Source organism: Sinohyriopsis cumingii, chromosome 3 (assembly GCF_028554795.1).
Source record: "Sinohyriopsis cumingii isolate HCF-2022 chromosome 3, ASM2855479v2, whole genome shotgun sequence".
NCBI lineage: Eukaryota > Metazoa > Mollusca > Bivalvia > Unionida > Unionidae > Sinohyriopsis > Sinohyriopsis cumingii.
The window spans coordinates 50,273,217-50,343,927 of NC_142963.1; the positions used below are offsets into that span (position 1 = coordinate 50,273,217).

The 70,711-nt window shown below is 35.4% G+C and overlaps 1 protein-coding gene across 2 annotated transcripts; it reads left to right on the forward strand.

Annotated features, from left to right (window-relative positions):
• Positions 1–13,068: 13,068 nt before the first annotated feature.
• Positions 13,069–24,932, forward strand: LOC149802833 (uncharacterized). Of its 2 annotated transcripts, XM_089952285.1 has the most exons (7): positions 13,069–13,129; positions 15,366–15,554; positions 16,160–16,415; positions 16,999–17,133; positions 18,739–19,149; positions 21,569–21,812; positions 24,181–24,932. In XM_089952285.1, coding segments are annotated over exons 1-7 (1,587 nt in total). In that variant the 5' UTR covers positions 13,069–13,127; the 3' UTR covers positions 24,531–24,932. The 2 variants fall into 2 exon arrangements, with proteins under 2 accessions (XP_089808411.1, XP_089808413.1); XM_089952287.1 differs by lacking the exon at positions 16,999–17,133.
• Positions 24,933–70,711: the final 45,779 nt, after the last annotated feature.

A 70,711-nucleotide genomic window follows, 5' to 3' on the forward strand; every position in this document is an offset into this window, starting at 1 on the left:
TAACTTTCTTCATATCAGCACGCTTCGTTTAGTTAATACTGTCAAAATCTTTATTAAACTATAAGTAATACGTTTTCAAATAAACAAATTACAATTAATACATATTCCTGTCTTCTAACTCTATCGTTTCTAACTTTGCTCGTTTCTCCCTCTCTAATTTGCTTTCCTCTAGTTCTCTTACCTGCTCTATTCTTTCTCTTTCTGCTTCCCTTTCCCATCCTATCCTTTCCTTCTCTGCCTGCTCCTCCAACTCTATCTTCTCCTTCTCAAATACCATCTTTTCTCTTGAAAATGCTATCTTTCTTTCCTCAGCCTGCTTTTCTAGTCCTGACTTTTCCCTCTCTATATCTATCTCCTTTACCCTTTGATCCCTTTCCCGAGCATGCTCCTCCTGAAAGAATTTTCTAAGGGCCTCCCCCTCATGCCAGACTGTTTCCCCAACTCCACTAGATCTTAGAGTGACGACATGATAAATACTGCTGATAAGATCACTAGTCCTAAGTGCACTATCATATAACACATACAATTTTAGGATTACACGAACCAACCGTATATTCCTTCTTCAAATATATGCAATATGTATATATGTATATATAATAAACAAATGGCAAATAAAACGGAATATGAGTGAGGTATTCACTCACCCACCTGAATTATCTCTTGTCAGGAAGGTCGCAATCTGAAACAGATAATTGAAAAATCTTACCGGTGTCAAGACCTATGCAAACTAACGTCCCTGCTCCGCCTAATCCAATAAACCCACTTCTGACGCCATTTGTCACAAGATGAAGCCGGGTTGGGACTGGATTAGTGAAGACACCGAAAGCAACTGCGTTAATAAGATGTTTATTTACAAACGCAAATTAAATATGAACAAATCTGACTCCAATATAAACAAAAAGATAAGGAAAATTATACAGTTCCTAATATGGAACTATCACAACAAGTAACTCAACGAGAAAACTCAAAGTTGAATTTAACGAATGGAATTTTAAACAAACGTGAATAACGTCCTATCACCGATCAACAAATAAAATTATATGACCAACACCCCAATATAAACAAGGTCTTATTAAACACCAAGGGTGACCAAAGCATGTGATTTATGCACTTATCAATATAATACTCATTTATTCATCAATCTATCAACTCATCAATTTATCAATTCATCAAGCGATATTGGAATACGTATGAATTTATGAATCTATCGTTCATATAACGATATTGAAATGGGAATGCATGAAATTATGAATCTATCACACATATAGCGATATTGAAATGTGAATGCATATAATTTTGCTCAGATAGCAATAGTGAAAATAACAATAACATGAAACACGTAATATACATATATATAAAACTATCGTGGCGCCCATTTGACGTCCAAGATGTATCTCCGGTTCCACCCTCTCTAGTCAATGGTCAACGAGCCCCCACGCATGGTCCACCCCTCCCTGCCTGTTGAAGGATCCCTCGAGAGCCCTCACATTCAACACAGACCCGAAGCTCGCGAAACCTTGGTCCCTCGCATTGAGAACATCAGTACACTCTTCCGAACCAACGTCACAAGACAGCGTACACGTCACAAGAAACCACACAGAGTTATGTGACTCCACATCACAAACCATATATAAGTCAGCTCTACAGCTGAAGATTTGCTCCCTTAAAGAGGTAAGCCTTCTGACAAAACTCGTCGATGTGTACTTTGCTTATAGAGAATTTGCTCTATATGTATACTAGTTGTGACAGATATGCGCAATATATTTATTTGAGTTAACTTAGAAAGCAATAAACTGTTGTCTGATATTGTTGGCAGGGTAATGGACACGCCTTAAAATCATCTGAACAAATTATTTGTGTGACACCTGATATGTTATATAACTTGATGTTAACAATTATATGTTTCTTGTTTGAAATTATAATACATGATACACAAACAACAATACAGAATATGAAATAACCACCCCGATAGTTCAGGGAGCATGGTGCTACGTTCTGATCCTACTTAGGAAAGTAAATTATACAGATCCGACAGTCATAAACATTATCATAAACTTTCCTTTACTCGTTTATTTTGTATTATTGGAAAAGCTAGAATTTAGTTATCTGTCTTTATGGATAATATAACTTGTGTAACATTTTTTCCATTCTATTTTCTACTGTGTGCAAACTGAACAGCAATTACTAGCATTACAAGCTTCACAACGTCAGTATTTACATCAGTATTCCTATGCCCGTCTATATTTTTGCTCCAGTAAGTGTGAAGGTCTTATGAGGTGGATTCACCCCTGCCGTCTTGAACCCCTGTGACCACTGAGTGAATTTTCGCACCTCACAAGACCGCCAGACGTTTCAACAAATATTTATACGTACTTTATCGATGTATATTGTTTTAAGCAACAGTTACCTACTATAACTTCAAGGCAATTTCTAACCCACCAGTGAACCCTGCGGTAAATTGTATAAGCGAATAAATACCGTCTCATCCACCAGGATTGTTTTGTATGAATGATGCCACCATCCAAATTTGTGTTTACGTCATAGAGGCTTGTGTGTCGAGTTTTTTCATTCCATATATTTTTCAAAGGAGGTAAAACTATTCGGAGATCTGGTGAAATCTTCATACATATTTTAATATCAAACATGGCATTGTAGTATTTTACTTTTGTCTTTTAGAACCTACAGGCATCTTTCGCATAACTGATTCTTGATTCGTCATCTTTTAAACAAACGCTTGGGTTATATGCTGGAGGACTTAACTGACAATTTCATTTTGATGACATTATTTGCAAGAAATATATATGTTAATTAGCCATACGTTTTTTTTTAAATGGATGTACAAATTTTATATTAGGAAAGAGCAAAACACATGGATATTTCCGCTACTAATTACTCTTTTATAATATAACTGTAATGTCTTACATTATATACTTCATTTTTCTTATACGTATATGTTATTTATTTTCTCTTCAGTTTATCTGTATTTGATGTCTGAGCTCCATTAATGCGGCCTATTTATTTTGAAAAATTAGCGATATATACCTATAGGAACTGCTCGTAAAATTATGTCAATGATAAATTTTATTAATATTTATCGAATTATAAACTTGCAATTGAAACACATTATTAAAACTTTCAAAGAAATAAAAGTAAATGTATTGAAAATGCTGCAGTACAGACATCTACATTACCGTGACCGCCTGAAAATATTAAATACTCATAATTATGAAAACTTTATTATTGGCTGCTGTAATACTGGCAAGAAACACATCTTTAAAGCCATAAATGAGTGACGAGTTCTTGAGTGCAACTTCTTCATATTGTTTACGTTACTAATGAAACAAATTTAAAGTTCTTTAATAGAAATATTGCGTATGTAACAGCAATTAAGGTACTTTGATAAATTTAACTGATTGAATGTAACCAATTGTGTTAAAATAAATTCCTAATGTTAGGACAGAAATGAAATTACACTCTCTGTCAGAAATCTATTCTGCATACAGGAACTCCATATTGGAAATTTGTGAAACAAAATGGGAACGTTACAAAATGTTGTTTCTAGACTGAATATTAACTTATTGCTATTTACTATTGAATTCATCGCATGATATGTGTAGAGGTCTGTGAATACAGAAAGTTTCAGTGAGCCTGTCTATATACAAAGATACATCCCGCCGATTAGACTGGTTCCTATGCAAATAGATTATCCAGCAAGACTGGAGTTTGCATGCAAGTATTTTGTTGTTTCCTGCATATAGGTGTTTGCATGTAGAAACATATGTGTATATAGACACACACACACATACTCATATATGAACATAAATAAAAAAATTGTAAGATTTGACAAAAAATATTTTTCCCTAGAATGCAAAGTGGACATGTAAAAACTAAACTTACGGCGTTGAGAATTAAATCCCAAATAATCCTACAATGTCTAACACAAGCCCTAATGTTTAAGGTTCTTTATTAAGCTACCTTAAGTTTAGTCTGGTACTTTCGCACCATTAGTATGAATGGGTATTATTTGGATCCCCTCATAAATGTCACCCAACCTTTGCACCGTAATGTGACAAGGTTTAAAAAAACAAAACACCCCATTTAATCATTGTTTCAAGACCTCGAGTTACCCATTGGAGGAAGTTCAAATAGTTATTTCAGGGAAAAGGTGTAATAATTGCAACTATTTTAGTAGCTCTACCTGTTACTCCAACAACTCTTGTTTTGTCCATAGCAAGCTATGTAATACGATTATCAAGGAGTGCAAAACAGATTAGTGAATAAGGTAGTATTGGTGGTGTACAAAGCGGAAGGAGAATAGATAAATTCCTAAAGAGGTTTAAAACTATTGCATTGAAATTGCAAAATATTTGCTTGAGTTAACTTAGAAAGCAACAAAGTATTGTCTGGTATTGTTGGCAGGGTAATAGACGCGCCTTAAAATCATCTGAACAAATTATTTCGGTGACACCTGATATATTATATATATTGATGTTATAATTATTTGTTTCTTGTTTGAAATTATAATAGATGATAGAGAAACAATAAGACAAAATATGAAATAACCATCTGGATAGTTAAGGGAGCATAGTGGTACGTTCTGATCCTACTTTGGAAAGTAAATTATACAGCTCCGACAGTCATAAACATTATCATAAAATCTCGTTTACTCGTTTATTGTGTATATTTAGAAAAGATAGAATTTAGTTATCTGTCTTTATGCATAGCGTTTACTTCGTCAAGCTTGTGCATTTGTTCTCTCTGTTCTTTCACATTGCTCTCGTACATAATTATTGTTTACAGAATGTAATTTATGTAACTCCTTTTTCCATTCTTTTTTCTACTGTTTACAAACTGAAAAGCAATTACCAGCATTACATTCTTCACAACGTCAGTATTTACATCAGTATTTAATGCCCGTATACATTTTTGCGCCAGTAAGTGTGAACAAATTATGAGGTGGATTCACCCCTGACCTCTTGAATCCCTTGTGATCGTGAGTGAATTTTCGCACCTCACAAGACCGCCAGATGTTTCAACAACTATTTATACTTACATCATTGCTGTATTTTGTTTTATAGATCAGTTCCGTACTATAACTTCAAGGGAATTTCTAACCCACCAGTGAACCCTGTGGTAAATGGTATGAGCGATATAATACCACCGTCCCCATCAGGATTGTTTTGTATGAATAATGCTACCATTAAACCCGTGTTTGCGTCCTAGAGGCTTGTTTGTCGAGGTTTTTCGGTTCATAAATGTTTCAAAGGAGGTAAAACTATTTGGAGATCTGGTGAACTCTTCATGCATATTTTGATATCAAACATGGCATTGAAGTATTTTACTTTTGTCTTTCAGGACCTACAGGCACCGTTCGCACAACTGACTCTAGATTCGTCATCTTTTAAATGAACGCTCGGGTTATATGCTGGAGGACTTAACTGACAATTTCTTTGTGATGACATTACTGTGAGATACATAAATCTGAATTATCCATAAGGTTTCTTTTAATAAACGTATGTAAATATATTTTATTAGAAAATATCAAAACACATGGAAATTTCAGCTACTAAGTACTCGTTGATAATGTAGCTGTAATGTGTTACTTTATATATTTATTTTTCTTATACGTAGCTGTTGTTTATTTTCTCTTCAGTTTATCTGTATTTGATGTCTAAGCTCCTTTAATGCGGCCTATTTAATGTGAGCGATATATGCCGAGAGAGACTGCTCGTAAAATTATGTGAATGATAAATTTTATCCATATTTATCCAATTCTAAAATCGCAATTCGAAAACATTGAATTTTTAAAATATTTTGATAGATTTAACTGGTTGAATGTAGCCAGCTGTGTTAAGGTAATGTTGACGTTTTCTAAAGGGCAATATCATATCACACCATGCTAGTAGCTACTTTACATCCCACTGGCATTATGTATAAGGATACGTGCATCAGGAATGAGGGATTGCCATCCTGTCGCCTAATGTTACATTAGATCGTCAGTTATTTGCATGTTTTTCTAAAGCAATGTAGGGAAAGACGTGCTAAAACTGAACACCTATATAGCACACACAGAGATAGAGATATAGGGAAAGAAAGACAGAAATAGAGATAGACACACAAATATTCACTGTAATCAATAAGTTATATTTATTATTTGCTGCAGTGCATCATACTTTAGTGATTAACAATATGTATTTGCGCAGTCTTCTATTGACCAATCATGATGTTTCAACATTTCCATTACAAATGGAGAAACAATTCTCTTTGCTTTCTTCGAATAGATGTCCGTTTCTACTGGATCTCACTTTCATCATAAAAATATTTATGTTATTGTGAAATCGAATCATATTCACTAAATGATTCAGTTGCCCTTCTCTAACCCCATTTGACCAGTTTAACTGTGAACAGTGTACCCTTCGGGCACTTAAGCAGTACTGAGGTTAATCGGCGACACCATTTTGATTGTTCGACGTAGCCACCTGTATACAAGACGTAGCCACCTTTGAATGAACCGTTGTCGACAAAGACCTCTATTGTTCCACAAAATAGCTATGAAAACAAGACATGTTTGCCTTTGAATCATGCTTTGTTCAGGACACGTCTATTGATCGACTGACAAAGACATAATCTATAAACTACATAACCTTTGCATAACCTTTGAATTTTGCTTGGTTCAAGAGTGTCAGTTTAGTAGAGGAAGAGATCAAAGACAATTTGACATAAATATACTGGAATATTCTGTGACCAATGTCGGTCTCCTTCGAAGATTTACAGAACTCAATGCACATAGCAGAACTCTCATACATTGATACTTTTACCTACTATGCAACGGAAATGTTGCTGTTTCGCAAGCCTAGGTGATGTATGGTTGAAGAAAGATACATATTTCTTTTCTAATGCTATCGCTGATTTGATTATTATGTAAAGAGAAAGATGACACCAACATCTTGAACAAGTCATTTCACATTATACATTTTACTTTCAATACCCAATTCCCCTTGAGTCATTAACTATTCTTGTTAGAATCTTGTCATTTTCCCCTTTCAGATTGTACTGCAATTTTAGAAGTTTCCTTTTACGGCGCATTTGCACTTGATTGAGTGGTAATAGTTGATCCTTCAGGAACAAGATCCGAGCTCGTATCCACTAGGACCAGAATCACGTTTAGGAACAAATCTGAGTATGCACTTATACCTCAACTGTAAAATACATGAAAATAACAATTATGTCTTTATTTCCTTTGGCAGTCGAACTATCATTGTAAGTATTCATTTAAATTTAATCACCCGACACTATTACCCTTCACCGTATGTTAGACTTTGAAGTTTGCATAGAGAAGGTAAACTGTTAAATATGATACATGTTCTGTATAATAACTTATGTCTCTCTTTTGATATCGTTATGCGGCAAAAGAGGATAAAATTGAAAGAAAAAACCAGATAAACAAGCTATAATTTTCAAATGGACACCTTATTTAATTTTCAAAATCAATATGGATGAAAGATATTGTGATCAATTTAAAATCGAGAATCAGGATTCTAGATGGGCACAGTACGAACCACGGGCAATCATAGATATCAATATACGTTCTTCCAGAAACAACACATGGAATCTTTGTATGAAATATACGAACTTTTAAATATGACCAGATAAAAATAAAACCAGTTGTGCATATTTTAATGGAACCTATTAAGACGATCCCATCGCATTCTGTTATGTTGTTCTTGTTGTGCGCGCGCTGAATTAAATCCATGCAACATAGAATAGCCAATGATATACCCATGATGATCCCCAATATGCATACTTTATTGCTTCTCATACAACTTACAGCAGAGAGGGTGAACAGAACACTTTTTTGAAGGGTCCAAACATTAAAATAAACCCTTGTAAAATAAGCGATTAAATGGCGTAAATAACGATAAAATCAAAATCTTCTAACCACCAGTGGAGGCTGCCCTAATTGTGTTAGAAGATTTTTTATTTTGCTTTTTCCTGAACTGAAAATATAAAATACGCAAATGTATCACGAAATTGGACTAACTCGGTGGTCGCACCCTCTCTGTTGCTGTAAATGTGTGAGTAAGTAAATCAATCTTTCATCCAAATATTTTATCAAGACTTATACGATACCGTGATCGAGGATCATGTAAATTTATTGTTATACATCCGTGTGGAGTAATTAAATGATCACTGGTAAAAATAATGGCACCAGCTAAGGAATCTTACACAGCTAGATTAGTTCGAGAGAGATTAGAAGAAATAAAGAAATTTCTTCCTGAAAGTCAAGATGCTCAAGTAGAATTTGCAGAAGGTTCAGAACAATTATTTAAACCAATTGTCGAACCAATCAAGAAAAGTATTACAGCAACTGAAGCGGTTCCAAACACTCTTGAGACACTAACTGCTGGTATTGCTGGCCGTCTTCCACCCCCCACACCCCGAGCAATATCAAATGCAATGGCATAGTTCTTGGAGTTCTCGAAGGCACTGCGGATAATATTCCAATATTTACTGAAGGCGGTAAAAGCAACTATTAGAAATAAAATTGTAAAAGGTGTTAAAGCTAATCGTTTACGATATACCGGTGCTACAATGACAGATGAACTCAGCATGAATGGAAATAAAATAGTTATTTTAAGAGATCCAACATCATTTTCAGAACTAATCACGATAACGAAGTGTAAAATCGATGATATTAAAAAAGAACTAGAAGATGTTATAAGTGGAATTCCGGATATTGTTAATATTTATGAATTTTAGTCCTTTTATTGCCGTTTTTCCGCCTATTTTTGTCAAAGAAAATCAGTCAAATTGCAGGTTTTCTTCAGGTGAAAACCCCCCGCGGTTTTCTAATTGATTTTGGCATTTTTCGATAAATTTTCAATTTTATGGGAAATATCAGGCAAAAATCACATAAAAAATCGGATCGCGTGTGATTTGCTTGAAAATTTATCGATAAATCCTAAACTCATTTAGAGAATCGCGTGAGGTTTGACCTAAAAAAAATCTGCAATTTGAATGATTTTCTTTAACAAATCGACTAAAATCGGTGAAAGCAACGATGAATTTAGACTAAACTTCACTAAAATATTGGATGTTTCTAAGAAAATCAGATATAATCCAGTAAAACAAATATTATAATCCAAATAAATCTGAAAGTCAAGGATAAATATTACATGTGTTATTATTCACTAGCGACAGGGACTTCAAATGCCATAATGTAACGATCTGACATTTTTCTTAATTGTCTCATACGAGTGTTAATAGTCTTTTTGTTTCGTATTCATGAGCTAATTCTGACCTAATTTTTTCGATCACGCTTGAGAGGGATACGAATGTTTTCACTTATGCTTCCTTGACCCGAGTCAAGGATTGAAACATCGCTTGCTGGATGAATTTAATAAACTAATATTCTGATGGTAGTGTATATTTATCTTCAAATTTTCGTGTTTGTAATGATTCAAAATCAGAAATAATTTTTCAGGATTAAGAACATCAGATATTTTTATGCCGTCATGTTTTAATTTTTTAATTTCACAAATAATAATATTATTATTTTTGTAGTTCATTATATAATAAATATATATTTAAAATCAAAGTTTTTAAAATAAAATATGTATTTAAAATAAAATATACAAGGTCATCGTTGGCTGTTTTTTTTTAGCCAACACCGACCGCTTTGTTTTGAACGGCACAACATATAATTTTTGTTTTATGGACTACACATTAACTTAATTAACTTAATTTTGTGGACGACACAAGATTAACTTAATTAACTTAATTAGGCACAACATTAACTTAATTAACCAAATTCTATACACTGCAAAACATACAATTTTATCTAATTTAATTCTATGGACTGCACAACATTAACTTAATTAAATGCACTGCACAGCAATAACTTAATTCTATGCAAATTAATTATATGACTGAACACTAACTTAATTCTACAGCCTGAACAACATACAATTTTATCTAACTTAGTTCTATGGAAGGCACAATACATATACATCGCCGTCTTTAAGCTCAACAGATGCACACCCTCCCCCAAAATCAACCCGGGAGATTGTAAAGAGAACCCACGTGGTGAGTGTGGGAGGGTGTGCTTGTCTGTTGAATTTCGAGCAATTAATGGGAGAACCCCAATGACAAAACAGGTCCTATGCTATATACGCTAACTGATACTTAGAAATAGAAAAGCAGCTCACGCAATAGGCGTGGCTTTTTTGCTGTTTGTATTTTTATTTTTATTAATTATTATCGCTGACAAAATCTAGATCAAGCAAGAAACCTGGATTGCTAGAACAGCTACATATATGTGCTAATGCATCATGGGGCGAATGGAGAACAAAACAAGAAAAGATACTCTGTTATCCTGAATCCGCTGATGTTTCGATTAAAGCTATTTATTACAAAAATAATAAAATATGAAAATTGTCATCAGCACCATCTGTATAGGATCCTGTGGCTTGACATAAAACTGTTTATCTCAACGGACTAGATGGTACTGGTAAAACAATACGTGTGATGGAACTATTTCGTAGCAATATTTTGTATTGAGATGCTATGATTGTTTTAACACCCACACACAGACTCTCCAGAGAAATGAACGAACGAGGAGTAAAATCTTGTACTTATCTAAGCTTTTTTCGATGGAAAGGAGAAGCATGGACTCCTGAATGAATGGGTGAAAAATATATTCCAAGGATTGTTATTTTGATGCGATATGTACAGTGCCACTGGAGAAATTAAAAATATTTCTTGATTTGCTATTGTTGAAGAATACTGCAGTAATAGTTTGCGGCGATCATGGTCAATCACCACCTGTTGTAGGATTGTCTCCGCATGAATGGTTAAGGAGTTTTGTTGATTATTACGAAGAAATAACTGATGATCATAGAGTACATGATCCAGAAGTAAGAGAGTTTAAGAAATTAATCAAACTACAATCAAATAAAATTTAATGTCAAATAATGCGTGAGATAATTTTAGAAACTTATGAACGATTTTATGCAACTGTGGAAACCAAGTGATTTGATAGTTGCAAGTAGAAAGAGTAGAAAGATAGCTCGTGATACACAAACAATTATTTTTGTTACATAAAGAAAAATCAAATCTACTTGTACCATTGTGTTATCGACCAGCAGATACGCGACGACAAAAATTTTGAAGTTGATAAACGTTGTATGTATGTATGTATGTATGTATGTATGTATGTATGTATGTATGTATGTATCTATGTATCTATGAATGCATGTATGTAAGTATGTATGTGTGTGTGTGCATGCGTGCGTGCGTGCGTGCGTGTGTGTGCGTGTGTGTATGTATGTATGTATGTATGTATGTATGTATGTATGTATGTATGTATGTATGTTTATAGGTACCTGGATATTATTACGAATCCGTAGTATTAAACTAAATCAAATAAATAGCAGAAACCACACGTTGAGCAACATTCCATACAAATTTGATTTCCCTAGAATACAAAGTGAACTTTTTAATGTAACCTAGGGTACTTTGATTTAAATCGCAAATAATCCTAAAGGTTCTATCACAAGTCCAAAGGTATAGAATGTTTCGAACGATCCCCAGTGGTGTTACCAATAAATTCCAATCCTGAATGTGCTGATTTACCAGCCGTCATAAATGTACCGATGTGTCAATAATCTTGGTGTATCTCATTGATGTAATCCAGAGTGTCTTAGAGTAAGTCCTCTATAAACCCAAAATAGTTTTTAAGTCTAAATGTCTATAAGCACTTTGTAGTTCCAATGAATATTTTAATAAATATTCCTCTCAAATTATATCTGAACACAACAGTAAAAGATTACAGACTGATATTGGCATTACGGATAGGGGCACGTGAATTCAATTGAAAAGGAATGATGGATTACTATTCTGTCTTGTCTTATACCATGGTGCTATTTCCAGGTTTGTTTAGGTTTCTAATAAATTCTGTTATGATGGACCTCACATGCATGAGATCATTTTTAAAGTGATTTTGGATCTGTGAAACTACGACTTAATTTGGATATTACTGTAGTCATAAAAGCAGAAGACTTAATCCTGAACTTTACTTGGTATCATATGATTAAATATACAAAGATAATGTTCAGAAGATTAATGTCTAGTGTGGCATTGAAGATTTGTGTTATGAAATTGTATTAAATTTGCATAGATCGCAAGCGGGGTAGAAATTGGCTTTTGCTACACATTATAAATGTTCACCGTTTAGAGGAGGTTAAAATAACTTCCATATCTTACCTGGGCCCATATTAGCATATGTTTATTAAATGTCCCACTATAATACGGAGGATTTATAAACGAGTTTAACTTGACAGTAAATGCGTATGGAATTGGAGACAATTAGATCATTCCATAACGTGTGATTGAACAATAAAGAATTAGGCATGTTGATATAATATTTATATCAGACGGATCATACTGCAGAGAAAAGAATTTACTTTGTTTCATGGGAGATAAACAAGCACACATTTATGACGTATCTGTATAATGTTTACACCACAAGTAAATTATTTGACCATGAATTGATATGTAACAGAGATGAGAGCGATTTAATGATTGTATAAATATACAATTCATACATTTTCAACACCAGGTAAAAATGGCTATGTAACATCAACAAAGTAGTTCCTCTGATCGATAGTGTGATTTTCAATGTATCACGAAACCCAGACAGCATTGGAAATCAACAACCAGATACGTCATGAACACCTAAGAAAGCTAAATACAAACAAGTTTAACTGATCATTAGCGAACCTGAAAGAAAGCATCTTTATATGATATAGACACATGTCAGTCTTTTGAAAACAAATAGACAATGTACACAGTTCGAGAGCACTCTATTCTTGTTATAAAACGACTTTCTAGAAACAAATCTGTAAATAAACACACACATGGGTTACGGTCCTAACTTAATCACCGAATCCAGTTTAGTAGATGAACTATTACTACTTTGACGTTTCCATGAACTCAGCAGCTTAAATATCATGTGAGCACGCTAAGGAATGTTAAGCTATATATATATACCTCTGTTTTAGTCGAGTCATATTGGGTGAAGCTGCATTCAGCCGAGTGAACGTTTAGGCGCTAGGTCAAATCACACAATGTAAGTATCCCACCCTCTGTCCCTGTCTCTGTCTTTCTCTCTATTTATGTTTCTCTCTCTCTCTCTTTTCTGTATGCATGTTGCTAGTATAAACTTTGAGTGCCCATTCTTTTGCATCCTAGCTACTATTGTGTCAGATCTTTTTGAGACGCCAGAAACATCCCTTTCGCAATGATATCCATGTCGCGACATCGAAACACAATTGCATAAGCTTTGCATCTAGTTATGACATGGCACAATATCTTTGTTCTTTTAGAGATACTACTTGGTTCCATAATAACATAGTGCCTTTTTCAAGTTGCCTATGTGGCAAAATAGCGTTTCACGTCATTACCAGTAATACTTTTTCAGACAACTGATGATCTCAGATGAGTAATACTTTACTACTGAATGTATGAAACTTGCTCAATAATTTCCAGCTTTAGTGAGATTCAACAAAATGTGGAATTTTTAATGAGTTTCGTAAATTCAGTATTAAATCATTACTCACCTGAGATTATTTGTATCATAAATTTGGCTTTTCAATAGATTCGCGTTAGACGGAAGAAAAATAACTCTCGACAATCTTAAATTCTGTCCCATCCGATGTGCATGTAAATACTGCGCAATGAAAATTTAACGTATCAATTACCATTTTAAACAGTGATTTAAAATAGTGTACACTGTCCAGTGTTTGGCATTAATTTTAGAGTCATAGATATGTAACTAGATGAGTCTGACGTTAGGTTGTGTTCACATATTGTATTTTGTCTGGATCATACACTAGGATGGTTTCCGATTTCTGGGTGAAACAGATAAAGTGCACTACACTTTGATAACTGAATACATTCCTTTGCTTTTGTTCCTAAATACCACTGTAAAAACGAGGCACCATCACAGACAACAGAATGGAAAATGATACTTTACTTTCGGAATGGGATTCTACTCCTTGATTAGTGTAATAACAGTTAGTACCAGGAATCATACCGTCGGAGGAGGTGTATCATATACAAACATGATTTTCTGTTGTCACCTGTGGCAAACAGCGCTGTAGTCGACCGTACATTTGGTATACAATTCGATAGTCAAAAAAATATGTGGCACACAGTACTGAAGTCGAACTCAATTGTGGCAAATAGTGCTGTAGTCGGACTCTAAAATGACTGATTCATTGCATATAATACTGGATATGTGAATATTTAATGCAGACATTAATTATCCACGACATGAATGTATTTGCTACTTACGTGTTGCAGATGTGATATTGGTAGTTTTATGTCGTGAAGATTGTTTGTGGAAATTGTTGATTTTGTTAATCTTCGAGTTGAGAGAACAATTTGTTTTATCAAAATGAAGATTCTTTCTGTCTCTGCGAATCTTTTAAGCCCATGTAGGCTAAATAAAATGAATTTCAAACAATAACGTTACAAATGGTGTACGTTGTATACATCATTACACGTAAATATTAGAACATATAAAATAAAGCATAGATCTGGGATGAGACCATCAGCGTAAGAGGTCCAGTTGTGGCCCTTTTCTGATATAAATTCATGATACATGAAGAAGCCTTTTCAATCTAAATTCTCATTTCTTAAAATGTTATCTGTTTGTTCAATATCTTGACGAAACTTCATAGATTGCTTTTTCGCTAGTAATGTAACTCCCTTCTAGGAGTAAATATATTGCCCTTCTAAATATCACGCCACTCTCTTTTTGTCAACTATATAATATCCCAAGATGTACGTTATTTGTGTTCTTGATTATATTCGAAAACATGAACTGATGACTGAATAGGGGCTCTAGCAATAAATTTACCAAACAGATGACATTAAAAGATAGATTGAAAACAAAGATTTAACAACTTTTTGTTCCCTGCTAGAAAAATACGTGTAATTGTTTTTTGGAAAGACTTATTTCAAACTATACTGCCATTTTATTACTATTCTATTTATACACAAACAATCCCACATAATCTTTGCTGATATGTGACCTAGAAACTGTACACTCAGAAGAAAACGGAAAATGATAGCGTTTGTCTTCAGTTATCTTTAAACTAGAAATATACAAGGTAGCTTGATACAAAATATTGTTCCAGTTGATAACATATACAAATAATAATAATAATAATAATAATAATAATGATAATCACACTAATAATAATCATAATATTAATATTAATATTATTATTATCATTTATATTATTATTATTACTATTATTATTATTATTATTATTATTATTATTATTATTATTTCGCAGGTTGACAATACTGTTTGTTTTTGTCGTCCGCTACCAGTTGACTGTAGCACATAGTCAAACCTGTCATACCTGTTACCCTGATAGGGACGAAATAGACGATTTCACGAAAAGCCTGACGGGATATGCTCTTAAGCCGGGAGACAGCCAATATCAGAATGCTTCCACCATGAAAAACAGCTTGTACACCAGGTACTTCTTTTTTATATTTTGAAAGGTCACTTCTGCACATCATTTTGAAAAAGAGTGCTCCATGTTAGCGAACGGCTGAAAGAGTCTGTTGACATACTAATGGTTTGCGAAAGATCTTGTGAAAGATATTCTTGAAATGAAGTGCATTTCAAATTCGTTCAAATTTAGTGATAATTTCCATTTTGCCAATCTTATACACATAAGCAGCAAAGAAATGAGGTATTTCTTGATGTATTTGTATCTTTTTGGAATTTCTTGTTTATGTTTTTGTAATGTTATTTGTTATTGAAGAATAACTGCAGAAGGCGTTCTATAGTATTTATTATATACAAGACATCAATACAGCTTGGAAGGGGAGTAAAGTCTGCCCTGAGTGTCTATTTCCCATGGAACTTAAACCCTAGTGAATGTATAACATAAACCAGCTGTTGGTGTGTATCAGTTCTAGTGCAGTGTGGAATGTCTGATTACTTTTACTGTCAAGTGATGTTTCAAAGCTAATTAGATTAAGGCTTACACTACAGTTTTCACGTTTGTTCTGTAAAAATCTATCAATCCAAGTGCAGTTGGTATTCTTCTTATGCTGATATCAGATTTATTTTTAGACACCCAGGTATGGTAGTAATGGCCAGTTCAGTAGAGGACGTACAGAAGTCGGTTTTGTTCGCAAAAAAGTATAATCTGCACGTGACAGTCCACTCTACGGGACATGACTTCAATGGGCGCTCTACGGCAGATGGTAGCCTGATGATAGACCTCTCCTCCATGAAAGAGATCATCATCAATTTGAACTCAGAGCGTCATGATGCAGGGGAGGTAACTGTAGACTCTGGCAATTCTTGGCTCAGAATATATGAAAAGGTAAGTGTACTGGTCTATTTACAAGTTTGTTCTGCTCTAAATTATATTCATCCAGATATATATGTTTATGTTGATGCCGACATATATATTCATCAGATTTATTTGTAGATGTCAAATAGCTTTTAAGTGATGAAAAACGAACTTACTTGGATAACGATGTAATGCATTTCTTTGTATTATCCTTCTAAATCCATGCAACTTTCTCATGGAATCGTGCTCACGAATTCTTCATCATCCGTCCTATGGAGCGAATTATCCATCATCCGCCATATGTCGATAATTATTTTTCGTTAGATCGGTGGTTTTAACCTCAAATTCTTTCTCAAAGGCAATTGTTAACTGCTCTAAAGTAAATATTCAGGTAAACTAAAGCATGAATCTTCATGGGACAGATCCACACAAGCTTTTTCAGGCTTCAAATGATGTTACTGGCATATGTATGACAATCTTTGAAAATTGGCATTAAATAATTATCGAACTGAGTGTTCATTAATGGATATATATAAAAAAATTGCAGGATAGTTATTTTGAAGACTCAAAATAAGGCGGAACGGCGGCCTAGCATATTGATTTTATTATTTAGGTCCATGCTGTTAACCGTGTAGTAGTCGGGGGCAGTTCCCACACAGTCAGTCCAGGAGGTTATACTCTGGGAGGGGGTCATAGTCCCATTTCTAGACGCTTCGGGTTGGCTGTGGATCAAGTTCTTGAAATGAAGGTAAGTCGAAGTTATATCAATAACGCTGGTTAGAATCCATGCTAACGCTCCACTGTTCATCATCTCAATGTACATTTCCAATTTTAAGATGAGAAGAATTCCATTTATTCTGAGTAGTACGAAAGATAACATTGGGGCACATAATATGGAGTCCGTATTTTGACATTATATAATTTTATGGAACATGGTTGATCCATGTGGACGGTCTTTCGCCCACTCTAAATGTCTGAGTCACCTCCAAAGCGGACAGGTATAGTATAATGATGTAGATGTTTTTGCTATATGTTTTGGGGTCATGAAAATAATAACCATCCAAAGGAATATGGATCTTTGAGGATCCAACATAAAGTGAATAATCGCCAGCTGAAGGTATGTGCACTCAAATTCTTAAAACATCACGCGTTACTGAAATAGTGGGTACTGGACGCATACGTGGCTTGTATGACTTTTACTATATATCAAGTCAATTTGCAATGCTTTTTTCGGTTGAAGTCTTGAGAAGTAAGAACAAAGCTGAAAATCTATATATAGTCAAATATAGTTATATAGCAATCAAAAACTCAAGCTTAAGCAAAGTTACTTGCAAAAAAAAACAGAGAGTATGATCGAGTAAATAATGGAAAAATAAACGCGAACTAGCGGAGAAAAACCCAGCATATGTCGAACCAGCAACCAGCAATTCATTGCATTTGAATAGGTCCAATTGTTACGAGTCTATGCTCTTAAAAGATGTAACATAAAAGAGCGGAGACAAAAAGATTTATAAATTTAACACATAATTTATTTCCAACGACAACAAACTGAAAATGAGAAAAATGAACTTACGGTTTTACGAATTAAATCTAAAAATAATGGCGTCAGAAATAGTTACCATTGTACTGATGTGTCAACACTCTTTTGAATCAAAGAAAATATTATTCTAGGTTTGAATTCAGTATAAGTCCAGGAAATGTCTTTATCCAAGAATTATGAGAACACTTTTGTATTTCTAGGGAAAAACAATCACTTGAATTCAATAATTTGAAGAAAAATAAAATTCAGCCCAAACTGGTCACAACATAATACAGCTTACCTTTTCAGATGTTAAAGCACGACTGATAGAATTTTTATCTGAACATCAGTTATACACCTAATAAAGACGAAAAACAGATTCCCAGATGGTGGTCAAAAATTCATCCTTCGGGGTAAAAATAGAAGTTTGTTTATCAATTGAAACATGCTTAATGACACGTATTCCAGGTATAACCTTGACTCAGCTTACTGATTATTACGCTGAGAAAGATAATTAATTTTTATTTAAAAAGTTGCTTACCAAAACAGTCACTGATTTCGGAACAAGGCCATCAACAGATACAATGTTTTATTTATTAGATGTTCACATCAATGAAATTAAAAAAATAACAAAAAGAATTTTAAAAAACAAATCTGGACAATGTCAAATCAAGTAAACAATGTTACATTACATTAGTATGTAATGGAATAAAAATTAAAACTAACAAACAAACAATTAAATTAAATACACATCACACGATATGGTTTCTTTCAAAACACTAGATGTTTCGTATACGCCTCAGTAGGTCACATATTTTGGTGTTTCTTTTAAAGGTTGTGGTTGCTGATGGGAGTATTGTAGACTGCACAGCAGATGGAAGCACTATATACCATACGAACGGAAGCGTACAAAACACAAGTGACACTGATCTGTTTTGGGCGCTTAGAGGCGGAGGTGGTGGTACTTTCGGCATCGTTGTTAAGTTTACGTATAAATTACATTATCAGCCGAGCCAACTGGTAAAAATTGTGCTCACCGCCCCTATGAACTTTTTACCACAACATTTTTTGAGTGGTTTCACATTTCTGGAAGCTTTCAACCAGTTCATGAAGACACTACCGGACGAATATGGAGGCTATATTATACTGGAAAACTTTCCATCAGAAACACAGGCGACCCACCAGATCGGATCATATAGTTTGTTGCTGATTAAATTTGGACCTTGGGACAGTGAAACAGAAAATGTAAGTCATGCAGTTCATAAGTATTACCTTCAACCATAAGTACTTCTTCAATGGAGCTCCCATTGTTATCTGTGTTCTTCGATTTCGATCTTCCTTGACACTAACATTTCGAATACTGTATGTTGAACAAGACTTGCAAATACAAAATTCTAATTAATTTGACTTGACATCTCCTCCTAAGGCAGACAATATTTCCTGATTGAAAAATCATGAGTCACAAAGACAAACGCATTTCTTATATCATGAATATGTAGGAATGTCATATATAGTACTATTTGTTTAATTTCAATGTATCTTGGGATTTCTAAGTTCAATCAGATACATAATATGTGTTAAGCACTGGATGAAGTAATGGTCTCGTCCTAAAGCATTTACTTATCTCTTCGTCCATCCTGAAAATATTTCTTTAGCCAGTCAATTCTATTCAAGAACTGGATGTTCTTGTTCGTTCTCTATCAGAGGTACATGAGAACGAAATTTGTTGGTTTATCGAGGAGCTCTCTTGCAAAAGTGATGGAGGGCATAACATACTCACAGTTAAATTTAGTATGCAAAGCAAAGCACTGTGTGCTAGTAATAGTAGTACTTGTTCTCTTTTAAATCACTTTATCATAAAGTCATGTGAACATAGTGTATGTTATGAGTCCTAGATTCATCGTCCGTGGATTGTGCATCAACGATCAGCAATTGATATTGGCAACATCTTGTAAAAATACATTCTGGGTCCTATTTAAAATAAATTTGGCAGAGACCATTCGTGGATAAATATACGTTAGGAATTATATCAGCGCTTACTAAACCAAGAAAGATATACAGCTTTGTGCCAATCACTATTCTGATAAATTGAAAACAATATACTGCTTAATAGTACAAGTGAATCCAATGTGCGTGTAAATATAGCCACCGTTACTTCAAATAAAATATCTTTAAAGACTTCTTCTTGAAACTTGCGAAACATGATTCAACCAAAATAGATTGAAAACATTCGGACATAAAGATCACTCAAGTCTGGGGTAATGATAAAGACCTGTTATCATATATGGCGTACATACAATAAAAAAATAAAAACCTTTCAACCAATCCTTGTGAATAATCTCTACTAAACTGACTTTGATCAAAATGGACAGAAAGCATCATGACATTAACATCTTTACGTTTTGCATCAAGATTAGCATTTGTGAACAGAATAATGAAGTACTTTAAAATATCGTCTGGTCAAAATCACGTGTACATAATATGAAGAAGTTTGATGCAAGGTAATAATCCCCGAGTCTTTAGAAATGTTTCTATGTGATACCGATCCACGATCAAATGATCATTTTTTAAAACATTCCGCTGAACAGAATCTGACAAACTTTGAAAGAAAGCAAAATTACTTTAATACGATTCTGAAATTCAAATATAGGTTTAAAATTGATTGCGCTTTCATATCAACAACCTTCCTCAATATAAGGGGTGTTCATATTCACTCACTGGAGAGAGCGAACCAATCATATATCAGAGATGTTAAAGTGTGATGTCGTCGAAGGTCTTGTTTTCTTTATGTATTTTAATATGGATGCCTTCCATTGCTTAAATACAGAACGAGAATACAATTTTAATTGCCAGAAAACACTAACCGAGATGTAATTCTTTTTCCAAACTTTTTTCCATTTTTAATTTAGGTAGAAATTAGCCATGAACCATACCAATGTCTGTCCTTTTTCTACAGACATACCGTCTTTCCTTTCCGACATTATTTTCTTTGTATTGTAATTTAACCTCTTCTTTCAAGGAAATTTGCAAATATCACTCACAAATTTACTCAGTATCAGAGATATTTCATGGTCAATGATGCTAATAAAAAATATTGAGACACGACAACACAACATGGTTTAGAAATTCTATTTGCTTATTTAATATTGCCGACGTCTAAGTCTGCTGATCATCTTCTCAATGTACTGATACACATGATTAATTTGACTTCCTGTTGTTATAGCACATGTCATATTAACAGAGTTGTTGTATTAACGATTGTAATCGACAGTGAACAATAAATTACACTTTGGTTAATTTTCTTTTAGTTTTCTTTGCTAAAGAATTTTTTCCAGGTATCATTGTTTGCCATATTTCAGTTGTATCCTTATTTTATCTAAACCATTTTGCAATACAGTCTAAGGTCTACATAAATATTGCAAAGCCATTCAAGGTTTATAAATTTAATTTTCTTTGAATAAATAATAAATATGATTCAGTCTTTACAACTTAAAATCAAATCTTCGATTTTTCATTATTCTGTTTTGAAATCCTAATTTCAAGCAGATTTTTTTTAATTAAAAAAATTGTATAATAGGAACCATCTTTTATCACTAAATTTCTCACCCACTCCGCCCCGTTTGCTTGCATACATCCGTTGAATACGTTTCTTTTAATCCTTTAGGTTTTAGAGCCATTTAAAGATTGTATCTCACAGCATGGATGTCAATTGACAATTGAAAACAAAACGAGTTTTTATGATTATGAGAAGGAAGTGTTTGAAACTACAATCAACCGAGTGTACATAGTTGGAACATTTCTTCAGCCAGCAACATTGAATACCAATTTTATCTCTTTTATCATCCCTGAACTTGTGCTACTCAGGAGGAAGAATGTGTCCCTGGCTTGTGGAGGCATATTAATCGGAGGTAGGTTACTCTGTTATTAATAATAATCTGTTCCAATCTTTTATCAGTCTTAGAAAAGGAATAAGTTACAGATGAAACCTAGAAACCGCAGTGGTTATCTCACATGTCATGTATTTATGCTACCCTGGGTTCAATCCATCCTAAGGGTAAATCCAAGAGTCAATCATTTTCTCATTTTCTCCGGTTACTCTTTGGTAAAAGACTATTTCGTTACTCGAGCAATAGCGGGTACCTACAGTTCTTAGAGACCCTCTTGTAACAGTTTAAGGTAAATCAGACGCCTTCTACCATGTATTATTACAGCAAATCCCACGGCTTGTTTTATATTTCTATCTCTTAACCGTGATCCAAGGGTTGTAAACAAAATTCCGTTACATATATCATGTGTCATTCTCCTCCAATGAATGTGAATGTTACTGCAATTTGTGCACATGTGGCTTTTGACATGCCACCGCATCTACATTAAAACCCCCAAAACTTACTGGAAAAGACCAAATATATGACCTCTTCTTCTTATGGCAGAATATCAGATGGACAGAGGATAGCAAAATAAGCATCCGATTAATCGTGTAGATAAAGCTAAATTCACGAAATTGTATGACAAACTAAAGTACTAATTTGATAAATTAAGTATTTCTATCTACATACTATAAGTAAATATCAACTTTAAGAAATATTATGCTCCAAAAACAGAAGTAGACTACGGAAGAAATACGGGAATTGTCTCTTCCTCTCAAGATGAAGACCAGGCCCATTAATCGAAAAACTGTCTGATCAAAGATTTGCACTCGTTTTGCACTTTTAATCTCATTACACGTGCTTTGAGCAGGGTTATACAGTCTACGACTCTTGAGTTATTTTATATTATTTAACTCTAGATAAGTGACATCTCCTTCATGTATGAAGACACTGAATGTGAATTTCCATTTTAGCTTTTGTGCCGGGGATCTTGGCAGCAGAGCCTGGCCCCGACGTTACACAAATATTCCCATGCTCAAATCCAACTCAAAGTTATTACCTCTGATGGGCAAATGCAAACATCACTGACCAATCACACGTGGGAATAGTCCGCATTTGAGCATGAGAATATTTCTTAGCCTCATGGACAGGCCTGAAACATTTTCTTTCAGAGACTTTCAATGTTAATAAAATGTTCAGTCGTTAGAGACATAGTTCATTAAAGTGACAATTTTAAGAAACTATTATACTATTTAGCAACAGCTGAAATGTTGAAAAATCATCGAATACTTGCTGAGATCTTTTGTAACTATTTTCATTCAAAGTGTCAATCTCAATGTTCAAACTTTATTATCTCACGGACATGGCTTACCGTAACTAAAGAGTTCCAAATTGAGTAAATATTTGCTTTTTTTAATGTGTAGACTTAAAATAAATGTAGCATTTTGTTCTTTTATTTTCTCAGCTTCCCTGTAATTGTGAACCGTATGTATTTTTAATACAGTTTTTCATATAGCTTAGAGTAGTCAGCTGTGAAAATAAAAGTCGGATGTGATTTTAAAGTCAAGGCTGCTGTTTGTCAGAAACCTGCTAGGTAATACTCTCTTGTATAGATTCAAAATGATGTGGTATGGGAGACAGGCCACTTAATCGTTTCATGAGCTGTGGGATCAAGATGTAAGCTATTTTTTCTTCCAATTGTACCAACTCTCCACGGAATCGCATGCTTACCATGTTGACACATTGATAAGTATATAGGAGTTTTGTGGTCAATCATGTTCTGCCAGTTGGCTACTCACATTGATATCCAATTGATCAACTACCTTCATCCTTCATATGTTACTTCAAGGACCTGGATGAAATTCTGTCCCAGTTCGAGACATATGAAACTTCTTACTAAATAACCTGAACGCTTGGGACCATTTTCTCTGGTATCTTTGTATTACTTCGCTGTAAAATACCTGAATTCAAATCACTATGCCTGTCATTCTTAGCCCCTTTCTTCCCATTTCTATTGGTTACCATTTATATATTCCTCTATGATTTCCTCACGTACACACGAAAATAAAACATACACCAAAACAGGATTCAACATTCTACAATTCTCAATAATATTATGTAGACGAAACTTGTAGGATGTTACTGCATTTACTAACCATCTAATATTGTATAGAAATGGTAAGCACATTTCTTGTCTGTGCCATGACCTCTCTGATTTTCATTACCAAATGTCTGGATCAAACCCATTCTAACACGAAAGGAATACAGACTGATGCCTTCACAATGAAAATGATAATGAAGTGATCTTATTAGGAAATGAAGGACACGACCTCGAAAACATTTCGCGTTTGAACCACACAATAATGCATTTTAATGGAAAACTGACACTTTTGACTTTTCTTCTTGACAGGAAAAATAAGTCAATACCCAAAGGACTCTACGCCCATACATCCTGGTTTCCGCAACGGACTTGTCTGCATGACATGTGTGGTCGTAATGTTAGATACTAGTAAAGACGAAGAAAATAGTGCTGCCGGAAAGATGTTTTCGAAGCAGCTCCAACAACATGGAAACGGGGTGTACATGAACGAAGCAGCATATGACCTTGAAAACTGGCAAGATGCTTTCTGGGGCGATCATTATAACCGTCTGCTGGAGATCAAGAAAAAATGGGATCCCACCAATTTTTTCACGTGTCACCACTGTGTTGGGTCCGAACAAGCGACCACAAGCAAACAAATTGTAACCTGCGACCAATAAGTGGAACGACTATAGATTTATATAGGGTATTTCTAGTTCTGTTATCAGTATTTGCTGACTCATCATTTAGAATTGAAATGCATGGAGAGTGGAAATGTTAGTACCTATCATCATTAGCTGTTAATATTATTAACGTTGTGATTGTTCAAAGAAAAGTGATTTCACAAAATGGTAATTTTTAACAAAATATGTATCATTTTCATGAGAAACTAACTTTCTTCGTGAATAAAATATAATTTTCTGCACGAGTCGCCTAGTTAATACTGTTCGTAATTTTTATGAAAAATAATAAATGAAAAAACGTTTATTCGTAAAACTGTATATTTTATATCCGAAGGTGTATATATAAAGTGTTTTCTCATCAAGAAATATGTTCTTCACGAATAAATCACGAGTCGTCCTGATGTTTGTTATTTGCTTGCAAAGACATCACATTTTGACGAGAAATGACACTTTTACTTTCAAAATTATTGTGAAACAGGAAAGATATGTTGTCTCAAAGAAATGATATTAGTTACAAAAGTGATACTTTTTTGTCATTGACACAACCTTCCTGATAAAAGTGATATTTCATGACAAAAGTTTCTATGTAAACTTTCATGATCATTCTTACAACATTTGCTAAACAAATCTTCGTCAATAAACTCTTTCTTTGCGAAAAAAGTAGACTTTTTCGCCAGTAGGTCTTTTCTCTCGTACACGTTAAAAGCTTTTTATTGTGAATAAATACTGTTTTAATCACTTGAACGCGTATGATAGACAATTACGGTATATGGTTAGGAATTAACCCCTTTCACCTTATAACAGATCGTAATTTATATTGACCATGTTGTCTACTTTCAAAACTACGTGAATTTGACATTCCTTTAACCCTTAAGTGACTTTAATATTTCTAGTTGCTATTTTATATTTTGGTTGTATTGCCATGTCATTGTATTGTCATGCTTTTATCATGAGACTGATAAGGCTTTTAAATGCTTTATTTCGCTGAGAATGCCTTTTTCATTACTTGCAACCATTTGATTATTTTTATTTTTATTATTAAATCACTATTTATATTGTTAGCATCCGAACGAGAGACCACAAGCAAACAAATCGTAACCTGCGACCTTTAACCCCTTAAAGAAAATATATTTTGATAACGTATTCCTATTTAAGTTATCAGCATTTTGTGGATTTTTCATTTGGTAGGTGTAATTGAAATGCATGGAAAAAGTGGAAATGTTAATAGGTATTATAATTAGCTGTTAATATCATTCACGTTGCGATCTTTTACACAAATTCTTTCCACGAAAAGGATAATTCGTTTCTTGAAATATATCATTTCCAGAAAAATGTAACTTCCTTCTTGAAGAAAATATCATTTTCAGCACGATTCCTCTGGTTAATACTGTCGTAATCTTAAAATAATACGTGGAAAACAGTTTATTCTTACAATATGTATACCTTACAGCTGAACTTGTACAAAAGAAGATTTACATCAAGAAGTTTCAGCGCGTTATCTTTTTATATAAACAATACACGAATGTCGCTGAAAATTGCTACATGTGAGCGAAGACTTCACATTTTCATCAAAAACGTTATTTTTATCTTCAAAATTTTGCATTAAACAGGAAAGACATTTAGTCTCCAAAAAATGATGTTTTTCTTAAAAATAAAACCTTTCTTGTCACTGACACAACTTTCCTGATAAAATTGACATTTCATGACAAATGTGTCCATGTAAATTTTCGTGACCATTCTTACAATATTAGTTAAAGCAATCCTCGAATGTAAGCACTTTTGCTACGAAAATTATAACATTTTGCAAATGGGGGAATTATCGCTCATAAACTGCCATTGCTTTATCTCATAAATAACAACTGTGGTAATGAATGGTACGGCCTATGATTGACAGTTACGGCATATGTGTAGGAACTAACCCGTCACCTTATAACAAGTCTTAACATGTATTGTATATGTTGTTTACATTCATATAGTACAGTGTATCAGTCATATTACGACGTAATGCCAAATCGAAGACTGCTTTCGATTACGTGCATCAAAATATGAATCTTCAAACTGGTCAAAACATAGCTGAGATGAACCTTTAAATTGAAAATACTTCCTGTTGATAGAAAATTTGGATGTTGATACATTATTATTACAATTCACGTGTGATTTATTATGCATACTATACCCTCATCAAGGGATATAACTGTTTCCGCATTTGTTCATATATTTTTTCATTATGCCCTCAATACTTCAGATGCTATTTCACGTCAGCTCATCCAAATCGATACATAATGAATCTCAAGGAGACAAAATCAGATATCAGAAAACTGCTACCTATTCAATAGCTTGTGTATTCGTTTGATCGTTAATTGTAGCCCCAAAAACTAGAATTATATTTCATTTACACTTCAAAAACCTGGTTTCTGGACTCACCTTTAAAACGTATTGTTAAACCTATTTGAAATTGTGTAAAAATTGTGCAGACGTTTTGTCGCAGCACAGTTTGTCATGGCCACCTCCAAAAGGAAAGCTAATGTAACTTCATTTCCATGCTAGGGTAAATTATGTATTCTCAGATGCTATTTCATTACATTCCCAATAAACTGGACCTTATTTCTCTTTCACTGTTCAAAAACTGGCATGTTGGTATATCTCATCAAATGTACCTGATCTGATTCAAAACTAGGTGAATTTGGCTTACCTTTAACGCTTGAGTGTATTTAATAGTTTTGCTGTCTGTTGGTTTCGCTCTGAAAATCGTTCCATTTTATTAAATTCATGAAAATTGCTATGTAGATCTATCTGAAGAGAACAATTTAAACTTATCAAACTAATTTAGTTTGACCTAATATTCATACTTGAGTGACTTTTGTATTTTCAGCATTTGTATTGATGCACGCTATATATATATATATCGTTATGCCCTTAATCTTTAGCCTTTGCTCTAAATCACACGTATGTTGTGGATTCGTGACTGAATATCAACTAGAGGAACCATGCCGTACCAAACGTACGTCACAATGAACTCATTTTCATGATGCAGAGAATTATATATTTTTCTCTATGTCAGTCTAAACATTCCCAACATCCGTACATGCGTTCCTTTAAGAACTCTGTTATTAATACTTAAAACACCTATGCGCAAGCAATGTTTGTTCCGCCTTTGACTCATTTCAATGTACAGACATCTAAACGTCTTGCTTGTTTTGAACATTAATTATATCTTCTATAATATGTTATTTGTATTCTACATTAAAGAAAAATAATTACTATGTTCAATGTTAAAAATATTTTTTTTAAAAAGTAGGACTACATCTCTTTCGTATCTAAATACATCATCTGAATTTCTAAAATACGTCTCTGACGAACGAGTCCTTCATAAGCAATTTATGACATTTTTTTCTGTCGCATCAACTTGTCATTTATAGCTCGTACTTACATTTTCTTGGTATATATGACTGATTCTTGTAAAACATATTGTATTAACAATAGGTGCTATGGAGCGAATTAACTTCAATAAAGACGAAACATACTGATTTCAATATTTGTGGTTATGCTTGCTACGTATACTAATTGAAATGGATTCCCTTCCTTCAGACATAGTTATATCATTCCATTGGTGTTGTTGATGTAATGCACAACTTTTAACAATGGTAATATAATATATATATAATTATTTGGACAAAATTGAATATACTTTAATTTGATTTTAATATACTCCAGTATTTTGTATCAGAGTCGCTCAACTCATGCTTATAAGCTTTGCAATGAAACTGATTCTGACAAGTTTGTTAGATAGGTGTCAGTTCTATCCAGGTTTACCTCCCTCCCGAAATAAGTGTCCACCATGTAATGGCTTACTAGTTTTTTTTCAGAGTAGTCATTGATGGCAATAGTACTTTTGTTTATATACTGTTTGACTGAGAGGCAGCGACACGACGCATGTTGCATATGAGAATAGTTTCATACCTTTCAATCAATGAGGAATTTTATTTTCTATATATCCTGGCCTCTTGTGTCATTGAATATTTTTTTTTTGCCATACACGCGTAATGTGACTAACCCGAAAAAAGGTTGGAGGTATTCAATAAACGATAATTATGACCAGGTGAGTTATAAAGACTTTTTTTTAAAAAAAATCCACATTCTCCAAGATGGCTACAATTAAACTCCAACACTTCCAAATTCATCTAAACCAGCGTCACTAACAACAACGTTTAACGTGGGATAAACTAATTGCACCGCTAGATCTTGTTCTTATACAAGGAATCCTATCTGACATTTGAATATTTACAAATCTCTCTCTTATCGACTGAAATGAAACAATGATACTATCTGGCATTTCCATATTTGGAAATTGCATCCATAGTGCTGTTAAGACCTATTATACTGAGCAACAGAGTACTAACCTCGGAAAATAAGAGATTACGTTTGATCCAAGTATCGATCAATCGACATACAAGTGCAGAGAGACGAAATGGAAATTTAATATAGATAATAGGAAAGACTGGCAGAGCAGCCTCCGATTCATTTTTACACATCTGTTCAGTGTTTCATGCTACCTGATTAATTATGATAGTACCACTTTTCAGGAAAGAGTTCACTTATTCGCAAACCTCGTGAAGTCGACACTTCGCTGTCAGAACAAAAGAGCGCGGATTAATATAGCTTTAAGGAATATATCGTGAAGGGTTATGAGTTGTTACCTGATGGCAAATTTTGGGAATTGTAGAAAAGAAACTTTCCAAGCCATGTCAAACGTTGGAGAGAACATGAATCAGCATTTGATCCACAACCAACACATTTGATAAAGATTACGATAGAGCATGAGAGCATTTGATCTACAACCAACACATTTGATCAAGATTACGATAGCTCAGGCAGCTCATATTAACTGAAGAGTCCAAAAATTGGATCCATAGTGATGTGAATGCCTATCATGATGAACAAAAAAGTGATAACTTTGGAAAATTCTCGCACAGACGATAATTATTTTTAACTTTGGAAAATGTTGCTAACACATATATTAAGTATTCGTTGAGTCATAGTTTCATTTGTTAAAAATTCGTAACAGCCTCTTATGAAAACTTCCAAATATCAATAATTGAAATCTTTGGGTTGTATCCTGCTTGTTCAGGCACCTATAATATGGCAGAAAGAGGTCTTGAGATGCCAATATCATAAAGAAATGACAGAGGCATAGAAAAATCTACGTTATAAATCCAAATCACATAGACACACACAGACAGACATATCCACACACGGCTCTTGAGAATGATGTTGATCAGAAAATTATTCCTTTAGCTGACACATTTTTTCGTCTGTCTTTTGATGATATCACGATTGAAACTAGTATTTATCAGTCAATAGGTATTAAGTTGTCGTCTTCGAGGTCATATCATAAGGAAATGGTCAGTTTAGCCCATGACAAACCCTGCAAGCAAGTTCTAATATTCACTCTAGTCAGTCAAAAAGGAATTTAATGTATGACATATATACACAGGAACTGAGCTAAGCAGTTGAGCGATTTATGGCCAAATAGCCATATATGAGGTACGATATTGCTCATACAATTTCGGAAAATGATAAATTTAAAGGATATTTATCGAATTCTGACATTGTAATGCGAAAACAGTATCAAGACCTTGAAGCATTGTACAAAAGTAAATGTTTTGAGAATGCCGTAGTACAGACATTTATCTTAATGTAATTGGTTGAAAATGTCAGCTACTCATGTGTGTGATAACGTTAGTAATGTCCTCTTCATTAATGACAAAGAACCGAAATGCATCTTTAAAGCCATACATGGTTGTCGATAGGCCAGTCTTCAAGAGTAAGAGTAACTTCTGCATCTTGATCATGTTACAAAAGAAACCAGTCTTAACAATTTCATATAAATATTACGGATGAAACAGCAGTTACAATATTTTTATAGATTTAACTGGGTGACTGTCATCAACAGTGGCAAAATAATGTAGATGTTTTCTTAAAAGGCAATGTCATATCAGACCATTACTCTATCTAGTTTTCATTATATCGACATTACTGATAGGACGTAAATTGCCTTATTAAGGACTATAGGATTGATATCCTGTCCGTCTTGTAATAAGGTAGGTGTTATCATCAGTTTTGTATATCTGTGCAATAAAGTATAGAGGAAGATGTCGCAGGAACTGATCAGGTATAGCACACATACATGCACACATATAGTTGGTGAAAATATTCGCTCTGTTTCGATTAGTTCACACCTTAGAAATAAGAAACAAGTATCTTACAGTGAAATCTAATTAACTAAATGAATAAGTAGCCAATATCTGACTTCGTCTGACCAGCTTAACTGAGGGCGTCACAAACGCCATGCAATTGGGAAGATACAATCTTCATCAGAGGCACCGGTTTTAATTGTACCACAAAGAAACTGTGTGAACAAGACATAACCACATCTCAAAAAAGCTTAGTATACAATACCTTATTTATGGTTTGATACAGAAGCTGTGTGAACAAGAAATAAAAGCAAAACTCCCAAGCTTAAGGCCGCTGAATAATCAATTCTTATCAATATATAGCGATGAAACTGTTAGTAAGATTTATAGTAACATGAATATAACAGGATAAGGCTGGATTGGGATTCGATGTTGTGAAGGCACTTAAAGGAATTTATAATAGTCCTTACATTCATTACACATATATGAGTGCTAAATTAAATGAAGTCTAAAATCTTTTGGAAACACGAGAAGATTGTAAAATTGCAACTCATGGGAAGTTGGAAAATATAACATGGCCTTGACTGTATGGGGCAAAGACATTTAACCAGCGTGAGATGATATTGGGGAAAAGAAACTTTTGGGTGGATGCGACTCTGGGGAAATGATATATAACATGGATGGGACTTAATAAATTTAACACAGATGCGACTCTATGGGGGAAGAGAAAATTAGCTTGGATGGGACATTATGTAGGTAAAACAAAAATATAACATTGATGGAGCTGTACGAGAGCAGAGGGAAATTTAACATGGATGAAACTCTTTGATAACACGGGACCATTTAACATCGGTGAACAAACATGTAGACAGACATAATTAGTCGTCCTTACAGACAGACACAACGATAGCACCTTTAGAATCATTATCCTAGCTTTTATTTCTTGAACATTCTCTTGTATATCACTATTTGCAACTTTTCTAACTGCAATACTAACTAAAACATTTCAAAAAGGGACTTTTCATGGACTCCACGTCAGTTTTTAATGCACCTTTCTTTCAGTTTAGTTTTTGTTCTGTAGTTTATATGAATTATTGAATATTTAACATACCTTTGCTCTCATCTGCTCTTTGTCTTAATATTTATAATGTCTGTATAGCACAAGACAATACATTACAACCTTTTCAGCAAGTCTTGTGAACTGAACACGTTTTGTGTGTTTCAACCAGTCTTAAATGAAAGTGGAATACATTAACAAATCAGAGAAGTTACCCTAGTATAATTATATCTGACAACGACGTTTTATATAAGATTTGCAAAAGCTTAGAATGTTTTTGGCCTTTCTGTTTGTTTTCCATACATTATTAAATAAATCCTTTGTAATTAAAGGTTTGTTTTTAAAGTCGTTTTCAGGTCTAACTAAATAGTTAGAGAATGGTTAAACTTTGGTGGAATATAATTTGAATCCAGTGTTGAAAATGTCATATGACATAAGGCATAATGCCTATGATGTCGATAGCACTGATGTTTAAATGTTTAAATTAATTCCTGATATACCAATAATTTATCTTATGACGAATTGGACTCTCCTCTAGAACAGTTCATAAATGTACAGGTAGTTTATTTCTATAATGAATTTACTAAACCTGACTTAAGAATAGAGAGAGTTGACCTTATGTAAATGTTTCATTTAAAACATAGTATACTACAACATGGATTGTGAAGAAAGTAAACATTTTCAAAAGTGTAATCTAACAAGCATATTATATATGATTTTAGAATTAATATTCTATGTGTACGAATTTGTAATTCAATATAGTTCGTTTATCAATCTTGATCGTCATAATTTGGATGCAACGTACATTCTCCCCGTATTCTATCAGGTTTTACGTGCAATACAAATCTTCAGAAGTAAATCTGATTACGTCTAGCTGTTATAATATGCAATGCCCAGTTATCCACCCATCTCTCGCTATCTTACAATAAAGACTCAATTATTGTGGACCCGTGTCAGTTGTAGCACGGAACAGACGAATCGACAGCGAGACTGGACTGAACAAGCTTTTATCTTGCTTCACAAAGTAATCACAATCGTATAGTCTCAAACTATGTTTCTTCTTGGATATATGTAGCTATAAATGTAGATGTAGTAAAAGATTTACCAATTATATCTAATTTTAGAAAAGAATTAAAATTTCACATTCTGTGGCAAATGTACTTTGCATACATAAAATCACATCGGGACAATTTAGTTCAAAATAGCAAATTTATTTGAAAAAAAAATTATTTCTAAACCGAATGTTAACGTATCGCTATTTATCATTGAATATGTCAAGATGTGTGATACAGTAATACGTTCAAAGTGCATGTCTATATACAAGGATGCATCACTCGGAACGACGCACTTGTTAGACTGTTCCCTTGCCACCTAGATGGTCAAAGCAAGACTGGAATTTGTGTGTAATTGATTTTCTATGTGCGTGGATATGGGTATCACTATGTAGATACATATTTGCAAAATATATAAACTAACACAGATATTTCCAAAGCCATTAATAATTAAATAATTGATGAATGTTTTTAAACAAAACTTAACTAAACATTTTCTTCAGGACGACTTCTAACCTACGGTGAACTCTGGGTTAACTTTTGTGATGTTGCCACATTTGACTATGGCAAATCCATTTAACTAAAGCAGGGTGAAAACATTCTTTATTTCGGTGTAATCGGTGACACCACTTTTGATCGTTACACAAAGAGAATATGTAAACAAAACATACCACATTGAACTGAAGCTTAGACAGCAACACGTTTATTTATCATTCGAGAAAGCCACCGTGTAAACAAGACCTACTCACCTGTGAATCAGAGTTGAATCAAGCTTGTTCGGTGACACCTTAATTGACCAACTCAAAAGAAATAACCTTTAAACTACATAGCCTTTGAATTTTCGCTCAGAAGTTACGTTTTAATAGACACACAAATTAAAAGGAATTTGATACGAAGATATTTTGGATATTGTAACTATTCTATGTATACACAAACAATCCCATATAATCTTTGCTGATATGTTGATAGGTACTGCCCTAGAAATGGTATACTTGGAAGATAACGGAAGATGATAGTGCTCATCGTCCATTATCTCTGAATTGGAAATGATACATGAAATATGTAATTGAACAGATTCAACCTATTGTTGATAATGATCACATCACATAATGTTTAAATTTCAACGCATCGTCTTCTTCGTGTAAAAGAGTAATAAACTTTAGCGGACGGCTAAAAGAGTTTATTGACATACCGGTAGTTTATCTGTCTGAACCAAAACCAACGAACGAGCTTGTGGAAGATATTCGTGAAGTGAAGTGCACTTTGAAAGGCTTTAAAGTTAGTTGAAATTAACTTTTCTGTCAGTCATGTACACACAAGCAGCCAACAATGATTTTATTTGTATTTGTCTACAATTTCTTCTCATGTTTTTAAGTCTGTTCTACAAAAAGTCTACCCGTCCCATTACGATCGGTATACTTCTTATATATAATTTGAGAAGATACAGCGTACTTTTAGAGAACTGGATGAAGTAATGATATCGTTTTAAAGCATTTACTTATCTCTTTGTCCATCCTGGAAATGTATCTTTAGTCAGAAAATTCGATTCTGGAATTGATTTTTCTTGTTCTTTATTATTTGACGGTGCATTAGAGGTAGATGAGAACGAAACTTGTATTGTTGGTTTTATGAAAGAACTCTCTAGCAAAAGTTAAGGACGGCATAATATACTAACAATTAAATTAGGTATGCAAAGCAAAGCACAATTGAGTAACAGTAATTGTAGTACTTGTGCTCTTCATGATCACATGACCATAAGGTCATTTGAGCTTAGTGTATGGTTCGGCATCCTTGATTCATCGTCCGTGGATTCTGCTATTTGCAACTTCAGGTAAAAATACATTCTGGGTTTGACGTAAAATAAACTTGACAAAGATCATTCGAGCTGCAAATACTAAATATTAAAACGATTTGTATCAAAAAGGACAGACGGTGTTAACATCTTTAAAGTTTGCATGAATGTTAGCATTGCTGGATCTGAAACATGATGTACTTTACAATGACTTCTTGTCAAAAGCACGTGTACATACATGAGCAACCTTGTATGAAAGCATCAGTCATCAAATCAGTTCATATGACTTAAAGTGATGACGATCCACGATCACATGAACACAGATCACACGATCATCTTTCCTTAAATCATTCCGCTGAATAGAATTCTACAAATTTTGAAACAAAGCTACATTACTTGAAGACGACTTTGACACATTCCAATATTTAAACTTGATTGTGCTTTTATGATAATATCAGAAATATTCCACAATGTAAGATCTGTTCATATTTTCTCACTGGATAGAGCGATTCAATAATATATCAGAGATATTAAATTCGAATCTCGTCGAAGCTCTTGTTTTCATTATGTATGAGTAAGTTTTCAAACGTAACATGTACGGCTTACTTCGCTTACAAATAGAAAGAAAATTAAACTTTAATTGCCTGAAAACACTATCCTAATTGAAATTTCTCTTCCACATTCTCTTTATTTGAATGTTAGATAAACATTTGCCATGTGGACCATTTCAATTTCTACCTTATTTTATGGACATAATTACTATTTCGTCTATCCATTTCCACATGTTTTCATAGCATCAGAATTTAACCTCTGCTTTCGAGGGCAAACGCATATTTCACTCACAAATTTACTGAATATCAGAGGTCTTTGATAGGCAAGCTGTTAATTATAAAATAAACTGAGACACAATAACACGGCGTGGTTTAGATATTCTTTTTTCCTATTAAATGTTGCTAAAGTCTACCCATCAGTTTGCATAAAGCCTGCGTCTCATCTTCTAAATGTACTGAAACAAAGATTTGATTTGACTTCCTATTGTTATAGCACTTGTCCTATTAATAGAGTGGTTGTATAAACAATCGCAGTCGATGGTGACCAAAAGAGTACAGTTTAGATATGTTTAGAGAATCAAAGCATTAGTAAGATCTGCATGTGGCCGGGTTCAGCACATGCCATGAGAATATTATATTTTATGTGAACAGTTGGCCTCTTACGTGCCCTCTTTAAGCATCTTTGACATGGGCCCTTCTTTGACATTTTATATGTCCTAACGAATTTCATCGAGAGTAATTAGCCTCCTTTTTGGTAGTAGATATGCAAAACACAACCTGAGCATAGATTATCTCAATACTTTGTTTTAATTGTACCCCGACTTAGAGTATATTGATTTCGGCCACTCTTGAACAGTATCTAGGTTGGGGCCCGTTTTAACAGTAGAAAAATGTTAAGGAGAATTTTCGAGCCGTTTTTGATAAATCCGGAGCTCAATACACGGTCGTTATAACGATGACCACTTGGAGACTGCCTCTTCAGCAGCAGGAAGGGCGAACCCTACAAACTATAGAGGGTTCCAAATCGCAAACTAAAGCCCCCATCGAATCGAGAAAAAAAGTCAATTAGAGGGTAACGATACTTACCCGGGAAGACCCCGATGTCGCTATCACTGCTTTCTAAACGATCTTTTTTCGATTCGATGGAGGCTTTAGTTTACGCGACTAACCCAACTCGTTGTCGCGCCCTCCCTGCTGCTATCAATTAAAAATTGTTATATCATAATATGGTGAATCCGGAATCTTACACAGCTAGATTAGCACGAGAGCGAGAAGAGGCACTTAAAAAATACATCCCCGTACAAGATGAGTTCAAAAAAAAACGTTCAGTTGCAACAGCAAGCACAAGTTGAATTCGCGGCCGGCACAGAACAGTTATTTAAACCCGTAACAACAGCTACTGAGAAAGCTGCAGAGATTACTGAAAGAGCTATATGGGGAAATATTAAGGATGAGGAGGAGAGAAAAAAGCTGGGTATTATTCCAGCATTAAAACAAACCGTTGAGCAGACTGAAAAAATATCAGCAAGAACTAAAAAACATAAAAGATTTTACGAGATCTTCCAACTGACATAGCTGCAGCTCAACCTCTACCTGTCGACGAAGGAATGCCTGAAGGTGAAGCTAGCGCCGACGCTGGTGATATACCAACAGCACAGGCCAGGGTTAAGGTTGATATAATCGATAGATTTACCGAACAAAGTATTAAACTCATAAGGTCGGCTACAAACGTAGATGATTTAGGTGAGCTTGCTGTGCGAAGTTATCATGACCGAAACAGACTTTTAAAACCCGAGCATGCTGATGATGCTGTAAGTCGTGAAAACTGGTCAAGCGGATATTTCGTGTAGACTATGATATTAATCGGGTTAAAGCCGGTGATATTAGATTTACTGAATTTGATTCCGCAATAGATCGTTTTTTTTTAAACGACTACAATCGCCCTCACAAACTACGCAGAAGTCTTCGCCACCTCAACAACAACAACCTCAACCCGAGACTCAGCCCAAGCCTCAACCCGAACCTCCGCTCAGATTTGATTTCAGAATACCATCGCACTCTACATTCGTTCTTATTAATATGGGCATTAATACTTTTACCGCTGCTAGTTGGAATAAATTAGTCGACATTGCTGCGCGTAATTATAACTTTAGAGAAATATATATGAAATCTGAATATGTTGAAAAAATACCCCCCCCCCGGCGAATGGCCTACTTTATTATATTCTGCTTCTAAACAAAAACCCTCTAATTTAATGAATGCTGAGTATATGAAATTTAGAGCAGACGTGAAAAAAGTGGAACAACAAATACAATTTGGAAAAAGTATCCGGTGCTACTGGCGAAGGTTTGGGAGATAATTTTGTTAGTCCTGATAATAATTTCAATGACGTGCAGCGGTTAGAAGTTCTCATAGGAGTTAAACGAGCTGGAAATAATTCACCGGAAATAATTAATGAAGCAGCTGATATCTGTCGGCGATTATTTCAAGGTGGTGTCATGGACGCTAGTATTTACCGAGAGCTCATTGATGAACTCGTTGATGATTACAGCGATTAGATAAACAATAGCAAATAGCATAACATGGTCATATACAATAGACACTATACACCCGTACAGGGCAGAGCAGTAAACTCACGATTACCAATCTATAGAGCAACTTACGGAGATGGACTCGGTGATGTTGTTCAGGGGTTATTTGCGGGGTTAGCACCAAAAGTGGGTCCTCATGCAAAACAATTATCAATGAAAGCCATTAATGTTGTTGGTGAAAAAGCTCCAGGTGCAATCGTCGACGTTGCTAGTAAGGCGTTCTCGGCAATCAAAGAAAGACTAGCACGATTAATAAGAAGAAAATCACCACCGGTGAAACTGGCAAGTACTGAAATTATGCCCGCGGATGTCAGTAAGGTGATAAAAATCAAGCTGCAAATCGGAAACTAGCAGCGTTGATAGATCAAGGGGTTGACTCAGAAAGAAATATAATAGCGAATTTGATAGTAGGAAGTGGACTTCGTGTGCGACAACGATAATCACCATTTGGAAAATAGGCAATTGTATAAAATGTTCAAACGCATATCCGACCCAGCATTTAACATAGATGAGCCGGTTCAGCGAGATAACTCAGTGCGTGATTATCAATTTTATTCCTATGATGCAGTCAAGCCAGATCAACGGGGGCGTATCGAACTTCAAGTTCATGATACAAGTAGATATTTCTTGCCCGATGAGGCGTTTATTGAAGTAGAAGGTGAACTTGTAAAGGCGGGTGGTACTAACTACGGCGCCAATGACCGAGTTGGTTTTGTCAATAATGGGATTATGGCACTGTTTAGTAGCGCCACATATATGATTGATGGAAAAAATATCGAATCGATTCAAAGTGATGTCGATGTTGCTACAACAATAATTGGTCTGGCAAGATATTCTGATGATTACGCAAGATCAGCTGACCCATCGATGATGTTTGTCAAAGATATTACTGACAACGCCGATCATATTCAGTATATTAAGTTACGAACACCACGAGATACTGCATCTAATCCACAGCCAGCTGACCCTGGATACGAAGCTAGACCAGGCGATGTTTTTGATGTTATAATAGGTATTAGCGCGTCTTACAACTCGGGATTTTTAACACGCCGAGCAATGTTAAAGTCAGACGATAAAAACAGTTTTTCGTGCGCGATTCCACTCTCTCACATCTTTGGATTTTGCAGAGATGTTAGAAGGGTCATCTTTGGAGGTAAACACACAGTTGTGCTTTATAGAAAAGGTGATGATAATGATGCGATCTAGCGAGGAAATGGTGTCGCTATGCTGGTGTGGTAAATATAAAAAACTTTCACTGTGGATGCCGGTATTAACTCCGTCGGCTACGGAAGAACAGCGATTACTATCTTTTGTGAATCAAGGTGGCAAATCATTGCTATCGTGGTTAACAGTAACCACAGACGCCATCCAAAGTAAAGTCAAAGGCTTATTTACTTGGCATATAGCATCACAGCAGGGTGTTTCTGCGCCACGACATATTTTTATTGCGCTGCAAAATAATAATCGGTTAAATAATCAGGAACGCTCCCATATGATATTTGACCAATTCGACGTTACCGAGGTTTCGTTGAGAATAAACGGACAACAAGAACCATCCGAAGATATATCATTAAAATTCGCGCATAATCATGTGGCACGCGTACACAATCGCTGGCTGACGTTTCTGGCGCGTAATATAAATATAGATACTGGGAAGCAAATATCACAGTTTGATTTTACAAATCTGTACCCGATTTATTACTTTCCTCTGGAGCATCTTGATTTGTCCAAGCAAACTGTCGTTGATATACACTTTCGAGCTAAGGTTGGTAACCCGCCAGGTGGTGCCGATGACAGTTACAGAGCAATCGCGGTCATACTGAGCGACAAGGCAATGTTACTTGAAGGCATTAGTGGTCGAATGAGAGTCGTTGACGCTCCCGTGGAAAACATGTAGACAATTAGATCAATCGCGTTAATTATAAAAATGTCATGCAATCAGGTTAATGTCACTCTGACTCCTGGTCAGGTAAAAAAAATTACAATCGAAAAACGCGAGCGCGTGTGCGACAACGATAACACTAACGCGGGATCAAGTTGCTAATGGTGGCCCAAACAAGTTATCGTTGACTAAAACTCAACTAAATCACCTCAACAAAGCAAAGAAAGCAAAAACTGGAGTTCAACTTAGTTTCGCTCCAAAAGCCATCAGCAACATGATTAAAACCGGTAGTATATTTCCACTTCTTGCAGCGTTGCCAGCGATAATAGCTCCTGCTGCCCTAGCTGTCGCAAAAGCATCCGCTTTAGGAGCTGATGGAACCGCTGCTGGAATGGCATTAAAGAAAGCAACCGGAAAAGGATACAAAAAAGATGAGCGGGTCTAAGACTTCCAGGGACTCCGCCCTAATGGTACGGAAAGGGTCTAAGACTTCCAGGAACTCCGCCCTCATGGTATCCCCAGTGCCGTTGACACCGATGTCAAATTTTGATTTACTCCATGCCGCTAAACAATTAAATATAAAAAATTTCAGAGGTGTTTTTATGCAAAATCAGTTACCGAGACAACCGAATAATCCAGAAACTGGAATTATTAATCTCGATAACAGCGATGGTCCAGGAACTCACTGGGTTACTTACGCGGTACATCCACGTGGAATTGTTTATTTCAATTCGTATGGGTTAGCACCGCCAGTTGAATTCCTAAAATACATGCAAAGTACTCCCATTAAAGTTTGGTATTCAACGCTACCAACACAAACATTAACCGATCCACCAATATGCGGCCGTGAAGTAATTAATGTGCTTGCAGCGTTATCAAAATCAACCAAACCGCCTCACAAAGTCGTGCACGAGTATACCGTGGACCGATTTAACATTTTAAACAATCCCTAAAGAATAATGGTTGATATTTACAGAAGATCTCTAATCGAAGCAAAGACAAAAATACGCGGCGATGTAGATTTATCAAAATATGCGACCAAAGATGAAATCGACAATCTTTTAGCGTTATCCGGGATAGAACCAGATGAGGTTGTTATTTTTCAGGATCGATACGGTAAACTCAAAACCAGCACTATCAGATACACTGATATAATTTGCAGAGTTCTTGGAGCTACCGCGGGCAACATCCCTGTGTTTACCGACGGCGGCAGAATCAGAGATTCAAATATATCGTTGTTAACCATCGGAGGTGAGATCACAAAAGGTGTCGGCGATCGCTTAAAAACTACCTGTGGCACAATGACGGGTGAACTCAACATGAACGGAAATAAAATAACAGTGTTAAGTGATCCAACATCCCCGGAAGATGCCTCAAAGAAACAATATGTTGACGCGCATTTCGCAACCCTGGGAGTGTTATTATCAAGTCGTTTAAAAATACCCGGTGACACAATGACAGGTGAACTCAACATGAACGGGAACAAAATACTGGTGTTAGCGGATCCAACATCCGACGAGGACGCGCCAATAAAAAAAATATGCTGACACCGTAGACAATAAATTATCCACGTTGCGGGCCGAGTATGACGTTCACGTAAACGCGTTTGCAAATCTCCGTAGAAACTTTAGAAAAATTAATGAAACCGCAGTGGAATTCTTTGGTACTCCGCCCACTGCTAATATGAAACTTTCTGATATCAAGACGAACATCGACACGATCAAACGAACACAAGAAGATGTTGTAAGTGGAATTCCTGAGATTGTTAACAAAATTAATCTGATTAAAATCCCACCTGGAGTTACTCCCGGGCACATTACCAATATCGTATACACGGTATCATCTAGATTCGCAACATGGTCAAAACAAAATAACACTATCTAATATACCCAAACAGTTCCTGGCGTGTACAGACTGACTGTGTTCAGTGCTGCAAAATTTGAGATATTTACAACATGTCCCTGGCGACATTCCACCAACAAGTTTTCCGATGTTGTGACTATCATATTAAATAAGGGAACCGAAGAAACATTTATACTGGAAGCCGGCGATAAGAAATTAACCGCAACATCTTACTGGTGGTGTTTGGAATTTGTATCTGAAACACTTCAATTGGTTACTGCGTAAAATAATAAATGGCGTTGACAGCATCAACAGCAACATTAGATGAGCAATAATATAGATACGATCAAGTACGCGAATGGCAGTCAGAGTTAAAATCCATCGTCGACACGTACACAACAACAGCAAAAAAATACTAGCGACGTGTAATTATCCTCAATGCGTTAGTATAATCAGTATCCGCGTTAGTTGCATCCACTGGATTAATATTATCAGCGCTAACGCCAGTAACAACTGCAATTGCAGTAACAATATGCGTTTCATCATCGGCGGCCGCGGCTGGTGTTTTTAATATAATCGCGAAAAAGATATCCACGTGCAAGAACACAAAATTGCACGACGCTGTCACGCGGCTAAACACAGCAACAGCAGCATACTCAAAATTGTCGTCGTTGATATCATCAAGCCTCAACGATGAAACTATCAGATTCCGAATTCACGAACATGGCAAAGATATACGAAGACTACAAACAAGTCCACATTTGTAAACAACGAAAATGAATAATGACAGAATTAGTTCAGCAGATAGCAGCAAATACAAGCCCCGTGAAAACCTCAATGATAAAAGTAAGCTCGACCAAACCTGAATTCAGTATTAATTTTCCAACTGTGATTCCGGTAAGCGAGATCGCGCTGGCACAGTTGAGAGTATATTACACTTGGCCCAATATCAGAGCAGAATCATTTGGTGGATTACCAGCAAATAATTCTTTTGTGTTTGCAAATATAAATAAACAAGATGACACTCCCGACTGGAACGACCCTGTTGGAATACCAACCGGGTCTTATCAAATCGAAGAAATCAATGAGGAATTACAACGTCGAATAAAAAATATCACCGGGAAGGAATCTAAAATAGCAATAACCGTTCCTGAACCAACACTGTCTTCTGCAATTGAGATAAACTCTCTGGACAACGCCATGAATATATATCAGAGTTCGATCAGAACAGTGTTAGGACGGCCTGAGATTCCACCCGAGGCGCCACCGCATCCATCTGAACCAAATAAACCTGATTATGCTACGGATAAACAATCATATCACGATATTATCCTGTCATATAAAGATGGTTTACTTGACATAAAAAATGCAACGGCAGGTGTTGATTTAATACTCGACGATAGGATTGATAATGCATCTTGGCATTTTATTCATAAATATGTTAGCGGTGGGGGAGCACCTCATAGTATGACTATTATTCAACTAAATGAAATTGTTGAATATTTTACAATATTTATTCGAAAACATAAACAACAACTACAGCGACTACGGCAAAGTTTCCAAGAACATCTTTTTGATATAACAAGTTAACGCAGCGAAATCGTCACGCGGATTGAAATATTAAATCAGCTTGTATCCGATATGGAATATATTAACCGGCGAGTTATAGAGGCAACAATTAATGTTAAAGCGGTAAACATACCAGACATGCAAAAAATTTTAACTGCATATTCGATAAAAGAAGCAGATTTACCGAATTATAAATTTCCCGGGTATAACGCACCTAAGTTAAGAAAGTCCAACAACGATATCATCGATGAGTTCTTTCCTGATATACTTGCCGAGTGGAGAAAAATACTACCACCGGCAACTATTCTCCGGCACAACAATGACCCAACGGGGCAAGGACGATATGTATCCCCGGATCGTAAATATAACCCCTGTGGTCGCGGTCAATCTTGTGTGTGATGTAATCGATGGCAGCTACAGCACAGACACGACAGTATCAAATCAAGCCCAGCAAGGATCTGTTCTTTATTAATTCACCCCGAAAGAAACACCACCTGGATTTCTGATTGTGCAAGAGCCGATCAATCCAGTCTATCTACGATGCCATAGTCCACTGTTATCAAGAATAAATTTCAAACTAACAGACCAATTAGGCCGCTTATTGGATATTCGAGGTGAAACTATGCATATTAATTTACTTATGAAATCCTAAGGATCTCATCTTAGATTTTCTCAGGCGGATGTTACATTTTGCACGATTCGGAAAGTAATAAGGTCGTCAAAACCGTGCGAATTCAACGTTTCTCAGTAAAAAGCAACAAAAAGAAATATATTCAAATCTGCTAGTGCATCATGAGAAATTTATTTTTTATTGACAGACCTTGATTTCTAACTTAAATTAATCAACCGAGTATCATATAATGTACCAACACGTGAAGGTTTTCATACACGACAAGCAAGTACTTGAAAACTATATCAAAAAAGTATTTACATAGTTTCTAGTCGGCCCAGTTGATCTGGCTATTGATGTATACGGTAACGAAGATTTTTAATGACACAATCGCAGTTGGATAAACTACAGCGAGAACATATTTCTATGGTCACGTGTGATAAAGATCAGATTCTAAATTATGCTCACTCTTGCACTAAATTTGATCGACTTAAGCAAATATTATCTAACTCATCAAATTGATACAAGTAAATATTGAAATCTGCAAGTGCACAAAAAATGTTATATATTTTACACGATTTTGTTAATTTCATAGGAGTGATTACTAGTCAAAATTATAAGTATCGACTGATTTGCTAATTCTTAAGGGGTATTTACTAGGCAAAATCATACGCATCGACTGATTTGCTAATTCTGAACGGGTATTTACTAGTAAGTATCATGGAAATCGACCGATTTGCTAATTCTGAAGAGGTAATTACTAGTAAAAAAGGGTGTGCATCGACTGATTTCACAGGCGTGTATAATAATTTGATTATTCGTGCACGGGCAACAGTAAAGATATATATATATATATATTTTGTGTACATCGACTGATTTGCTAATTCGGATAGGGTATTTACTAGTCAAAATCATGCACATCGACCGATTTGTTAGTTATGATAGGTATTTACTAGTAAAAATCATGACAATCGTCGGATTTGCTAATTCTGATAGGGTATTTACTAGTAAAAATCGTGCAAATCCAGCATTTTTCAGTGAAAAACAAAAAAAATATAATATTGTCAGTGAAAAACAAAAAATAATATTGAAATCTGTCAACGGCGAATAAAAAAATATTATCCGTCCCTTTTATTAACAAGGTGGACTGACATACTACTTTCGATTTCATTTCCACGTACTTGATTTCCAAGTAAATCAAGGGAGTCTAACTTTCATTTTCAATCCTTCACGATCTGACATAATTTTTCTTAGTTGCCTTACGCGAGAATTAATTATCTTTTTTGATTCGTATTCAAGAGACAATTCCGACCTAATTTTTTCAATTGCACGAGATAGCGAAACAAAATCCTTTATTCGTGTTTCTTCTACTGTGGCTAGTGATTGATACATAGGCGTCTGAATTTTTTTTATAAATCTATACTGAGCCGGCAGAATATATCTTCCTTGTTGTTTATCCTCTTGCACTGTTTGAAAATCAGAAATGATTTTTTCAGGATTTAGTTCATCGGATAAATTTATACCGTAATGTTCTAATTTTTAATACAACAATTATATCATTGATATTTTCGTAATTCATTATTTAGTAGATTATATATTTAAAAGAAAAATATTTTAGACCAAAAATAAACAGTAGCTATGATGAGCGGTTATCCCTGCACTGGCATGTGTGCCTTTCATGGGAGTCCTTTGTTTGAGACTTTTGTCTTTGTTTGAGATCTTTTTTTATCTTTTCGGCTCCCATGGCCGTTTCTTTTAGCCAAACATTCTTTCTGTGGGGTACCCATGTGATTTAGAGCTTATGCATCCACGCTACTGTTTATTTTGGGGCGCCAGCGAAACGAAATGTCTGTCTGTGCATGTACATACACCCCCAAGATCAAATCCCGAGCGAATAAAACGTACTGACCACAGTTTGACTTGGTGAGAGGGGTGTGTACATGGGGCTGCTGCTGCTGGCTCCCCACTTATATTGGAAAAAGCCTATAAATCGGTACCGGCAACAATATGCACGTTACGAGACTCGAACCGCAGATCCCCGGAACGAAAGTCAGCCGCTCTACCACTTGCGCCAATGGCTCTATTCTACTGTTATAGGATTTTAAAATTATTATATAGTTAACCGTTTACAGACAGTTAACAATTTGCAGCTGAATTTTATTTCTAAACTGGATTTTAATTCTAAATTCTAAACATTACCCGTAAAAAAAGCCTACCTGTACAATTCTTGACTTTATCAACAGGGAAGTGTTAACCTTACTGGTGCAGTGTGTATACAATAAGACGGTTACGCCACGAAACTATATGGCTGTAAACAAAATAACTGTATACAGTTCTGCCGCGTTGGATTATCTGTAAAATAGGTAATAATGTGTGTTGCACAATCTCAAGGAGCATTGCGTAATCTCAGCGAGGTAATTGCATCTTTGACTTTTACAGAATCGCTGCAGAATTGTCTCCCTTATCTGTATAATGAAATGAAATCCAGCTTCCAGCTTGGTATGAAAACGTTGATTTGATTATATTTTCTGCAACACGTTGGACTGACATCGGGTGAATATCGAAATACTTGCCAGCTGCGTTCATTGACTGAAAAATTCTCTCTTCACCGGTCGCTATATTTAAAGATCTGACACCTATCCTTGTAATGCTCTTAAACCGACCAGTATTTCCTCGTGCAGAATTTTCTCTCTAGTGATGGCCCGAAGGTTAGATAAACTATTATTAACTTGATCTCTGTCAATATGATTGATCACAAGACCATCATTAATCTTCCCAAAGAAACATTCGAATATGAAACGATGACAGTAATAACTTTTCTTCCCAGCGGTAAATTTAAAATAACCAGAATTATTAACTGTACCAACTGGTTCCTTCAGCAGACAATGTCTAACTATTCCATCACGAGACGCTTCATAATCCTTGATGATGGGATGTCTAACAAATGCTTGATTCATTTATACGATAATGTAATTGTTTAAATTATAATTTGTCTGAAAACTTATTTAAATAATCCTCTTCACACGCTATAAATGCACCCCTGATTTTGTCAGGGACAGAGTCGGGTTTCTTTTTATCATAATATCTTTTGAGTTCCCTGTATCGCTTACCTCTGCGACTCGCACACAACTGTGTCTTGCTCCGGACTCCGACGCCACATCGTAAGCAGGGTATTGGTCCCAAGCTTCCATTACGAACACATTGTGAATGTTGCCCGCAGAATTCGTTTACGCAGGATTTGCCACATGGAGTCACAGATCCTACCTTAAGCCACTTGCACCGATTTCTTGTTTGAGACATTGTATATATAATATTTTTTATTTAAATGTTTGTCTGAATTATATATGGATGAGTTTGAGAGATTATTCAGAATCAAGCCCTGGAAGGCTTCTAGATTTGATCTTGACAGACTAACCCCTCACTGATCTGATTGATGTTATCAGAGATGCCAAAAAAGAATTTCGTGATGATGGAGCATCTCACGTGTGGTCTACATTTAAAATTATACGCGACGCTGACGAAGTCAAGGACGCTACAATGAGCGATACACGAGCGAAAACGATTATCGATTACCACCTTGATCAAAAATATCTTTTCAGAGTAAAATTTATCGTGCTAGCAGAAACAGATAATTGGATTACCCGTGACAAACGTGACCCTGTCCTTGCTAATGGAAAAACTGTCATACTAAGTAAAAATTCCAAACCAGGAGCGCTGACTGGGATTGATAAACCATATTATGAGCGAGCCTATCCTGTAACAGCAGTCATTTATGGAATCTATCCGATAGAAAAATCCAGTGTTGATAAACTGGCGCCGATGAAATTATCAAAAATAAATTGTGTAGCTGAACGAGTAACAGAACATTTTACAAATGCGATGCGTGGAAACGGTCAAACGGCGTTACGACGTGAAAAAAATAAACAAATGGGCTCAACGGGTCAAGGATGTTGCCGAGTTAGAAAAAACACTGATTCCCAATAACCGTAAAAACAATAACAGGGGAAGTATTATACGAATCGAAATATAACCGGAACGGAGCTCCAATAAATATCACTGATCATAACGCTCACGCGTGGACCAGCGCAGTCACAATATTTCCACGAGATCGAACTGTAAGATTTTACCCGGAGAACTCTGGGAGAAACATGCTTGATTTTATTAATGAGATAGGTGAAAACGATCCTGTGTCAGTGTGGCTATTTAAAAGTTCAGATGATGAAAAATATGATCAATTTGTACGCGTTAACGGTGAAATATACCGTAAAGAATCTCTTCATGAAACAATGAGAAAACTTGCGTAGAGATACTCAAAAGATACTGACCGATTACTAACTAATTGTTTCACTGTTCCATCAGTTGCAGGCCACGCTGCCAGAGAAAAAAATTCGTGGAAGCCAAGCCGAAGTGAGTTTCTCGAAGATGTACAATTAAGTTGTTGTGAATACGGACACGGCGGATTGTGGAATACCAAGTATAATTACAAGGAAATGATATCAGTTGATATGGTTGCGTGTTATCCAGGAAGTTTTCTCGGGATGGGAGAATGCTCTGGATACTTTAAAGGATTTGGACACCCCACGAACTCGATGACGCGAGTGACCATTAATGGACCATTACCCGATTTTGACCTGACAGGATTCGCTCGTGTAGTGTCATTCGAAATGGCTAAGGGTCTTCATGCTATTTGTTATGTTTGGTTTGGTCGACAGTTTAGTGAAAAGCGCTGGGCGCCAATAGTGTTGTTACGATATATGCTTGATTGTAAAATACTGATATCGCTGACGGTCAGAGAGGCAATTATATCATATCGGGCACAGACTAAAGTTTGGTTACCAACGCCTGAACTGGTTGATTGCGAAAGAGATGATTACAGTACATTAATCGCCAACCTCGAAGAGAAAAGAACCGCGAAGGATCTCGGTAGAAGAATAATTGGCAAGTTTGCTCAAGGCGGTGCATATGGTCATAAACATTATGCACAACTAATTATGGACAATCCTGAAACTATTGTATAATCGCTGCTGCAACTGCGAGAGATATATTTGTAAGTCGAGAAAATGCTTACTTTTCTGACGAAACTCGGCTGGGTACAATTGTAAGTTATACTGATAGCGAGTCACCTCAGTATAGTCATTTAAGATCTTCGATGCAAGCTTATGTTTTCATCAATTTGCTATCGATGATAAATAGATTCCCTGACACTGCAGTTAGAGTTGCAACGGATTCGTTTTAACATCAACAAGAAATACCTGAATTTGGTAACTCGTTTTACAACTGATGATGCATTATGGGGTCCGTGGAGAATAAAAGAAGAAATGGTATATGTTTATTCCGAATCCGCAGATGTTGAGATCAAAGACAGTTATTATAAATCAGAATTATCGGAAACGTCGAGTGCGCCATCTGTGTACGATCCAGTATCCAGTCACAATACTGTTTATCTCAATGGGCCGGGAGGGTCTGGTAAGACGACTCAAGCGATTGAATTATTTCGGAATTCAGATATGATCATGTTAACACCTACACACAGACTCGCGCGAGAGATGAAACAACGAGGGGTTAACTCGTGCACTTATCACAGCTTTTTCAGATACAAGGGCGACGCATGGACTCCTGATCGAATGGGAGAGAAATATATTCCAAGGATTATAATTTGGGATGAAATATGTACGGTACCGTTAGAAACATTAAAAATAGTTTTCGATTGGTTATTAACAAAAAAATACAGCTGTGATAATGTGTGGCGATCATGGTCAACCACCGCCCTTTGTTGGACCATCTCCACATTTGTGGTTAAAAGATTTTGTTGATTATTATGAAGAAATAAATGATGATTACAGAGCGCTTGATGCAGAATTAAACGAGTTCAAGAATTTAATCAGACTACAACCGAATAAAATTCAATGCGAAATAATGCGCAAAATAATTTCAGAGACTTCAATGAGCTACTTTCTGCAAGCGTGGAGACCAAACGACTTGATAGTGGCAAGTAGAAAGATAGTCAGAGACACACTTCATCAGCGGTTGTTTCAGTTACAACGGGAGAAGTTTTCAACGTTGCCAGTGCCGTTGTGTTATAGACCAGCTGATACACGACTACAAAATATTGACGATGATATACCAGGACAGACCGAAAAACAAAATCTCGTATTAAATGATATTGTCGCAGTTGATGTCAATGTTGCAATGACGATACAGTCATCTCAAGGACTATCTCTGATATAGTTGTTTGGATCATTGATGATCGTATCAAGTGATCAAACTTAGTTTACTTGGCTGCGGAGAATTGTCTTGGACGAGTCAGTGATAGATGACAACGATAAATGTCAAGTCGATATAATAAGAAAAAAATTAGCCGGTTATAAACAAAGCGACAGAAAAAATAATCGCGATTTTGATCTTGACACTGATTTCATCAGCGCGCTGAAACAACAGCACAATAATCACTGTGCGAGCTGTAATTGTGTAATGTTGTGGCAATACTCGAGTAAACACCCAAGACAATTTACCGTATATAATAAAGATAACCATCTTGGTCATACACGAGAAAATGTGATGCTGACCTGTCTTGAATGTAATCGACGTCGGGGTGCTAGTTAAGTGATCTGGGCGGTAATTGTGTGTCTTTGGGAATTGCTTGTAATTGTTCACGCGTAAATCCACGTTGAGGAGCAGTTGAATCCAGTCTGTAGATCGCGGGTCTACCAGTAGATCTAGTTATGTTAGATATTTTGTGTGTCGTGATGCTCCAGATAGGATCAGTCGCTCTTTTTTTACCGCCTTCAAGTTCACCTGATTCATATAAATATCTTACAGTGTCATTGCCCAGCACTGGATGTGTTGAAATATCACGTCATTGTACGTGTATATTCTTTTTTGGTAATTGCGTTAATAGGTTTCATGTTGGTTGTTCGAGTAATTTCATTATTCAATGCAGTTATCACGCTTGGTAATCTTGCAACCCATTCGCGAGATCTCTTGTCTTGAATGAATTCCTTCGCGTATTGATATCCAAATAACCGCTTAGCAAGTTTTCGATTAAATCGTTCAACAATTGCCTGATCCAGCTGGGTCTCTGAGTGAGTCGCAGAATTGTCAACTGGGTTGTAGACAGTGTCGCAGAGTCACAAACCGGGCTTCTGAATCGCCGACTGGGTCGTTAAGTTAGTCGCAGACTTGCGGACTGGGTCGTAAGTGAGTCGCAGAGTTGTCGACTGGGTGTCCTGTGGTCGCCGGGTCGCCGACAGGGTCTCAGAGACGCAGACTGGGTCGCAGAGGCGTCGACTGTGTTGCTGGCTGTGTTGTAGAGTCGCAGGCTGGGTCGACGATTTGGTCGTCGAGTCGCTAAATGTGTGGCATAGTCGCCGACTGTCGCAGAGTCACCCACAGGTTCTCCAGCTTGGTCGCAGAGTATCCGACTGGGTCTAAGGACTTGGTCGCAGAGTAGCCGACTACGTCGCAGAGTCGCCGACTGGGTCGCAGAGTCGACAATTGTGTCGATGATTTGGTCGCAGAGTCGCCGACTGGGTCCCTGAGTCAGTCGCAGAATCATCGACTATGTCGCTAACTTGGTGCCATAGTCGCCGACTGGGTCCCCGAGTCAGTCGCGGATTCACCGATTGTGTAGATGACTGTGTCGCTGGCAAGGTCGTGGTCGCGCGTCGTTACTCGATCAAGATCGACAGACAGTGAGATGAATAGTGGGAAATGATGATAAGAGATATCATCAGTTAAAATTTCCGCATTTCTTGGACGAACCTTGTAGCGTATTTATCCTTTTGGACGAAAGTCCTTGTTCCTCCACCTTTTACATTCACCGGACTGGCCCTTTCCTGTTCGGGAACTACGACTTAATATGCTTTGCCCCGGTGGCTGGTTATCCTGCTTTACTTGCAAGGAGTCGTCTTAACACAACAACGCTTCAAAACACAGCACTATCGCAGCTAAAGTTGGCACTTATATATATATATATATATATATATATATATATATATATATATATATATATATATCTATATATATATATATATATATATATATATATATATATATATATATATATATATATATATATATATATATGTATATGTTGGGTGGCCAAAATGTAAACGTAATGTATCATAGTCTTACGTCATGTATTGAACCAGACCTTCTTCACCTATCCGCTTATATCTCAAAATCGGCTCGAGGATTCTTTATGAAAGTTTTCGTATTGCTAGGACGGATACATATTTAGATACTCTCTAAGAGACGTTGAAATCAAAGTCCTCCAAATTGGATTACAATTATTAGACTACTGATACAGTCATTTAACGTTTACGTTTGTTCATACCCAGTTCGTATAGCTTACTCCCCTTTATACCGCTGACACCTCTCGACGAAATTCGTCAAGACTTCCTTCGTAGATGTACTCTGTTCCTTTGAGATAGAATATTATAGAAGGGTCCATGTCAGAACTCTATAGAGGGGAGTAATGGCCCAAATGGGTTCATAAGATATAATCTTATTACTGTATATGTTGTTCCCGATCTCCTTCATCTAGCCGCGAATTTCTATAAATGCGCTCGACGAATTTTCAGTACAAAGAGTTGATGTAATGGTCCAATAGTAAACGTAAGATATAATCTTAAGGCATGTGTTCCACTCGACTTCTTTTATCTAGCCGCTACTTTCTCGAAATCGGCTCGACGAATTTTCTTCAAAATTTTCCAACTTGATACTGTCCAAGAGATGTTGAAATGAAAATCCTCTAAGTACGATCAGTACAAACTAGTAATACAATCTATTAACATTTGGTTGTTTTTCGAACCCAGTACTCACCGTTCATCCCTTTTTTCGTTCCTATCTCTTTACGAATTCGTCAGGACTCCTTTCGTGGATGGACTCTATCCCCTGTCCATGTCAAAGCTCTTAAGGAGGGACGTAATGACTCAGCAATATATGTATGATCTCATCTTTTGATGGCAAGCGTTGTACTCGACTTCCCCTATCTAGCCGAACATTTCTCAAAACCGGCTTTACGAATTTTCTTTAAACTTTTTCTACTGCTGGAGCGGGTCACCGTTTAAATACCAACCAATCATCTAAGTTGAAGTACTCTTAGTACAAACTAGTGACACACTCTATTAACATTTACGTTTATTTCATACATGGGGCATATAGGGTTCCCCTTATCGCGCTGTTTCCTCTCAACGAAATACATAAGGACTTCCGTCGTTGGTGGTCGCTATCCCCTAGAAGTAAAATATCAAAGAAGGGTCCATGTCAAAACTCAATGAAAAGGTGACGAAATGGCTCAAATGTAAACGTAAGATATAATCTTACAGCATATGTTCTTCTCGACATCCTATATCTAGCCGATAGTTTATCGAAATTGGCTCCACGAATTTTCTTCAAACCTTGATTACTGTTAGAACGAGTCCCTAATTAGATACTGTCTGAGAGATTTTGAAATAAATATCCTCTAATTTGGTGAACAATCAGTACAAATTAGTACTAGTGATTCAATATATTAACATTTGCGTGGTTTTTATACCCGATACCCATCGGACACCCCTTGTTTGGTCGTTATCTCTTGGCGAAATTCGTCAGGACCTCCATCGTCGATGGATCTACCCCCTTGAGATAAACCATCAAAGACTGGTCCATGTCAGATCTCTTAGGATTGGACTTAATGGCCCAACTGATAAGATATGATGTCATCTTCTGACGGCGTGTGTTGTACTCGACCATTTTATCCAATTGTGAATTTCTCGAAATTGACACGGAGAAGTTTCTTTACACCTTTCCTATAGTAAGAACGGGTCCATATCAAGTTACTGTCCAGGAGCTGTTGAAATCAAAATCCTCTAAGTTGGAGTACAATCAGTACAAACTTGTGATACGATCTATTAACATTTGCGTGCTTTTCATACCCAGTCCCAATAGTTCTCCCCTTATGTCGCTGTTTCCTTTTGACGAAATTCATCAGAACTTCCTTTGTGGGTGGTTTCTGTCCCCGAGATCTAAAATATCAAAGAAATGTCTTTGTCAAAACTCAATGAAAAGGTTACATTGTGGCTCAAATATAATATAATATAATCTTACGGTATGTATTGTACTCAGTCTCCTTTATCTAACACGAATTTCTCGAATTTAGCTTAACCAATTTTTTTTTAATGAAATTTGCTGCCGTTAGAACGGATCCTTAGCTAAATAATGTCCAAGAGGCGTTTTAAGCCAAAATATTCTATGTAGAGGTTCCATTAGTACAAAATATTGATACAATCTATGAATATTTGAGTGTTTTTCACACCCGGTACCCGTCGGATGCATTTTATTTCGCTCTTAAAACACGACGAAATTCGTCAAGACGCCAGAACTTTATTCGTGGATGCACTCTATCCACTAGAGATAAAATATTAAAGAAGGGTCCATATAAAAACTCTAATGGCCCAACTGTACAACGGAAAATGTTGTACTCGACCACTTTTCTCTAGCAGCGAATTTCTCGAAATCGGCTCGGCGAAGTTTCTTAAACTTTTCCTGCTGTTAGAACGGTGCCCAATTTAGATACTATATGAGAGGCGTTTAAACCAGAATTATCTAAGTAAGGGGTCAATTAGTATAACCTATTGATACAATCTACTAAAATTTTTTGCGTATTGTTCATACTCGCTACCCATCTAGCATCCCTTATTTTCCGTGTTTCCTATCGACGAAAATCGTCATGACTTATTTCGTTTATGGACTCAGTCCCGCTATATATAAAACGTCAAATAAGGTTGTATGTCAATCTGTATAAAGAAAGGACTAAATGGCCCAAGTATATACGTAAAATACAATTTGGTACTGTCCAACGAGCGTTGAAATTAAAATCCACTAATTAGAGGTTCAATTAGTACAAACTCTTGATTCAAGCTATTAATATTTGCGTGTTTTTCATATCCGGTAACCATCGGACGCCCCTTATATCGAGGTTTGCTATCGACGAAATTCGTCCGGACTTCCTTCGTGAGTTGACTCTATTCCCTAGAGATAAAATATCAAAGAAGGTTCCATGTCAAAACTGTATAAAGTTACAATGTTCTTACGGAATGTGTCTTACGCGACTTCCATCCAGCCGTAGACTTCTCGAAATCACCTCGACGAATTTTTGTTAAACCTTTTTCTACTGTTAGAACGTGTACCTAGTCAGTTAATGTGCAAGACACGTTGAAATCAAAATCCTCTTAGCAGGTGTTCAATTGGTACAAACTTTCGATGCAATTTATTAACATTAGCGTGTTGTTGTTGTGTTTCTTTGGGTGGGGGGCAGTCGCAGAGGTGGGGTGGGGTGGTAAAAACCAGGTACCCATGGGGCGTCCATTATTTCGCTGTTTTCTCTCGACGAAATTCGACAGGACATTGTTCGTAGATGGACCTCTATCCCCTATAGATAAAATGTCAACGAAGGGTCTATGTTATAATCTTCGTACGGCAAGTGTTGTACGAGATCTACGTCGTCTAGCTGATTTCTCGAAATTTCTCAGGACTTCTTTTGTGACTACACTATCTCTTAGAGATAACATATCAATTAGGGTCCTTGTCAAATCTCTTTAAAGACGATACGTAACGACCAAATGGTATAAGTAAAATATAATCTTGTGGCATGTGCTTTACCCGCCCTCCACTCGCCTTTAGATAACCCCAATTTCTGGAAATCGGTTACAAGTATGCCAAGTTCCCAGTTACAAGTACTTCAAGACAATATTCAATCCGAAGGCTTTTACAACTCGTAAATAAACCACATAATTCTCCTCTAAGGACATGACGACCACACAACAGAAATCTCCAGTTTCACACTTGTATGTTTTTTTGTGGTTTCCCTTTTACTCGAGTCTTTAGTAAGCTTTTCGAACCCGAGTACTAATACTTCACGCTATGCATCAAAACGACACGACCCAAATGCCTAATACAACTAATTAATCCTATATCACATTACTAAACACGTATTCCTATCAATATCCAAAACCATTCCTACATATAGTCCGTGATCGGTCTATATTCAGCTTTAAATAGCACTCGTATTTCTCCAATCAGGTTAAAGTTCCACCAATGCATGCCCTAAAGAGTGTATGTGAAAATATTTGACTCGAAATTAATAACTGGTTACTTTTTCCTTATTGAATCGGGAATTAGGAATAAGGAATAAGTAACCAACTTGATTTCAGTGAAACTCTTGCTGCCGGAAAGACATTTTCTCGGCAAATCCAGCAGTATGGAAACGTCGCGTACATGAATGCAGCAGCATATGACCTTGACAACTAGAACGATGCTCTCTGGGCCAATCATTATAAGCATCTGTTGAAGATAAAGCAAAAATGTGATCCTACCAATTTCTTCACGTGCCACCACTGTGTTGGGTCTGAACAAAGGACCACAAGCAAACAAATTGTAACCTGCGACCAATAGGTGGAACGAATATAGATTTATATAGGGTATTTCTAGTTGTGTTATCAGTATTTGCTGACTCTTCATTTAGAATTGAAGGGCATGAAAATAGTGGAAATGTTATTATTTATTATCATTAGCTGCTAATATTGTTAACGTTGTGATTTTTCACAGTAAAATGATTTCACAAAATGGTAATTTTTAACAAAATATATATCCTTTTCATGACAAACTAACTTTCTTCTGAATAAAATATCATTTTCTGCACGAGTCGCCTAGTTAATACTGTTCGTAATTTTCATGAAGAAAAAGAAAATAAGTGAAAAAACATTTATTCGTGACGTATATAAAGTATTTATTTTCTCGTCAAGAAACATGTTCTCCACGAATAAATCACGAGTCGTCCTGATGTTTGTTATTTGCTTGCGAAGACATCACATTTTAACGAGAAATGACACTTTTACTTTCAAAATTCGTGTGAAACAGGAAAGAATTTTTGCCTCAAAGAAATGATTTTAGTTACAAAAGTGATACTTTTTGTCACTGACACTTCCTTCCTGATAAAATGACATTTCATGACAAACGTGTCTATGTCAGCTTTCATGATCATTGTTACAGCATTTGCTAAACACATCTTCGTCAAGAAACTCTTTCTTTGCGACTTTTACGCCAGTAGGTACATTCACTCGTATACGTTTAAAGCTTTTTCTCGTGAATAAATAATGCCTTAATCACTTGAACGCCTATGATAGACAATTACGGTACATAGTTAGGAATTAACCCCTTTCACCTTATAACATATCGTAATATATATTGACGATGTTGTTTACATTCAAAACTAGGTGAATTTGACATTCCTTTAACGCTTAAGTGACTTTAATATTTCTAGTTGCTATTTTATATTTTGGTTGTATTGCCATCTCATTGTATTGTCATGCTTTTATCATGTGACTGATAAGGCTTTTACCTGCTTTATTTCGCTGAGAATGCCTTTTTCATTACTTGCAACCATTTGATTATTTTTATTTTTATTATTAAAACACTATTTATATTGTTAGCATCCTGTATATTTTTGTTCTTGCTACTTTTGTTTCAAAGGTGTTTATGGCAGCATTTTTCTTTGTTACGAATATATTTAAGTATTCTTGCTTGCGATGTCAATAATCGTCTACTTGCTTTCTTTGTTTCAAAAGCATTTAATGCAATTGTGGACGTATTGCAGTAAATGTACATATATTAGAAATGTTTAAATTTCTAACATCTTAATAGGTTATCTTGTACCGAGAGGAAGGTAAAAACATTGTGTGCATTTGTGCTTATTATTCTGTCTCTTCTCTGTTTCTTTTCTCCCTCTTTATTTGTGTTCTCTCCTATGTGAAAAGCAAGGCACTAATAATTTGTATTTGCATCTTTGGATTTTATGTACGGTTATATTAATATTTGATGTACGGAACTTTCTGATATCTCTGCCCAGAGTATTTTTCCTAATAGATGTAAATTTGGGACTTTAATGACTAATAAATTTACCATTACATCCATGAATTGTCAGGGGTTAGATGAGAAATCCAAGAGAAATATGTCATACATTTTCAAAAGAATAATGCTTTCAATTTATTTCTACAGGATTCAGATTTCCTACAAAAAGAAAAGTAATATATACGTGGTCAGCGGAATATGAATGCTTTCTAGCAATTTTTTTAAGTTAATCTAGAGCAATAGCAGTTCCTTTTAGCAATAATTTCGAATTAAAAATATAACAAATACGAAAAGAGACAATGGAAAATAAGATTATTATAACAATGCAAGCAGATTTTACAAACATAACATTATTAAATAGTTATGGTCCAAAATAAAGACCATCATAATTGTAATCAACAGTTGAATCCTGACTTAAATGACTATCGTGATAATTTGATAATTTGATAATCATAGCAGGAGATTTTAATATAGTTATGAATCAAGAACATAATACATATAATCATAACGGATTGAACAACCCAAGATCAACGGAAATAACTGATAGAGATCACACGTGAATTTCAGATCATTGATATCTAGAGAAAAATTTATGGAGCAAAAACAAATACACTTGGAGGATATATTGAACGATGGTATAGAACGGATCATTCTCTCTTAACATCAGTGTATAAAATCGGAAATTTTGAGAAGGGAAAATCCTATGACGAACGTTTATATGCCTCACGAGATGTAGAAAACATAGACATCAACGTAATACTCAATGACAGATATTCCAGAAATAAATACGAAACGTAGCCATGAATTAGAAGGAAAGATTTCTTTCTCTGACGTTTCAGCAGCAAAATAAGCACAACAAATTGTAAGAGTCTATGTCCTGGTTGGCTTCCTGTTAAATTATCTAAGTTTTTTTTGGAGTGATTTAGGATATTTTCTAGTTATAACGATTAACTTTTGCTATATAATAAATAGGTCTGAATGTAAACAATCAGTTACAAATGACGTGCCTTAAATCTCGACTACATCATAAAGAAAATGTATATCCATTCACTAATTATAAACTTTTAAATATTATTTTCCCAACACAGATAGACGTTTTATCCAATGTTGTAAATTATTGCTTTCTACTGACCCTTATCGTTGATTGTATGAGCGACAGAGTATGTGTCTTCATGTAAATTACATGTTTACTTATAAATCAAGCACATATTTGTTTCCAGGGGCTGAACACGTTATCAACATTTTTATTGATCCACTTTGGGCGAGAATTGTGCATCATCTTTCATATTCCACTATTATAAAGAGTTACAACGTAGAGCGAAATGAGGTAAATAAAACCATCATTTAGGGAAGATTTATGGATCTTATTTACATGTGCATGCATTGTCCAAGGACATACCGTATGACATGTACTTTTTGTGTGCTTCTAATTTTACGAATTTAAACGCATCTGGTACATCTATGAAACACACATACTCACACACAGTACTATATGTGTTTACATGGTTCGGTGAAAATAAATGAAATAATTGGATTAGTCACTTCAATGCAAATTAGAATATAGATTTTGAGGATACCATTATAAATAAATCTGGAAAGCTTAATAAATAGGAAGTTTAAAATATATACCTTCTTTTATCTTGGTTTTCTTAACGTCCATAACAAAATTAAGAAATGCATAATGTTTTGTATAACGTTTAGCGTATTGTAATATACCTAGATTATGTGGGGGTGGGGGTGTTGTTGTTGTTTTTTGCATTTAGATCTCCGTTTATAGTTTTGTTAGAGTTTCATGATTATTTGTTGACTATGTGGAGACGATGTTGCGAAGATATTTCTCGACCTGAGTAATCAGCTAGTTTCAATGAGTAGACGTCATCATGTGCCTCGTTTGCGAGACTTTATGACAGTTGGGACTAGCTTCGTAAAACAGACCTTTCCTAATTTCTAAACACAAGGAAGTCTCTGGATAATTTTAGATATACTAGTTTAGAAATTTTGGATAGGAATATTTCTTTTCATTAGGTGTTTGGGTCACATTTTCTATTGCAGAGCAGTAGGCCTGTTAATATTCGACCGCTTAAGTCTTGCTAATAAGCCATACAAATGTGAAACATAACGAAAACCATGGTGGACAGAAACTATAGCTTCACGATATGTGGCCATTAGGTAATTACATGCAAATTATTGTAGCATTTGCGTGTTTAACAACAACTCAGTTGATATTGTTATGAGATCCTTGGAAACCACGCAAGACAATAGACAAAAAGCCACACTTTCTCAGGTGTTTGATTCGCTCGGTATGAATACGGCCCTTTGAAAGTTGTAGGCAGCCAATTATCTAGGTAGATGGAGGTACAATAATAATAATAATAATAATAATAATAATAATAATAACAATAATAATAGTAATAGTAATAATGTAGACTTAGTACTTGGCGCTTAATGTTTAAAAGATTTAAGTGATTTACAATATGAGTTAAAACACAGAAACATATTGCATTTCTCAGAATCTGTCTCTCCAAAACAAAGGTTGAATCGTCTTCTAAACCGTAAAAAGGCGTTACGTGATCATGTTCTGGGTACTTGTTAAAGTTCACGTACACCCGGTGTGGCCCTGACGAAAACCAATCATTTAAGAAAAAAAATAGAACTTGTTTACGTGGTTGCTACTAATTTTAAATCATGGTCAGGATCTAGATCAACACCTGGTTGTTTACAAAACGAACGGTCAAGGTCAAGCTATTTTCTAAAATAAAGTATCATCATAAGTAAATGAATTTACATTACAATAGCATGTAATAAAAATATTTAAAAAATTAAACTGCAAACAATTAAATTGAAATAAATATGTATTAAATCAGATATAATTAAATAAAATATACATAACAATTATTTAGTCTTTAAGTCTGTTCTTGTAGTCGAAAGGGTGAGTTTTAATAGCACTCTTGAACAAGATTACAGTGTCATTGTGTCTAACCTCTATGGGCAATTCGTTCAACGCGAATTCGAGTGCCGAAGTGGAGCGTAAGTATCTGGATGGGTTGCACCCATGGGTAAGGTTTGATAGCTATATTCAACAACCTGTAGCATAGTAAACAGATTTAGTGTTTGATGAATGATAATATGTCTGTTAGTACGGAAGTTCTAAACTAATCCAGAAAAAAATAATTGTTAATAGAATCTGACAAAAGTCAGTCAAAATTAAGGTCGCGTGCCATAATCTGCGGTGTAGTTCGCTAGTAGTTCAGTTCTATATGTTTTACATATATTATAAACAGAGTAGTATTTATTTCTTCACAAATTTATCAATTTATACTAAACATTAAATGAAAATATGTTTAATTGTTTGATGTATTGTTGTGAATTTGGTCATATGCAAATAAGACTTTTATTCAGCATATGACTCACAGACTTGACTTTGGAAATGGTCAATCCTGTAAGTTTTTCATAACTTTTCACCTTGTAGCTTAGAAAAATAAATAACCCGGTGATTTGACTAAACATGTTGTTTCCGTTTCTTTCTTTACATAGTTTAATACCAGGAGTCGTAAGAGAATTATAGGGTTCGTCCGAGATCTGAATTTCTTTAAAACATTTCGGCTATGTTGAAATTTGTCTTTCAAATTAAATTAACCTTGTTTGTAATTTTCATTTTCCTTGGTAAAGATTTTAATTCACACGATTACAAAATCGATCGTGAAATCAGTAAATATTCCTAATGTCAACAAATATGGAGAACTTTATTTCAAATAGTAGCCAGAAAGGTTTATGAAAAAGCATGAGTTGATTAAGCTTACCAGACGTAATGATCTTTATGAAGCGAAAAAATCTTTAACAAAGCAAGAAATAAAGATCATTTTGATACAGGGTTTGGTGGGACAGGCAGTTTATAAGTCTGCCTATAGTTTTGATAGGAAAGTAAACAAATTACAGTTTTGAAAACCCCAGCTGGAATTGGAATTAATAATGATTCAGCTACAAAAAGAAAGTATGGAAATGTAAATGGAGAAAGAAGACAAGGATGGGCAAATGGAAATGCAGATTGTCAGAAAGAGATACAAATGCAGAAAGAGGGAAAAGAGAAGCAATTACAAATGCAGAAAGAGAGAGAGAGAGAGAGAGAGAGAGAGAGAGAACAGGGAGAGGCTACGAGAGAAAGAAGAACGGAAATACAAATGCAGATACAGAGAGAAGACCAACATATAAAGTTGCAGAGAGAAGAAAGTTGAGTCCAATATAGATGAAAAGAATACGAAATGGCACGCCACACCCACTTTACGCACAAGTTCATTTTTTGATGCTACCGGAAATTTTAAGTTAGTAATACCTTTCCAAGAAATATTAATTGAAAAATACTTTCTTCTCTGTTTTAAACTTGAAATGGCAAAGAGGGCATTGGGCTTTATTATTTCAAAGCTCGTTAAGTTTACATTTCACTGTCAGTACAACAGAGTGTTGATTGCGATGTGGTTACTAATAATATATTGAAGGGTTACGAGTTGGTACCTGATGTGTAGCAACAAACGTTTAGGAATCGTAGAAATTAACCTGACCATGCAATGTATGTCGAATTTTGCCTCAGAGAAACAGAGTGCCCAGCAACGAAGACAGTTCATATTAGTTGAAGAGGTAAGGAATTACATCCATATTCCTGTAAAGACCTATCTTGACGAGCGAAGACCTGAACAATTTCGAAAATGTTGGTCTCACAGTGGATGGTTATTCTTTGAATCACAAAGTTTCATTTCTCATTAAATCTTCATCTCAGCAGTTATTTTATTTGAAAATCATCTTAGTTTCATATGAAAGCATCGAAATGTCAATTGTTGTAGCACTTGATTTGTATCCAGCTTGTGCAGTTACCAGAGCAATGGCAAAAAAGCCTTTGAGAATTATGTTTGTCAGGAAATTATTCTGACACATGTATTCGTCAGTCTTTACATGAGATCACTTTTGCTCCTAGTACTGATAAGTCAATAGGTATTGATCACAGTGATCCTCATTTTACTACTCATTCTCTCTGTTCTAAACATAAGTTAAAAAAAGACATTGACATCCTGTCGGAGAGGAAAAGATCCTGAGATTTCATGTTTGCTTCTGACGGTTATTAGTGAAATGAAGAGACAAAAGTACCATTTTCTCCACACAAAAAAAAATGCAATTTTATGATAATATGTAAGCCACCGGAGTTACCCGCTGGCGACGATTGGTCAGGTAGCTAACAAGTTTAGGAGTCAAAAACTGATCACATGATTTGGAATCATTTATATTGACGGAGTATTGACGAAGGCTTAAACGTGATGTTTATAAATAGTGTAAATTTTGTTATGCCTGTCCAAATGGAAGGAAGACCCAATCAGAAGATGATTAAGCCTCATGTGCAACCTATTCCTCAATTTGACGAACGATTTAGCCGAGCAATGTTCGATCCCTTACTTAAGACCAAATCTGACAACCAATATTTGCTGATCATAATGTCTGCGATTCCTTGTAGACATATTACAACTAAAACCATAGTAAAGGCTTTGATAAATTAACATTTTACATGATTGCATTACAAATCATTCCAGTCTGATTCTGGGTGAAAGTTTATATCTCGAATTGTCCAACAAGTTATGTGTCAATTAGGCATCCAATAGTTAAAATCTCTGCATAAAACTTTGAGTGTAAAGGGGCTTTAGAAAGATGTCACCAAACCTTGAATTATATGATTCGTTCATATAGCTTTCATAGGAAAATATTGGCATTAGGTTGTTCATTTGATGTTCTTTGCTTCTTGGGAATAAGTTTAAAAGATCTGTGGATATTAGTCATGCTAGTCTTTTTGAACTAGCTTTTGGACATACTGTGCGTAGACCATTCTATTATTCAAAGAGAAACTTATTTCAGATTAAGATTCAGAGATTAATCTTCCTGTCTATCTCTCTGATTTCAAAATAAGTTGTCAAAGGTTTTTAAAGTATCAAGAACTGGTCTTCATTCTGAAGTCATAAACGACATTCAGGTGTGACCGAAATACACAGGAAAGGAATTGAGCCTTTGAGCAGTAATAAGATTTATTGGCGACAGCTTCTTTTGTGAACAAACATCAATGTATGCAGATAGACTCTGCACATAAACTTATGGTAAATGATGCATTTGAGGGATATGTATCCATTTCTACATCTTCAATGAGAAAATATTACTGAACCTTTAAGTAAAAGCAAAAGTAGTCACAATATCGTAAATATAGTATATCTGACCTCCATATTACCGTGTCTGACTGAACATATTAACTACTCATGATTATAAAAAAATAATTTATAATTGCCTGCTGTATTACTGGCAGGAAAACGCATCTATAAAACCATAAATGGGTGTCGATAGATGAGTCTTCCAGAGCAATTTCTGCGTCTTGATTCTGATACATACGAAACACGTTTCAGCACTTTTACAAAAAATAGGACGGATATAACAGCAATTAATGTTGATGTTTTCGTCAAAGACAATGTCACCTCAGCCCATCTCTACTCGGCATTTCGGATAGAGACACGTGAATTGTATTATTAAGGATTGAAGGGCTGCTATCCTGTCAGTCTTGTACTACTGTAAGTGCTATCGTCAGTATGGGATATTTTGGTATTGAACAATAGAGCTAGATGTCGCTGAAACTGATCACGTATAAGACACACACACGCACGCGCTTGTCCACGCCCTTGCTCACAGGTTCGCGCAAACATACACACACACTGCAAGCAATAATTTATATATATGATTTGCAACAATTCTTTCTCTTTGTTTAGAAAATATATTTACACAGTGTTCTAATTACCAGCCATGATGATGCCACTTTTTGACTATGTCATATCCACAAACTTAAAGTTTCTGAAAGCATTCTTAGTGTTCTTGGTACAGATGAGTATTTTGATTGACTCACCTTCAGAATAAGAAATAAATATCTTACTGTGCAGTCGGCCTTTGGAATCAAATAAACGAAATGATTAAGTAGCCCTTTTCTCACCCGGTTTGACTAGCTTAACTGTCGGCGGTATAGCCTGTAGGCAATTGGGCAGAAATAAACTTAATCGCTCACACCAGTTTTGTATCGTTCTACAAAAGGACTATGCAAACAAGACATAATTACCTTTAAAAGAAGCTTCGTCGACAGCACCTTTATTTGTTATCTGACAAAGAAACCGTGTAAACAAGACCTACTCACCTTTGAATCATGCTTGATTGATTACACATTTATTGATCGTCTGACAAAGAAATAACCTATAAACTACATCAACGTTGAAGTTTGTGTCGTTCAGGAGTGACAGTTTGATGAACAAACAAATAAACACAATTTGAGATAAAGATATTTGAGATGTGTTATGAAAGAAAGTAACAGAAAGAATCAAAACCCGGCACGTTTTGTAAAACGTAGCAAAATAATTTAGTTATCAAAGCTATAAAATGAAAACGTAAGAGGAAAGTATAGTACTATGAATTGAATCCAAAATGAGCCTAAAAATTTATATTAACTTCCAAAAGAACTTAACGTTCCGGATGAATTTCAAAACCTCGAATGTATTGGTTTGCCAACAGTCCCCAGGAAAATAACGATATTGTACAGAACACTTTGAATAATTTACAATAAAGATAATAAAGAATATTTCAGTCCAATCACTTTTTATTCACAACAATTACCTTAACAAATGAGTCCTCTCAAATTATCTAAAGACAATATTATATACATTTGCAGGCTGAGATTGACACAAATACATATGAAATAAAAAACCAAGTAGAAAAAATATAATTTGTTCAGTTCTGTTATATAACAAGCATAAGGCTCTAAAACAAATTTCCCCATCTTATTTGTCAAATATCCTACATCATAAAAGAAGCCGCCTAACTGACCTGTCCAATAACAAATAACTTAATTCTTATAAGAACCAACATTATAGAAAGGTCCAATGGGAAATGACCCCAACTAGTAAAAGGTTTATTAAAATTATTATTAATAATTGTAACCAGCTGTGACAACACCTATTTATAAATCCTACGCAATATACAGACACTCTTAGTATCTAAAATTATAATCTACAGCCGTGTACAAAACTATATAGCATCTTCTTTAAAGATAATAACTAAAATCAACAGGCAGGATAAACAATTACAAGAAAAAAAGTTATACATGACACCTCTCGTCAGAAAGAAAAAGAAAACGTTATATTGTCACGAAATTGTGTAGGAGTTATATCAATATGTATAGTTTCAAAAATGTACTCGGGTTTTCGTTGCCGCGTACAGCGTCACCCGAGGGTGGTATATTTTTTCGGCTTAGTTATTTCGAAATCCTGAGCGAAACTCAGACCATGCTGCACGAACAAATTGCCTACAGCGGGAAACCTAAGTACCTAGTTGCGCATATCTGTCACAGCTAGTGTACATATAGAGCAAATTCTCTATAACCAAATCACATTACGCCGAGTCTTGTCAGAAAGCTTACCCCTTTACGGAAACAAATCTCCAGCTGTAGAGCTGCCTAAATGCCATGCCTTGTATATGGTTTGATGTGGAGTCACCAGCTGTAGAGTTTCTTTATACATGCCTGCCATGCCTTATACATCGTTTGATGTGGAGTCACAGAACTCTGTGGGGTTTCGTGTGACGTATAAGCTGTGTTTTGGTGCCGTTGGATCGGAAGAGTGGACTGGTTTTCTCGATGCAAGGGACCAGGTCTTCGCGACCATCGGGTCTGTGATGTGAGGGATCCTTCAGCAGACTGAGAGGAACGGACCATGCGTGGGTGCTTCTCTGGCCATTGACTAGAGCGCGTGGAACCGGAGTTAACATCTTGGTCGTCAAATGGGCGCCACGATAGTTATAGTGTTCCATGTTATTTCCACAATTGCATTTCATAATTTCATTCATTCCTATTGCTATATCGTTATGTGAACGATCGATAGATTCATAATTTCATTCATCCCTATTGCTATATCGTTATGTGAACGATCGATATGTTCATAATTTCATTCATCCCTGTTGCTATATCGTTATGTGAACGATCGATAGGTTCATAATTTCATTCATTTCTATCGTTATACGAACGATCGATAGGTCCATAATTTCATTCATTTCTATCGTTATACGAACGATCGATAGGTTCATAATTTCATTCATTCCTATCGTTCTGTGAACGATCGATAGGTTCATAATTTCATTCATCCCTATTGCTATATCGTTATGTGAACGATCGATAGGTTCATCATTTCATTCATTACTATCGTTATATGAACGATCGATAGGTTCGTAATTTCATTCATTCCTATTGATATATCGTTATGTGAACGATCTATAGGTTCGTGATTTACGCTGCTTTTCAATATCGTTTTATGAACGATACGTTCAAATTTACCTGCTTTTCAAAATCTTATTTGAACGATACATTCATAATTACATTCTTTACTAAATAGTTATTTGAACGATACATTCATAATTACATTTTTTTCTAAATCGTTATTTGAACGATACATTCAAGACTCTTTATATTGGGGTGTAGTTCACTTTTATTTTGTTGAGCGGTGATAGGAATTCACGTTTGTTTTCAAATTCCATTTGTTAAATTCATGTTTTGAGGTTTTTTCTCTCAATTAAACGAACTTTTAATGAGCATGCAGGATTATCATGAATTGTATGAATTATTTGGTGATGTTGAATCTTACATAAAGAAGATCGGTTATGAAGAGATTTTAAATCTGATTTGGCTATAACTATGGTCATACAAGTAGAAAGGATAATAATGAGTTTTGCACGGGAATCGTAGGATTAAAGTAAACAATATCAGAAGATAATTGTATGCTGTTGCATAGAAGCTTTTTTGTTTTGCTATATAACACATTTGCAAGGATAGTAAGCCAAGATATAACTGTTTTTATTCTACACATTGATAAATGTACACTTGTTAGGGAAGATAATTCTACATAATACGTTGGTCCATATTATCATTGGCTTTTAAGTATACTTGTAGAGTCGAGAATATAGATGATCAAAAAAGAAAATATGACATATTAATGTAAACGTATATACCACTGGAGACAATGAGATCATTCCCTAAAGGATGTTTAAACTATAAAGAATTAGGTATGTTGATATATTATTTATATCAGAAGGAAAAATATCATACTGCAGAATAAAGGATTTATTCGGTATCATGGAGCAGCAGGGGACGCAAACAGACCTTTGCTGAAATGTAACTTTGAAAACTGAAAACCTCATACGAAAATTTAATATTAAAAAGATAAGGTCAATGACGCTAAACCAAAGCCTCTGACTTACCCAGATTTTCACTAATTATGTTACTTTATTTTTGTCGAAATTTATATCTGTTTTTGTTTACCCGCCTGACGTCTAATTGAGGTCGCGCCTTCCCTGCTACTATAATTAGATCAACCAAATAGTTTGTCAAGACCTACACGATATCTTGTTCTGGGATCGTGTAAATTTATTGTTTTAAATCCATGTGGAGATCATTGTGCTTTTGAAAAGAACTTTTGGAACTGAATCATGTCCATATCCCCACTATACCAAGTCTGATGAATATTTCGCAGAGTATGTGTATCAGCTTCATTAAACACAACTAAAATATTACAGTTAAATCTGATCACTTTAGGTATTTGTGTATATCTGAGTACCATAAATCACACCAGTATTTTTATGCCTACCTCGAGAAAATATTCTAGCTGGATTTGGTTGCTTGTCCAGCTTCACATCATTGTATACTAGGAGATTATTAATAAAACTGTCTAACTCATCTACGGACGGTACTTCATCAATATCAGTTATAAAATTATCAATGTCGTCGAAATCTTCATTTAACAATTTTGCATTTTCATTCAAATCTTTAAGTACATCGTAGCATCTCTGATCATCAACTGATGGTGCAACTAAACATAACTTATCCCATTTGAGCCATCTTATGATCAAATTAAGTAATAATTGTGCTTTAGCAGACACAGGTGGACCTATTATAATCATTCTGATAGAATTTGGTAATGTTTAAATATGTTTTACTGGCTCTTGCTTTCGTGTTGCTGAGAAATCAATGACATCCATGTTGTAGAAATATAATAAATAATATGAATCTCTATTGTGTTCAATGTAGAGCACATGCTCCTACGAGTATGTTCACAATAATAATAACAAAACATAAAAGACGCGCACTTGCAGGTAAATGTAGAAAATGTGGCACATAAGATATATATTTATTTCTAACAGTTAAATTGGTGGTGATATTGCTACTTCATTAGCAAAATTACCAGATACTCCATGGGCTAAATACCCAGGAGAAAAACATCTTTCTGGATATAATTATTACGGTCCTGGTACCCGACTTGATAACCGACTTGATAAACAAGATCAACCAAAACCTGGAGTATCATATAAATGATATTGATAAAGCATGTCACACACATGATGTAGCTTATAAAAATAAAGATTTACAACAACGACATATTGCAAATGTGATGCTGATTCATTCGTTAAATAAAAAATAAAATTATCAGAGCATTATTAGCTAATGTTTGGTAAGATATGCGATGAAATGTAAATTGCTATTCAGAGCCGGTAATTAATCAACCAATTATTGAAATAATGGAATCGATTTATTATAGCCCAAGAGGATATTGGAAAGGTAGAGGAGTAATTAGTAAACTCGTTGATGCAGAAAATGTTACACGGTATACTGCTGAAAAATGGTTAGCACGAGAGACAATATGGCAAATATATCTTCCTCCACCTAAATGAATTCAGCATGCACATTTGGATGTCAGCATTCCTTATGAAGTTCATCAGGCTGATATTTTATTTTTACCACACGATACTATCGAAATTGGTGGACGTCAATTAACATTCAAATACGCGCTGACTGTCGTTGACGTTGCAAGTAAGTATGAAGAAGCAGAACCACTATCAACTAAAACAGCTGCTTAAGTTGTATCTGCTTTTGAACGAATTTATTAACGAGGACCTTTGCGATGTCCAGAACTATTGCATCTTGATCTTGTCAACGAATTTCTTGGTTTTTGTATCATCTCTGATGAAAAAACATAATGTCGAAATTAGACGAGGACATAACGCAATTCATCGTGGTCAGGCAATTGTTTAACGATTTAATCGAACACTTGCCAAGAAATTGTTTGGATATCAGTATATGAAGGAAATAATTCAGAAAGACAAAAGATCGCGCGAATGGGTTGCGAGATTACCAAGTGTGATAGCTGCATTAAAAAATGCAATCACTCGTGCAACTTCTATGAAACCTATTAATGCAATCACAAAAAGAACATATACCAATACAACGACATGAATTTTCAAAACAAGCAGTATTAGGTAATGTTACTGTAAGATATTTATATGAACCCGGTGAACTTTAAGGCGGTAAAAAAGAGCGACTGATCCTTTTTGGAGTGTCACGACACATACAATATCTAGCGTGGTAAGATCCACGGGTAGACCTGCAATCTACAGATTAGACTCAACTGCTCCTCAACGTGGATTTGTACGCAAGCAGTTACAAGTAATATCTGAAGACACGCAATTACTACAGCATTCACTTTTGTAAACTAGCACCTCGACGACGATTACATTCAAGACAGGTAAGGATTATATTTTCGCGTGTATGACCAAACTTACTATTAATTCAGTCTTCGGTAAATTGTCTTGGATCATTAAGAATATTTCTCCTCAACATTACTGTATTAGAGCTCGCACAATGATTATTTTGCTGTTGTTTCAGCGTCATTATAAATTCAGCATCAAGGTCAAAGTCGCGTCTATTTTTGTGTCACACTGTTTATAGCTAACTAATTTTTTTCTTACTATATCATTGTCAATAACATCGCCAGTGGTTTTTGTAAAGTCTATGATAACCCTTCGCAACTGAGATATTTTTCTAACTCTAGACACTATGAGATGAACTAAATTTGACCATTTGATACGATCATCGATGATCCATACTCGAGTATCAGAGATGGTTAACCCCTGAAATGAGTGCATTGTCATCGCGTATCCTAACGTCCACGGAGATTTGTCCATTTTTTACGCATCTTCAACAACATTGACATGAAATAAAATAATATCATTTAATACAAGATTTTGTTTGTCCTGGTATATCAACGTCG

Bases quoted from the DNA above. Each gene is read 5' to 3' on its own strand.
- LOC149802833 (XM_089952285.1), top strand. The intron at 17,134-18,738 runs GTAAGTCGAAGT...TTTCTTTTAAAG, and splicing joins ATCAAGTTCTTGAAATGAAG to GTTGTGGTTGCTGATGGGAG. The intron at 21,813-24,180 runs GTAGGTTACTCT...TCTTCTTGACAG, and splicing joins TGGAGGCATATTAATCGGAG to GAAAAATAAGTCAATACCCA.